At 27.9% G+C, this 72,089-nt stretch overlaps 2 protein-coding genes across 2 annotated transcripts in view; both read left to right on the forward strand.

Moving 5' to 3' along the window:
- The first annotated feature begins 23,187 nt into the window (after nt 1-23,187).
- LOC129969254 (uncharacterized) lies at nt 23,188-35,199 on the forward strand. The gene is made up of 3 exons (XM_056083719.1): nt 23,188-23,284; nt 31,432-32,190; nt 33,736-35,199. Exons 2-3 carry the CDS (start codon nt 31,436-31,438, stop codon nt 33,869-33,871), a joined length of 891 nt encoding a protein of 296 aa, XP_055939694.1. The 5' UTR covers nt 23,188-23,284; nt 31,432-31,435; the 3' UTR covers nt 33,872-35,199.
- A 29,760-nt stretch (nt 35,200-64,959) lies between these two features.
- The window catches only part of LOC129969371 (uncharacterized), a 16,882-nt gene continuing 9,752 nt past the window's right edge, over nt 64,960-72,089 (forward strand). Inside the window, exon 1 of the mRNA XM_056083918.1 lies at nt 64,960-65,210. The gene's annotated coding sequence lies outside the window, so the exon portion shown is untranslated. The remainder of the gene's footprint in view (nt 65,211-72,089) is intronic.

The raw sequence follows: 72,089 nt of genomic DNA on the forward strand, positions 1-72,089 counted from the left end.
TTAATATTGCCTTCTCTATCTATTATTTTCTATTTACTCATAATATTTTCGAGACTTCATTCGAAGCTGGAGGGTAATAAGAAACAGACTATTTATATTGTTGTAAAAGCTGGATAATCGCTTCTTTGGTTTTTAAAAATTATTTAAAATATTTCAATACAAGTTATTGCAAACTTAGAAATGGTCTTTTACTTTAAAAAAAAATCACGATCATAAATAATATCAATTTATATACAAATTAGATTGCATAATGCCATTGAATGTAAAATTTAAAATATATAATATTCAAATATTTTGGATTAAAAATTTATTTGTGAAGTCATGTAACATAGAAGGCTTCATCTGTTGCGATGTATGTACTGGCCAAAGTGTCGTTTCCGTCATCTGATCACAGGCCAAAATAACGAAGCTCGTTCCAAAGTAACCTTTACATAATTTCGAACCGGAACATTAATATTACTAAACTAAACTAAAGCAATCTTTCTTTTGATTTGCCGTTCATCCAGATCACTCTGTACTTAACCTTAACCGAATGAAGGGGGAGGGACGCAGCTCACTTATAGTAATCTATTAAATTGCTTTGGTGAACCGAAATATGCCTATGAAATAAATGAGGATACTCAGACTTGAATTTTTTAATATAATACCGAATATGTTTCTTAATTTTTGAAACATTCATTTTTAATCCACTAATTTATTGAAAAATTTAGTATGTTACAAATAAGAAAAAAAAAAAAATTCAAAGCTTAAAGAGCGATAACATATCTTTATAATTCCATTTATATCTCAGTAAACAGCGACAGGGTTTGGAAATGCGCAAACGACAAAATATCTTTACCAATGCTTGTTAACAGGAATTTTTTAATAGTTTACTCAGCTGCCAATTTGTTTGTCTAGTCGATGCAAATTTTAAATGAACTGCCCAAATGGATTAGAGATTTTAAACATAGCTAAGAACTGAATGATAAGGCAATATGATTTCGCTTACGTATCTGTTCGGTACAAATTCTGTCAGCTTGCAGATCATAAGGAAGTTAGTTTAAAATTCGATTGCAAAATTTCAAACATACAAAACTAAAAAACAGAAAATAATTATTTAAATAATTTTTAATATACTCCAGTTTCAAAATAATTATTTGAATTACAATTACTAATTATAGACTAATAAGTATGAAATAATTTTTCTTAGCTCCATATAGATTATAACAGATTTAATTTCCTAGTTAACATGCAGATTTTCAAATTATTCTAAGAATTGTGAATTTTTTTATTCAAATAATTATTTGAAATTATACAAAGCAATTTAAAAATTTAAACGTATCACAGATCTCATACTTTTAGAGTATCACACATTTGTTTTAACATGTGCACATGTACCTAAAAGAATATACACATTTTCTCTCGATTAATTTCTTCAATAGAGAATTTACAGCACTGATCTAAACGCCACACCCAAATTCCATTTATCTAGTTTGTTTCGCTTTTGAATCATTGTATAGTTAAATAAAAATATAAGATTCCAATAGCATATTTTTTTCAAATTTATTGAGGTTTAAAATTCAGCAAAATGTGGCATTTGATTGTTTTTATGATTACTTTACTCTTTCTTTAAATCTTTTATGAGCAAAAATAAAAAAATAATAATCCTAAACGATTTTAAAAGTGTAATTAAATAAAAATTATATTAATATAAGACTGTATAATGACCAGCAATTGTTTGATTAATTAAAATTTTTAATTAGTCTGGTTTTTTTGTCCTTCAAATACAATTTGAAAAATAGAAAATTAAAAAAAAATTACTCTAAGCGCGCAATTCAAGTTGAAACGCTTTCTTTTTACTGTGCTAAAAGATTTTTGATAGTGACAATTAGTAACTTTGCATTATTATATATCCTAGGTAAATAAATGTTAACAATGGAACGACGGTGCGTTCAGTGGCATACAAAAGGTTAACAAAAAAGGTTCAAAGGATTTTTTTCTGTTGTTTTCTTGACTTTACAACAGGGCCATCCCGTTTTATATTTGACCGGAACCAACTCTTCTGAAAAGCAATCTGTTAAATAGAACAAGCCTACGTTCGAAATAATAACGGTGTCACTGCCATTGAAATATCGAGTTGCAGATCTTTAATTAATGTCGTGGTCCTCGAGAGTATTTATCAGTGAGGCATATCTTTTTTTTTTCTTTCTTTTTTCTTCTTCTGATGTTTCGAATAATGTAGGTGTAGCAAACTTTTTACAACCGTATATCAAGTTATTTTTTTTAAACGACAGTTGATTGTTACTATGTTTAAATTTACTGGACTTCATTTTTACTCACTTTTTAATGCGGAAGAAAAACAAAATGACATCGGTGTTTTTTTTTCAAAGATTTTTTTTTCTTGTGTTACCGTTACGGTTAATATATAAAAGATTTGTAAGGCAATAAATGAAATAAAATTGTTGTTGGTGATTACATCATGATTTGTTCCGGTAAAAAGCGAGAATTACAAGACTAATGTAAAATATTTCATGTAATGTCAATTTTATGTGACATATCACCTATTTGATTGATATGACCTTCTTAAAATGATTAAAAGTTATTGAATAAATCAACGAATCAATCAATGGCATAATTTACGTATTAAATAACAATCAATAGAAGAGTTGATTTCAGATTGATGTATGTGGTGATTACATTTCTCAAAGCATTAAATGGTTATTTCAAATCAATTTAAGAAATGATCTTACGAATTCTTTTTCGATTTAATAAAAATTGGAGGTAAGTCGACTGACACTATCACCTATCATCAACTTTATTATCTAATGTAGATCCATTTAAATTACAGATCAAATGAAATCATTCTTGGCATGTTAATCGTGGAATTGGTGAACAGTGATCCGAGATTTATCCAAGAATACAAGTAATAAAGAGATATTAACTTGATGGATTGATTGCTTGGATTTTTCTAACGCATGAATCATGCTGTTGACTATGCTATGATAAACTATAGGTAAACTTACATCTATATCAAATAATCAAAAATGTAAACAGAAATGAAAAAAAAAAATTCTAAAATGTTAGCAAGACTTAGACAAGTGGATAAAACTTTATGGACTTTAAAAATGACAAAAGTTAAACCGCGCGTCTTATCAAAAAAGAAAGAAAAGGGAATATTGAGCTTTTGAAAAAAGTGCAAACTCTAATTATTGGAATTTGGAAATTCCATAGCACATGTTAGGTTAACTTGACTATAAGCATATATATAGACTATGAGTTTAATCTTAATAAAAATTGTTCAAAAAAACCCAACAAAATTGGTCTCCTCAAAACTTTCTCACATATACTCTAATAAATGTGTTATCCCCCTCCCATCGCTTTCGTACTATTTTTTTAATTCAACAAATTTTGGCGCAATATGGTCAAAAATGGCTCTTGCGCCAATAAAGCTAACCTAAAAGAAAACTTCTCACTGCATGAAATCGTGGATCTTTGATTAAGGCCATGGTTTTTCTTGCATGGCTTTGGCGAATAATAATTATGAAATTTCTATTTTTGACGTAAATCTAGCTTTTTGTTGAATCTGTCGTGTGCCCCTGGCGACTTTTTCTGGCGATTAATTCTTGGTATTTAGCAATAGGTACAAATAGAACTGGCGTTTTAGAAGCGTTGTTTCCAACCGATTGAAACCAAAATCTGACGCAAAACTACAATTGTGATCATAAGATCACATACAAAATTTCATTTAAATTAAGACATCGCGTTTTGAGTTATTATTTTTGTGTTTACAAAATGCAAAAGAATCTATCAACAGACGGTCAATCCTTTAACAGATTTGATTCAAAATTTGAAAAGAATTTACATTTTAAAATACTAAACCTACATACCAAATTTTATTTATCTGGTTCTTTATGTTTATTATGTTCACATGTAGACGAACAGAAGGTCAATTTCTTCTGAATGGATTTCGTTCAAAATTTGATAGAAATAAGTAACTGTGATGTGAAGTCTCTGTACGCAATTTCATACATCTAGGTCTATGCATTTTTGTGTTATACGGACAGATATAATTCCGAATTTTTCGACCTCTTGGAGATCTGAAACATGCAGACATGGCGAAATCTCGTGCTCGAGATTTTTGACGAACACGAGATTTTTGTATATTTTGTAAGGAAGTAATAATCGATTTGTTAAAATTAATACTAATACGTTGAAATTTAGTGACGTCACAGACCGAAGTGAGCAAATGACTGTATGAATAAATTCGTTTGTGATTTAATAGTAATTGGTCAGAGAAAAACACCATTAGATTGTTATTTATTGCTGTTGCCAATCAGAGAAACAAAATCTGAAAATGATAAATAATTAAAAAAAAAAACAAACTAAATGAGTGTTAGGCAAGGTAAGACTACGACTTTGATCTGATTATATGCTGCTAGAAATATAAACTGACAAACGTGATAAATCTGATTATCTTGGACTGGAGTAATTAAGCGCACTATCAGTATATTAACTAAATAATTAAACGCCAATGACTACACGAAATATTAAATTAATAATAAAAATACTGAGGCCGAAAAAAAGAGTTGTTTATTTCCTGATTAAAACCACTGACTTCTTTCCAATTTTTATTACTGAATTTGGAAAATGGAATTCACCAACTCCGATCATGTACATGAGGTATATTAACAATTACATAATAAAAAGTATTTACTATTTTATTATATATTTGCATTTAATGCAAAAATATAGTAATATTACTAATATTTTAATTTACATAATTAAGCACATGCAAACACACATTCTTGCTTTATATTTCATTTAACGTTTTTGAAACTAACTCTTTAATTGATAAAAAATTTGAATTTAATTTACAATACAAGAAAATTTACTATTCATGTAAATTTTTTATGCATTTAAATAATATAAAAATGTAAATTATTATAAGAATAATTTTTGTTCTTGTTTATTTAGTCTATATAAATGTTCTGTCTGAATAACTTGCAATTTCTTTCTTGTTCTTTATGGCAAATTCAGTAATTTTTTAAAAATAATAAAGCACTAAATTAGATTGCTCACATAACGATCTTAAATAATTCTTTATCCTTTTTAATGGTGAAATCTCTGTCGCTGTTTGGTTTCAAACTTTTATAATAACTTTACTTTTAATATATTTAAAATTGTAATAAAATAAAATTGCCAATTCGAACTTAAAATAAATTAGTACGATAAGTTTTTAGAATTAATGTCATCTCTTGGATCAGAAGCTTCCTTGTGTTACTGTCCAAATAACCTATTGGATAAGATGGTTATAGCTATTATTTAATGAAATGAATACTAATGACAAAGATAAAAGTAGCGAAAATTAACCTTTATGCAATGTCGTGAATATGCAAACAAAATAACACATTGGAAAACAAAACTTCCTTTTTTTTCTGATTCAAAATTCCATTTTTTTTTTTATCTAATTTTGACATTTCTCTGCAAACGCGTAGCAATACTATCAAACAAGCAGCAATATAATGCATTTTTTTAATGACTTAATTTTTTTACTACAATTGTGCTGATTTTTCAAATATTTCAGACATAAAATATTGGCCTAACCTGAACGGAAGATTGAATCTCATCATGAGATCAGTTCTGAGCAGTAATTATATTTATTAATAGAATATTTAGTTCAGCTAAGGAGACCATAAATTTCTTTATTTTTGTCTGTTTCCATAAATTGAACCAAATGCCATCTAAATGCACGAATTATATCGAAAGTCACTGATAAATAAGGAATTTATATCAATCAAAATGATCTAGATTTGATTAAAAAATAATTAAATAAATTAATATATTTTAACTTTTATGATATTTATACATAGCATATAATGTTATTCATTAACTCGAAAGATAAAATTAAGCCTATTCTACAACAATCAGACACTTCTTATAAGTTTAATATTATAATTACAACGTCGAGTTTTGACTCCTTGAATTAAAATAGAAAAATGGTAGCATGTTTGTCTCGAATTTGAATTCAGTTTTTCAGATAATAAATAGTGTTTGTTTTTGTTATAAATAATTCATAGCAAGCAAATATAAACTATATTAATTTTCAATTAAAACCTGTCTTAAAAATTTCCCCTAATAAATATAAACTATATTAATTTTCAATTAAAATCTGTCTTAAAAATGTCCCCTAATAAATATATACTATATTAATTTTCAATTAAAACCTGTCTTAAAAATTTCCCCTAATAAATATAAACTATATTAATTTTCAATTAAAATCTGTCTTAAAAATGTCCCCTAATAAATATATACTATATTAATTTTCAATAAAAATCCGTCTTAAAAATTTCCCCTAATAAATATAAACTACATTAATTTTCAATTAAAATCTGTCTTAAAAATTTTCCCTATTAAGTATAAACTATATTAATTTTCAATTAAAATCTGTCTTAAAAATGCCCCCTAATAAATATAAACTATATTAATTTTCAATTAAAATCTGTCTTAAAATTGTCCCCTAATAAATATAAACTATATTAATTTTTAATTAAAATCTGTCTTAAAAATGTCCCCTAATAAATATAAACTATATTAATTTTCAATTAAAATCTGTCTTAAAAATTTTCCCTAATAAATATAAACTATATTAATTTTCAATTAAAATCTGTCTTAAAAATTTCCTCTAATAAATATAAACTATATTAATTTTTAATTAAAATCTGTCTTAAAACTTTCTTCTAATAAATATAAACTATTCATTTCGCAAGAGTAAGCTTAATGGAAAAATAGTAAAATTAATTGCATAATATACTTCATTACATCTTATTGCTTTTAAGAAAATATTTCAACATCAAACAAATTTGTTTACAATTTCTTACAATTTTATTTGTTTATTTTTTTAATTTTTTTTTTTCAATACTCTCTTCTGTCAGTTAACATATCCATTACGACACCGGGTTTTTGACCGCTCCGGTTTCAAGTTCTGAAAACCTGGTCACTTTAGTTCTGCCCAGTTTGGTACTGAAACTCTAAACCCTACTTAATATTATCAAAATAGAAAAAAGAAAATCCCCATTTATTCCACTACCCATTCTTTTTCAGACACCTTGTCCGCTTAAAAACACTTGAGGATCCACCCCCATTCTCCCGATTCAAGGCCATATCCTGTTTTACTATTTATTGCCGATCCGACAAGAAAGAAAAGTCGGCAGAAATTGAAAGAAACCCTCTCACACAAAAGCAATCGGGGTCGACGCATTTAATTAGTTTTCTTGCTCGGACGTTACGAGTTGCCGCAATTAGAAGTGTGCCAACTGTGCGATGAGCTAGATCCTCGGAAATCTGGGGGTGTTGCACAGCGGAACGGTCTAAATATGCGAAGGGTTACTTACTACAAGTTCCGTCCGTGACCATCGACAAATTTTCGCCAAATTGCTTTTTTTGGAATGGATATTCCAGTAACCTACATCTTTCTGGACGAGGGACGTTGGCGTGGACTTCATCTAGGTTAACTAGATGTCTAGAAATGGAACGCGCTTTCGAACAAAGAAAAGTAGGGTGTTTTGACTATGTATGAGGTTGAAATGTAGTGATTGTAGTAATGGTCTTTCGGAGCAATATTTTCACTCGTTTTTGGGGAGAACAATGGAATGGAATTATAAAAAGCGCGTTTTCCCTTTCTGGAGTAGGAACGCAGATTCTTATTATAGATATTATATGGATAAAATAGAATTTAGCCATTTCGAAGCCGATGGGATCACAGTAAAAATTTCATGTATCAAACAATTCAAAATGAAAAAAAAAGTGGATCTAAAATTGAGAAAACGACAAATTTTGAACTAGAAATGGAGAAAATATTTCTTTTAATATGTAACTGTTTTAATTAATAATACGAAAACAGGATAATATTAAAACAGGATTTCATAATGTGATTTAATCAAAATAAAACTAATTATAATTAAAATTTTTAAAACTGTTTTAGAAATAATGTTTTTAATGATAAAGTCATTTGATAATAAGATAAATAGACAATAGATAATAGACATTAATTTGAATGAAGTGATTGAATAATTGACGGAAGAAAAAGTTTCTAAACAAACCAAAAATCCTATGAAATTTAAAAAAAATGTTTTCTTTTTACAAATGTCATATTTTTATTTATTTGTTTTTTAGTGAACACACCGAAATACTCTAAAATCCTAGAGTGAGTTCAGGGCCTTAAAAAATTATTAATTACTAATAGCAGAAGATTATTGAATTATCGAAAGCAAATCAAAAGGAAGAAAAAAATTAATTTTGGCACTAAATCAATCAAAATATATTCAAATTATTGAAGATATTTTTACTTTATATTTAAAGAAATTCATGGGATCGCAGAAAAATTTGAATCATCGAAGATTTCGAATTAAAACGTTCGAAATAGCTTAGCCCAAAATATATTATTATTAAAAATTTATATCAGAATAAATTATTTTCCTTAATTTATCAAAACACCAAGCCAATTAAATTAGACATTTTTATTTTTAATTAAAAAGTAATTTTTAATTAAAGAATAAAAAATAAATAAAGTATTTTAATTTTAATTTTTTGAATTAATATTTTTATTCAAATATGACCTGTATGTGAGTATAAATATCTGGTTCACAAATCTAAAATTTATTTTAATAATAATAGTGAATACAAAAAACAGAAAATAAAAATCTTGCTTTTTATTTCAGTCAATACTTCTCTGCAAAATAACATTGAAGTGATATATAAGAAGACGAAATAAATTAAAATCACCTCATTGTTTCTTCGAAATTTAATACTGATAATTATTTATAAAATATCTTCTTTTTTATATATAGACAAAAGCTTATATATTTATTTTGATTAGAAAGTAAGTAGGCAGAATTGTTACTATAATTTAAAACAATTAAATCGCATATATAGTGAATAATTTAATTTAAAATGATAAAAACTTTAATTTTGACTTGATTGCAGCGAATTTTATTTAAAGTAAAAATTTAACTCAGATGATCACTTCGGGAATTACAATTCAAGGATAGCTATTTATGCAATTCACTATAAATAAATAAATCATTTTTCATTCTGTTCTTATAATTTCCAAAACACTTTTTCTTTTAAATGTTTTACATAGCCACAGTATTATGGGCAGAAATGGACATATTTAATACTTTCATTTGCGTAATGCGAAACTTGGTATAGCAATATTGAAGTCCCTCCGTTCTAAAAGGATATTTCGCCACGTTCTTCGAAATTTTGAGCCATCAACAAATGATGAGAACGTCATCTGCAGTAGCATCTCCTATTCACATTTTCACATTCTTCCTCCATAAAAACATTTGAGCTTCAACATTAGGTATTGGTTTGTCTCTTCTTGGTATCCAGTCTCGAATCTGGGGCCTCCCGATCTCGAATCGGAACTTAACCGTCAATCTCTTGACCAAAAAGAAACTGGAATGAAAGCGCAAATGTAAATAAATGCGTTGACTTAAAACTATGTAAGATTTTTTTTGTTTTGATTTCCGGCAAACTATCTGTTGACAGATTTTGTTTAAACATGGATGGAGATCTTCTATTTTAACGTCATTTATCCATTTTCATTATGTAGCTCGTTGCCATTTTAAATTCTCTTATTCACATTTACAAGAACAGATAAGATGACATAGTTTTGTAAATGATTCTTTAAAAATCAGGAATGGTTTTGAACGTCGAAATTTGTTAAAATCTCGAGCTCAAATTTTTAATACAACACTCATTTTGTATTTCTATTTCGTATACAACAACGAAAACAACAGCAACAATAATAATAACACCGCCGCTACAACAACCTCCCCCACCACCAACGACAACAAAAACAATAGTAATTTTATAAATTAACAATGTCATTTTATAAAGAGTAACTTAAAAGACGATCAAAGATGTTCTAAATGAGGATGTTTAGTTACCAATTTTTTGCATAACTTACCCTTCAACAAAAGATCGCTTTTTGTTTAAAACACATTTATTCGTTAAAAACTTATTGAATTTTTTAAATGATATTTCTTATGAATGCAGTCAACTTACTGCTCTTTCCGTCTGATTAAATCTTCCTGTTTTTTCATTACCTACCAAATCACTACTTTAGTTTACAAATAATAATTAAGTTGGTTAAAACTTTGTTTTGAAGTTGAACGAGGGCAATTTGTATTTTTTTTTAGTGTATGAGTCATGTCCAAATGACGATAATCAATTAATTTGGCATTTGCATTTTCCACCGAACCTCTACTTTAGGTTTGAAATAATAGGCAACACGATCAAAGTTCCGTTTAGAAATGAAATGAGGGTAATTATGTTTTATATTTATTAATTCTAAATCCTGTTCAAATGACAATTGTCAATCTTCTTTGCAAATGACTGCTTTTAAGTGAAAGATGGTAATTAGGTTGGATCAATGTTCCATTTTGTAATCATGCGAGGACGCAATCATCAATTGAAACTAAAGAACAATAAAGAACCATATTATGTATATTTTCACACCAACTCATATGAGAGGATGTCTTATTTCCTTCTTTAGGCAAATAAGTATCTTAGACCATAATAATCATTTGTTTTAATCCTATGCCATCTTAACTTTTAATTTTAATATTTAAATACTGAAAACATATTCATGTATGATATATTATTTATATTTTTAATATCGTCCTAAAACATGCTTAAATATTACAAATATTGAATATTGTAAATATCGCATTTTGTTGATGCCATTGGGGAATCAAAAAATAAAAATAAAAATATTAGAACAATTTTAAACAAACTTTTATAATTTCGTAAATAAATTTGCTTACCATGAATGTGAGAAGCAGAAGAACAGTGGAAAAAAAGCTTGTCGTTTTATTCCATGCTATCTGAGGAAATGGAATTTTTTTTCGATGTTTTGTAATGAATGATCGAAGCAGAAACTGTCAATCCTCATCCTTTGGTGATCTATGAAATGAATTAAAAGGACGAGAATCCAAAGCTAATTGATTTTAAGAACGAGTGTTAAAATACAGCAAAGAAATCTGACAAATTAACCATATTTAAAGGAAGTTCTTGAATCAAAGCTACGTACAAGGATTTCTCACCTGGAAGGGGTATGAGAAACTTACAATGTGTTGGTTGGTTACCCCCTATCAAGGACAGGACATGCTATCTACTGGAGGGGTTGGACAGTGGCCCTTGATGGCTTATAAGACTCAAACATTGGTGCCGCCTATGCTGCCATGTCCTTCCGATCATTCAATTTTTCCAAATGCCTTAAGGTAGAGTGCCTAAATATCGTGGTATTGAAGCACTCTACCTTAAGGTGGGGCAGAGTAGTCACTTTTGGTTACTTTTGAATACGTACAAGAAATCGGGTTTCTGGGTTACTGACGGACGTATCCTCTTTCGATTAAGTATTTCTTTTTTTAAGAGTGAATTATCGTCATCTTTTTTTAAAGTTTCAATTAAGTATCATTAAGAATCTTCCTTTTAAATGTTAATTAAAACAATATATTACTTTTAAGTGTTAATTAAGAATTATTATATTCTCTTTAAGCATCCATTCAATACCGTTGAATATCATTTTTTAATTGTCAATTCATTTTTATTAAATATCTTATTTTTAACCCTCTTCGGGCCTCTGATGCCCATTGGCATCATTGGGGTAATATGCTTTTCTATAATGGAGGATTTAATTGTCTAAGTAGACAAAAAATATAAATGAATAATTTTAATGAGTCAATTACAAAAATAGTCAATCAGGGATAAATTAATAATTTTGATCATATTTCTAAGTATCTTTCTTTGTATTTCTATCAATTTTATGAAATGTTTTGATTCAAACAGAGAATCTATAGAATGCTTGAGGATTGGATTTCCTATAACTTTTTGTGTGTAATTATAAAGCATTTGCATGATTTAACTTCAGTGGTAAGTTTAATATTGCGGCAATAGTGTATAAGTGACAATGCAATCACTGATATATATACTATCAATAACTGTTAAACTATCAATAATTTTAGGATATCTTATTGACCAGGAAATCCATTCAGGAAGAGTTTCATTCATTTCCGTGGGCTCACTAGTTGCTAGAAAAGTCTTTACACCTGAAAAGGTTCTTCTTATTTTATAGCCATATTCTTTTACTGTCGAAATCACTTAACGTGCTTTTATGAAATATCATCACTTATGAATACCAAAAATCTTTCTCGAGCATTGATTCATCCAGGATACTTTGACTTCAAAGTACCATTAGGCTAATAAAAAATTTAATCCAGAATTTCCCCCGGGAGCTCAAAAGTTTATTCTCATAAACATCTACTATCTAGATAGAACTTTAAATCTCTTTAATAATGTTACTTTATCTTATGAAGAAAGAAATTAATTCCATGATTATAAAATTAAAATTCACAGTCAAACACAAAAAAAGTTTTGTTTTTGTTTTATTCCACTTATTCTGTTAATAAAACTTAAGATTTATATAAATGCAAGTTTTATTAATCTATACTACTATTACTATTTACTACTACCTATTACTATTATAAATGTGAAAGTTTGGATGGATGGATGTTTGTTAGTCAATCACGCCAGAACGGCTGAACAGAATTGGATGAAATTTAGCACAGAGATAGATCATAGTCTGGAATAGGACATAGGCTAATATTTATTCTGTTTAATTGTTTATTAGTTAAAAACTAACTTTCCCGCCAAAAATCGCCAAATGAGTAAAGCTTCAGGATTTTTTTCCCCCACGCCAATTAGATTAGGCTTAGCATGATTTTGACTATTATTTCAAACGATTCTGTTTATTTTGTTAGAGTTCGATGCATTTAAAATGAAACATTGTTAATGAATCGATCTTTCGGATTCATTCTGAAGTACTTATGAATCAAAATAAAACAGAATAAAGGAAATTAAAAATTTATAATCTATATTGTGTTATCCTAACTGGCGTAGAAAATTCATACATTTGTGTTGCACCAATTGGCGTTTAAAAAATTCACGCATGCGCAGGAGAAACAGAAGATAAAGCCATTGATGCTATAAATTCTAATCTATTTCCACAAGTACGAAGTCGCGGGTAAAATCTAGTAGCCTATAATGTTATGCACAGTTTGAGTTTAGAATAAACTCAAAAATACACATTTTGAGATATATTCAGTTATCAAAATCAATCTTCACTTTTAATCAAGGCAAAATTTTTCTATTTTATTTCACTCATTCTGATTACGGCACTTAACATTTACTTAAATGCAAATTTTATCAATGGATTACAGTTTTACACAGACAAGTAATTGACAAAAAATGCATGCTTTGAAATATAACTATTTTCGTAAAATTTTTTTGAGAATTCTATTTTTCGCCTATCAACATAGACGAAAAATAATTGTAATCGCTGGGAATAGGATTGTACATTGTTTTTTTTTTTTTCAGAAACTGCCCATACATAGGTACAGTTTTTAAAAGTGAATCCTTAAAACACAAAATGGTATTTATATCGAAATTCTTATTTAGTAAGTTAGAATTAAAAGACTTGCATTCTTTCAGTTTATCAGTTTATATCTGGTTTCTTCAGTTTCAGCACGAAATTCGGAAAGACTCTCTTTCATATATAAAATAAAGAGATTCAATATAAAATTAAAAGGCAGCTTTACAAAATTGGACTGAAAAAATACCCACAATTCTCACTTGTAAAGTCAGAATTGATACAATTGTTCTTCAAATGCATACTAGATTTTTTTTTTTGCAGTGGAAATGTCAAGTACAATATTCTTTCATGCATGGAATAAAAAAGTTCAATACAAAATTAAGTGGCAACTAATCAGAAATGAACAAAAAAATTCTGCTTCAGGCGATCTGAGCATTCATGTCGAACGGTCATACAGACTATTATCTCAAGAAGTTTTACGAACTTTTCCAACTTCATCGTGGTTACTTAAGGATAATTTAATTCATTTGAAACCTGACAGTAATCCAAGACAGCTGGCTAAAACTGAATTATAACGTTTAAATCTGACTACCTGCTTCCTGAAAGACTTATTAAATTACCAATGTTTTAAAAAATAATAACTTGAACTATTAGTTCAAAAACATTTTGCCATCTTTAGAATCCTGATTAGGAAATGAATTATTACCATTCTTTTCTTAACTTCCCATTATGATATTTATCAGTTCAACAGCCTTGAGTGCACCGTTTGAGCATATACAAAGCAAATATGTTTAAAATTTGCGATTTTCAAACTAAGGCTAATAAATATTTGTTAGCTTTTATCATTGGTGTCTGTTTGTTTATTTTGCGTTGGATACACATTTGATTAAACAGTAACTGTATAGAAATAAATTATAAATCCTTTATCTCTACTGGTAATGAAAGAGAATGTGTGCATGTGTTAGCGCTCTACAGGTCAGACCATTTAACCTAGACCTAACAAATTTGACGCTTGTATGCCTTTTTTTGATAGTAATATAGACTATTGTTATAGAATCTCCACCCATTCCAAGAGAAAAAACGGGATGACAAAATCCTCTTCGTTGATGTATGGAGAAAAGCCTTAAATAACCCAATAAAGAATAATGATGCTTTATTCTGAACAATAATATGAAATATAGGTAACAAAATACTGCGAGTCACATTCAAAACACATTTGAAAAAATAAATAACTCATAAGAAACAAACCATTATTCAACTGCTGCAAAAGTATAAAGTGCTTCGCTCGAATACTCGCTTCAGCTCAATTCAATTCTCTTTCGATCTCGCCTACTCTCACTACTCTGCCTTTCGTGCTTTCATAAGTCCCGTGATAAGGGCATCGAATGTTCTCAAACGAACAGCAGAACTTGAATTCTAATTTAAATATTGCTACGACTCTCGAATATTCGTGCTTCTTCATTTTTATGGTCAAAACCGCCAGGCCTCGAAGGTCAAGGTCATAGTCCCAGCTTTCATTCAGCATTCGTTAGGGTTAGCCATAAAATTCTTTTAATTTCCAGGAGACTAACTTGCACAGGAAAGAAATATTACAAATTTCTAACTTCTCCAAAATTTTTATGAAATTTTTCCGACTTTAGCGGGGTTATTTAAGGATAGGTTTCTTAAGATTACTTAAAAACGTGTACTTCATCTTGATTTCTTTTGTTATTTTAGTTAATTAAAATTTAACGATGTTTTGTAATTTTCGGCAGTAAATCTTTAATAATTACTGCGTTTTTTTAAGATATTTAAAATTCAAAAGATTGTCTTTTTAATGACGCAGATTCAATTGTCAAGCAGTTTTTCCGGATTTGACATTACATTTTTTTTGTGTGTAATTTTCTATAATAGGTGTTATTTTTGCAATGAAATTCAAATTCTTTTTATTATTTGAATAAATATTTAATTTGAATTTCAAGGTTGAAAGTAAAGATGAAACATTCTGTTTATTATATGCACAGTTATTGTATAAGGATTAAGAAAGTGAAGTAAGATATTGCATATGACAACGTGTAAATAAAAAACGATTACCTGTAAATTTATTCTCTTTATGAAATCAAAGGACATAACTTCATTAGGGAAATTCATGTACACAATAAAAAAAGCAAGTGTAAAACTATTAAAATAATACGCTTTTCCCGTTACAATTTAATGTTAACAAATGTTTCATCAAGGGTGACATGAGCAAGTTATATATAAGAGATTTAACTGAAACTAAATGTTTCCAATATTCACTGCGAACCACCTACTCACCAGTTGGTAGTTGATTAGTTAGTATTTATAAATGTATTTCACGTAATGCATAATTAACAGCCGGCGTCCTGGCATAGGGATAGCGCGTTTTCCGCGTGATCTGGGCGTCCCGGTTCGGGCATGGTTGTTTGTCTTTTCCTGTGTTCAATCTGTGAGATGTGTGAATGTGCCCCGCCTGTAAAAAGGGGTTGTGCAAGCGAATGTGATGCATGAAGTAGCTAAGTTGTACTCTTGGCTCTAGTTGGCGCTACTGAGAAAACAAGAGACGCTTACTCGGCTTAAGTCACTGACAAATCTGTCAGAGGGCTTGTAAAGTGTCATAAGTAGCAACAACAACCGTAATTAACAAATAAATTAATGATAATTCGATCATCTAAGAAATATCCATGAATATAAATAATTTTTGCACTTCTCACAAAAAAGAAATTAAATGTTACTGATTTGTTGTAGAAAGTAGCTTTTTCGAATACGAATTTTAAAAAAAATCGATCTTGATATTCTGATAGATTATCAAATTTTACACCTTTTCCTGAATATGAAATAATTATTTTTGGTGCTGTATCTCTCTGTCTGTGAACACGATAAGAAAGAAAAAAAAAAATGTAATAGCGAAACATATGAAATTTTATAAGATATTTCTTCACCAACACTGTGGATTTCTATCAAGTTTCGGACTAAATTCGACTACAGGAAATTTGTTCGCCCTTCTGTATGTGTATGGATATGATAATTATAAAACTCGACGAATTAGATATAAGAATTCGGTTTTATCACCAGAATTGTATGAAAATTTTGGGCTACATCCATCAACTAGATAAAACAATAAAACGCGTAAAAAGTTTATTTGTTTGGTCCCTATTTCTAACATTTTTACATCAGGAAAGCGTTAGAAGCAAAATTGAGCAATTAGTTATCAGTAAATACTTTTATTTTCTGCCTGCATTAACGTCATCGGATCGATGTTTGTTGTTCAAAAGATGATCTTTCCTCTTATTGTTGCGACTTGTTAAGCCGTATGTTTGGAAAATCGCAATCAAAGAAAGCACATTTCATACACATTATTGCATTCAACGTGTCTTTTAGTACTTAATCAAAGAGACTATAATTTTATAACTGATTCCCTCCCTTTCTGTATTTTGAAACATTTTCTAGATAGGGTCGCTCGCTCTTGTTTCGCCGCCAGATGGCATTATAACCAATCTCATTGGTAATTAAGTTTATTATTTATTATATTGGGTATTAAAATTTTGCGAGCAATTCCAACACATAGAAAGTCAAAAGACAAGGCAAAATCATATAGGAATATATAACTGGAAAAGAATATATATATAAGCATATTCGAAAATATTCGAATCTTTGTGACATTTGCAATAGCAATGAAGATTATTCTTTCAAGACAGCCGGTATATTTCCATATCAGTATTCTTAAAATGCTATATATTCAATAAAAACTGTTGGAAATTTGAAGGATTCAAAATCTAAGTGAAAACACTGGCGTACATTACCCTCTAATTCATTCGATAATATTTTCCAAGATGCTCTTGATTTTTTATGTGTGTGTGTTCCCTACGTTTTCCCAACAATATGCAAGCTGAATTTTTGAGCCATGAAATATCATGTGTTAATTTTTAGTATTATTAAAAATTTTCAGTAATAAAAATTAATATTATTAACCAAATTAGAACTTTATTTTAAATTATAAAAATTCCTTTTAGTCACATAATATAAATAAAGATTAACAATAGAAAAAATGAAATAGATAAAAAAAAAAGACATCGTATAGAATAGGCAATTGCCATTCTGATGAACTTCGGAATGTATAATGTAATTCACTTTGTTTTGAGTAATTAGTTTAGTCGGTCAGTTTCAAGTTTTAAGACAAATTGCAGTGACTCCAATTAAATTTTTCTCTTTTATCTAGTTTTTTTGAGGTAGTGATCCGAACACATCTAGCTAATTTAATGCAAGAATAAACGGAATGGCTTTCTTTCACTAATTTTAAATTAATTGCTTCCAGATGAGTTCAATTTTTTTTGTTTGTATGTGAGGAGAGATGGTATGTTTTTACTCTAATAGTATCGTTTATTGCAAACTTTCTCCTTTTTTTTGTTATTATTTTTAACATTATTATCAAAAATTTAGATGTATCGTATCGTCTGTAGTTTAGCATGAGACATCATTATCTTTGTAATTCTTTGTTTTTTTATATGTAGTTTTATTTTAAACTATGTCGGGTTTACACTCGGCCAGTTTTAAGACGGCAAGTAGGCAGCGCATAATAGTAATAAATAAATAGATTAAATTGAACACTCGATTTTTTTGTTATCAGTATATTCAAATTTATAGTATTTAAAAACTATTTGTATTTATTTATCTACTTGTATTTGCAGTTTTTGATATACTCGTAGCATACTGAATAATTTCAAACCAGAAGACGGAACATAATATATGAATTTTTATAATAATGATGCAAGTATATATCTAATAGTCAATTAATATTGCTTCAAAAACTATATTAAATATTTGGAAGCATTTTAATATTGTTGCAATCGTATAACTCAAGCAAAATATTAAAAAAAGTCATAGTATTGGATTGATGAATATAAATTTATTGTTTTAAAGGATGGAGTGCAATTGAGAAAAATATATTCTGTCTTAAAAAGAATTAAAATATAAATATATTCTAATATAAAAGGGTGCAAAAGAATTTTCTGCTTTACTATCAGTGTTATTTTTCTTTACACAAGATGGAATACGAAAACTTTCTTTATTCGGAAATTCTAGCATAAAAATAATACTATTGTAAAATTTATATAAGAAAAATATTATAAAGTAAAGACCTAGATGTTTTACATTGCGAACTTTTCACTGTATCTGTGCTATCACAGTAAAATTTTTTGAAAGGAGAACTCGACGCTAAATTGTTTCCCTCTAGCAAGCTGTTTTGATCAGGAAAAAAAGATTGTGACACATTTTTATTTCAAAGCCGTGACATTTGAACCTAGGAAAAAATGTAAACAGTTAATTAAAAGGTAAAAGAAATTACAGACACATAAAAGGGAAACTGAATTCAGAAAAAAATTTATTCTAGAAAGCTTGATTAATTTTTTCCGGATCAATGCCGACATTTGATATAACCTGAATAATTTGTTTCTATACGCATTTCTTCATTTAATTCAAGTTGGAATGAGTTTGATGAAGTTTAAATGATAATATCGTTTGGTTACAAATGAATAACGATAGAATAATTTTAATTACTTTATCTGTATGCAGTCAATTGATTAATAACTCTAAAAAGTGAGTAATTTTAATCATACAGTATTTATAATTTGACTTTTTTCGAGCTTCTTATATTTAATTAAAAAACAATAATTTTAATGAACAAATTAAAAGATTTAAAATAAGGGCTTACTCATTAATACCCGCTTAATAGCATTATTGAATTTGGCAGAAAAATTTCTTTTGAAATGTTTGCGAACTACGAATGGACACATTTATAAAGAAGGTAAATAATTTTACATTTTCAGATAAAGCTGCTTTCGGAAAAATATGATCGAAAACATTCTAATTTGGCATCCGTTTTCATGCATATTATTGCAAATTAGCTTGTATACCTGTTGTTGTTTGGGATGTAATTTTCCATTTTTTTATTAATGAAAGATTAATTGCTAGGATTAAGCGCCATAAAAATTCTTTAAAATCTTGTTTATTCTTCTCTATTTGAGAGCAGGATTTGAAGTATCTATAACATAGTAAATATTTATGGCAACGGCGTTGACTAATGAAACCAGTTGTTGAAAGTTATAATACTTAGAATTTATTATCTAATATTTAATACATTCTTACATATACAAGAATGCAAGAATGTATTAAACAGTAGAGCTCGTTCAAATCCCTACTAGTCATAAATAATCTACTAGTCATAAATAATCTTGCTAGTAGATAAATAATTTTGCTTGTAGATAAATAATCTACTAGTCATAAATAAATTGCTTTAGTTTTGCAAAAAATTGTTTGAAATAAAATATTATGTCTCGCAAATTTCTTTTTTATAATCTTCAGTTTTATTTTTTAATTAAACTTAGAAAGTATGGTGTACAAAACATTTTTAATATCTTGTAGATTCTTCAAAAAATGACAGATTGTTTCAAGCAATTTTTAAAAGACAAATAAAACTTGTCCTCCCCTCCCCCGAAAATTATCAATTTTTAGATGATGATATACACATTGTGAATCACAACTTGGATATGTACTTACAACCAAGGAAAATGAAAACGTTCATTTACAATAGTGAATTTCTATTTTCATCGATCATTAAAAGCAAAAACAAACCGTTTTGAAATTTTTTTTAAATAATAAAGAAATTCTAAATAAATTTCAATTTAAAGAAGTGTTTTTAAGTATCTATTTGGTAAGTCAACCAACTGACTCTCCGACCCGCCACGAAGGCACACGGATTTAAACCATAACGCTGAATGACCGGACCGCCGCAACAGCAACACTGGCGGGAACTGTGGTTGAGTCTTAAGGGCCATCACGGTACAACCCTCCCCGAAATACGTCCCATCATCGATAGGAGTCAGATCCCCCACTTATATGTGTACCCTCCAGGGTAGCGAGATTCAACAACCATACCGGAAGCATCTCATCCTCATTTCGTGGTGCCCCCTCCCCGAGGGTCATATCTGTTTGGTAAAATGCATTTTATTATTTTATTTAAATATCTCTCTTTCGCATTTTTTGACAATTTTAAATTCCGTTTACTACACAAATCTTGGGCGCAACTAAGTTGATGGTGTCATTCTGTACATTTGTCAAAAAATAAATAAATAAAGCTTCAATTTACATAAAAAACAATTAGTTAATTAACTGCCTTAAAAAGTTCACAAGAACCTTTCTTATGCTTCGCGGCATTTGTAAAGATAATTCCGAAGAATATTGATAGAGTAGTTTGGATTTTTATAGGGAATGTAAAAAAAAAAAAAAAAAAAAAAAATTGCTATTCAGTTTTGTTTACATAGACTAGAACATATGTCTGTCTATGTAAATAGACAGACATATATCTGACATATCAGACATAGACAGACAAATCTGAGATAATAATATCTCAAATTTGATTATCACAAAGTTAGATAGAGAGAGTTATAGTAGAAAAGCTCATACACATTGGCGGAATGCTTAAGAATTAAAAAAAAAAAAAATTGTTACACTTTAGATGTAAATATATAGTAACATCAAATATAAACAATAAAAGGTGGGAATTCTATGCACTAAAGAACTTCACGAGCACTCAAATAAAAAATAATCATTGAAATTGCATCGAAACATATAGAGATCTACTAATAGAAAAAAAGTACACTGCCGCATACAAAATAAAAATAAAAAAATGCTGAAAATAAGTAATAGAATAAGCCTCCAATTGTTTCGTGAAATGACAATATAATGAATTAGAAATAAATAATAAAAATTGCAGAAGTTTACTATCTCACTATTTTTATTCATGCGGAGCATTATTTGCCCATCGATAAATCAATCAATCTAAACACGAAAAGAAATCCTGTCTGTTGTTCATTTTTATTGTAGGTGTGAAAAAAAATTGTTTTTTTATTTATCTTGTAATGACGATCTCAATAGTCATAAATCAGCATGTATTTTATTTTGAGATTGTATCTATATGATTAAGTTAAAAATTTGTTTGTTTTGTCATCATGAGCAAGACAACCATAAGATAGCCATTATTCAAAAAATATATATCTAAAAAACAAAAAACTAACTGCAATTTAAAAATTTTTTTATTGAAGAGTAATTCATTACAAAACTTTAAATTCTCCGAAATCGTTCAAAATAAAGAACTAAATACTAAGTTATAAAAAAATCATATATAATAATTTTAAAAAAAATATTTTTCTTTAAGAACATTGACGTTAAGGGTGTCTTGTTTTGTTATTTTCAGAAATTGGTCATTGCTTATGAAAATTTTCATTCGTCATTCAAAACGACTTTAGAAAATTTAATATTAAATAAATAATATTTAATATTAATTTAAACTTTATAATGTGGTAAATCATATTTATGATTTTTATATTAGGCTGTTAGATTATTTTTATAATTCTTGAAAGGTTTTACATTTATTTCATATATTTTTAAACCATGTAATTTAACAATATAAACAAGGTGTCTTTGCATTCATGGGCCATATTTTAAGGGTAGATAAAATCGTATAAAGATGTATTTTTTTGGAGCAGTATGGCGTGGGAAATGAAAAATATTACTAGAGAGAATAAAAATGCCGAGGGAATGAAAAGAAAGCTTTTTTACTTGCATAATATTATATTAAGTGTACAAATGTGCCACCCTCAACATCAACACAAGCCTGGTAGCATCTAACAAACGATTGGCGTACTGTTTCGAAAATGCCAAGCGTTTCACGAACAATTGCAACAGCGACTGTATATGTTTGCCAAGTATACAAATAAATAAATGAATGAAATGTGATAAGTATAAATTTTAGGAATTTAATTGTAAGACAACTTCTTTATTGAGAAGACTTTTATTATTTTTATTCACACCAAACTGTAACTGTTTTTGTATATCTCTTTGAATATCAGGAATAAGAAGGAGGAAATGTATTTGGTATGGTAATTTAAAGATACGTTGTGAAATCTCTTTTAAAAAAATCTTTATCACTCATTTTATTAAAACACGAAGTATCTTAATTGATTATTTTTAAAATAGTAGACTTCATTATCAGCAATTATCCATGCATTTTCAAAAGAAAGCTATGAACTGAATCTTATTAATACTAAATAATTTTATGATACCAATCAGATTTTACAGCAATTTTTGTATTAAATGTTACCAATATAGTCATGAAAAAAAATATAATTTTAGAAAATAGTTTAATTTATTTTAAAGGCAAAATAAATGGAAAGAAACGCTGACAATTTTGCTTTTCCAAGATAAAAATTAAACATACAGTCAAAAGAATTAAAGCACGTGAAGATTCTAGAATTTTCTGATCACATTTTGTATAATGTTGCCAATAAATGTTTCTTTTTATTTATTTTACTAATTTTCTTTAAACTATTAAATTTTCGTTCATAGGCATTTAATCACTTACGAAATAAGAAAGTAAAAGTTGAAGATTTATTATTTATTTCCTTTTTTAAATGTAACAGCACAAAGGATAACTATAAAAAACCGTTACCAATCAACAATATAATAAAGCTAAATTTCTCTCTCAGAATGTTTCACGAAGCATTCTCAGTAACTAGGTTATGTTCCAAATCACTTGGAATCACCGCGCAAACATTCTTACTCCTGGCGAGCCGGAATTCTCGCTAAGTAGCCAAATGTAGCCCGTTTCTCAGCCAAATGGTCCTTACCATCTCCGTTTGGGAAGCGTGGGTGAGAGATGAGTCGTAGGTAGGCAGGCGTGACTGCGACTATAAAGAAGACTGACCTTGGCCTCCAAAGACTATTTGTTGCACGAATTTGGAGGAGAACGCTTCTTTTGGAATTCCCGCGCTTTTTCGAATCCCCTTCTATATTCAGCAACTGGATTGTGTGTTGCAGGTAAGCTTTATAGAATTATCAAGATAGATTTTTTTCAGCTGTGATTCTGGAAAATATCTTTTACCTGCCTTATTCGATTTTTTTTGTTTTATTTAAAGATTTTGAAATATTTTGTTATTAATATACATATTCTGTTTAAAACAGATAATTTTTTTTCTAATTTTAGTTTTAAATGATATGTTATACCTTCTATGAAAATCGGAAATCATAATTCTTTTATTTCCACTTTTTTTTTTATAAGATGTCCATGTTTAACATATCCAGTGCTTAATTTTTCAATGGAATATCCTTTTTGTATATGTACTGCCTTAACCTTCCATTTTTTTCTCTACCGAGAGGGTTTTCATTTATAATTGATTTAATTTTTCTAACTGTTTGATATTGCATCTTCTTGTTGTTGTATAGTGTGCAGTTGCTAGTAGAGAAAAAATCAATTTGATTATAAAAAAGTTTGAATATTTTTGAAAATGAATCAATTTCTTACTTTCAAAATAAGAAAATTACTTGGGGGGAAAAAAGAAAACTAACTGACAAGAGCTATTCATTTGTTTTTGATATTCGAAATTAGAATTTTAGTAAATTTATGCATGAATAAAAGTCTGCCCTTCTGAAAGAATGATAATTCTCCATTAATGTTATATATTTTCATGCTCCGCTATTTAGTTTGAATTTTGGTGCTGTCATCTCTGTGTAGTATCTGAAACTAATAAATGAAGCAAAATGTTCAATATTAAAAGAGCTTACTAGTTTTAATTTAAAAACATACTTGTAAATTTTAAATTGGTAATGTAGATGAAATTAATCTAAATAATTAAGGATTAATCTATTGTAAACAATTAAGATATAAAATTATTTGTTTTAAATGATAATATTAATACAAATTATTAAAGCAGCTATACTAATAAAGAAATAAAAACAAAAAAGCTTTTCTACAATAGAAAAATGTCTGAAACCATACTTTTGATGAGTCATTAGAAATATCTGAGCGCGAACAAAGTGAAATAAAATAAAATAACATATTTCAATGAAAAGTGTTGCATTTTGATATTTACTGGCCATTTTTAAAAATACACCATATATTTCCATATTGCAATTATATTCCCGAGTAAATCATAAATTAAATATAAAAATTATTATTTAGGAAATCCCCATTTTCCTCATTTCACCAAGAAAGTTAAAATAAACAGTGACATGATAAAATTATAAAATAAAGAGGTACCATTGGTCAATCAAAAACATTTAAATGTGATGTTCAGGTCTTATTGTGCCTGCGCTTAACAAAAATTTTAAATAAATAAATAATAAAATAACTAAACTCATGTTCTTCTTTTATGGTTTTGGAAAACGTGAAAATCAGATGTAGCTTTTCATTTTGATAATCGAAGAGAATATAGTAGACATGGGAGTTAATCTTTCTCACAGTCTTTTTTCTCTAAATTAACTTATTAGGTCAATTGTTGAACATTTTCTTTCTAGCTTGGATAATCCGGAGGCGATTCACTAAAAAACGAACTTAGTATAACTTTGCCTTATTTTTGTATTACATGTCATGTCAAATTTTTGAAAAAAAGAACCAGGAAAATAAATATTATGCATGGTATGACAGACCGCAACTAACTGAAGAAATGAACATGATCAAGTAATAAATCATACGGATCAACCCATTGTATTTAAAATCTTTACCTACAAACAGATTCCATTCATATTTTAAACCGTGAAATTAATCTTAAATATTTTGAATAAATTTTAACTGCTAGTGCTTATTTCAGTGTTCTAGTTGGTAGATGCAGGAAATAACTTACTGTCAAGTCACCATTTAGCCCCAGGCGCCACAGAGTCACTGTGTCACTCGGCGTTTGTCTGCAGTAATTTCCATTCCTAACTGCTATGTTTACTGAAGCACTAAAAGATGATGATCCCCCATGTCACTCGAATTCTTCGCTGAAGATGTTCTTATCAATAACTTTAATCCAGCTTTATTGCTGGAGGCACAGCAGATAATTACACTTCTCGGGCAACGAAGCATACTCATGACATTGTAGCCTATTTGGTGGAAACATTGCGATATGCCCAAATCATGAGAAATCTGAAGGTCAGGCTTCGCTAAATATCCATTCTTTATTTTATTACATTGCCTTATTTTTGCTCTGAATGTCTTTATGGGGTAAGAGAAACAATCAAGTTCACGACTGAGCCGTGTGGTTCCTGTAGTTAGTTATTCGCTTCAGCAACTTCGTGCCGTTTTTGGATCTCTTAAAATTTCTGTATCCATTAAAAAAATGTCATGGGAAAAAGAAACACCAGGTTAATTGCTACATCTTTAAACATTACATGAAATAAGTGATGTGATTTAAAGTTTGGAACACACGCATTAAGAAAATCTCACGATTTCGACAAGCTTTACCTATAAATATTTTTGTTCATCATTTCTTTCTTATCAACTGCGGGAATAATCAACATCAAAATCACAGTTACAAAACAGTTAAAAACATCAAATCACAGTTCAATCAGCAGTTACACACTTCAAATGCTTGATTGACAATTTATAGTTTTGCAATTAAAACACTACTACAGTGAGTGCATTTTGAAGTACAATAACGTTTTAAAAAAAGTAGCAGGCAACATTAAAATGATGAATTATTTCAAAGTTAATTAATGGATTATAAATATTTAGTTTTACAATAAATGAAATTAATGCATAATACATTTTAGATATATTTTAAAATAATAAACTGGGAAGACCACTTGGTACCTGATTGTATAACACCATCCATATAACATTTTATATGCTATATGGAGTGAAAACTGATTTTTAATCGTTCTAATCAATATAAGCTTTCGAAGCTCTATTATAATTTATTATAATTTTATGGATGAAGACCTCCAATTTTTATAACTTATAAATAATAGAATAGATATAACTATGTTCCAATCTGACAACTGTGTACTGTGTCTAATGATATATGATATGACACGTTGATACATGATATTATTAATAAATATCTTTATAGATACTTTGAATAAGTATCAACCACATCCAAATTAATTTATTTTTACCACCTCATGGCTTTAGAACATCGTTTGGTAGTTGAGACTCGAATAAAATTTTTCCAATTTAGTTTTAAAGTGATGGAACATGGTGATAATAGTATTTGTTTACAATGAGGGTGTTATACTTAAACATCCTATTTTGTATTGTTAGAACTCTGATTGATGAATTAAATGTTCGATGTAATAATGTACATTTTTCATTTAAAGCGTCCATTTACTTTCTTAGACTATCATGAAAGAAATAATCTGTTTAATAAAAAGACAGAATATATAGAAATTCTAAACATACGATAATTGATCAAAAGTAATTGTCGTTATGCTACCATTCGAAAAATTCAATATTTTGATGAAATTTTCCTGTTTTCTATTTAAAGAAAAGGAAATTTACTATAATTTCTTTGTTGATGCTTTCTTCTAATGATAGGAGAGTCAATTCTCAAGGCATAACTGTCACAAGATAGCAGTGAAAAATTACAAGGGAATTATTGCTCATTGAACTCTAGAATACATAGCACATACACTTGTATCAGTATACATAGCATTTTGTCGATGTATTAACATGGTTTTGAAGATGCACAACATACAAATTTTTAAAAAAAGGAAAGATTTATTATTCTTCTGCCTTCAGTTTGTATAACGTAAAAGTGCAAAATGACTGCCGTGTGAAAGTAGATTTTTCAAAATTTACTTAACCATTTTAAGTTTTTGCAGGCGTGAACTTAAAAAAATTACGAAGGGAATTTTTAAGCATAGTGCTTTACTTTGTACTTTCTCTGGCGCAAAAATTTTTGCATCATAGTTTTGCCCATATGTATTGGCTAACATAGAAAATAAAAAAAAAAAATAATTTAACATAATTTAAGGCTAATTGAATTTATTCTAAATTCATAGCATGACAATGCAATTTAGATTGAGATAGTAAAATATTGGACAAAATTCTAATAATTCTGTCGAACTTCAGTGATTCTGATATAAAAAGAATAATAATCTTAAATAAAATTTGTAGATCATAAGTATTGATAAAAACTCGTTATAAAAATAAAAATAAAAACAAAATAACCCGGAATATTTTAGCTTAGAAACTGGAATTATACTGCTGAAGGAAATATAAATAAATAAATAATAACCATTTCAAAGGTTAACAGAGATATTCGTGATATGAATAAAAAAATGGAAATGTTCAATGAATTTCAAATTTAAATTGTCAAAGAGCACTTTAAACACATGACCATGGATTGAATTCAATACTGATTCTTACACCTCCATTTGCTCCTTTTCTACAATATTATTAAAAACCTTGCTCTTCTAAAGTTTAACTATATTTTTTAGTGACGTGCCTCTAAATCTAAAAAACAACCACAACAACAACAGTGAGATGTAAATGTGAAATTTTTCATCATTAAATATTCTAATATTCATATAATTCAGCCAGTTTGTAAATAATAAAATGAACAAATATAATAACTAAAAATCGGCATTCATTAGCATTCAATAAAATATTTGTATTGTTTAAAACTTAAATTTGATGGGTATTCTTTATTATTTGGATTTTTATAATTCACACGCACGCACGCACACACACATACACACAATATTTATCATGTATGTATTTATTACTTTTACAATTGGTGGCATTATTTTTGAGATTATTATTATTATCAAAGTATTTTATTTTTCAGTATTTAAAACTTCATTAGCATTTGTTTTGAAAATCGAATTCTTATTTTATTATAAATAAAAATAGTTTAAAGATATTTTATACTTTATAAGCGACATAAAAATAAGGACTTTAGAACAATTATTAAATAACAAAATAAATAATTTATATATCTCTGTGATTATCGCAGTTTTAAATTACTTTTATTTTATTTTTTTTATTTTATTGTCAACTACTTTATTTTCGAAAGATTAAAATTAAACGATTCGCATACAAAAGAAAAAAATACAATAAATCTATTCAAAACTCGATTAGCTAAATGGACTCAGAGCTATTGGATTAAGCCCTCATTCTTTTCCCTAATATCCAAAATTAGATTTTTTTATTGATTTTATTTAATATACGTAAAAACACTTTTCCAAATAACAAATAAGACAAACTAAAAGACAAAACGTTTACTTGGGGGTCATCTTCAAAAAGACTGGTTTCAGTATTTCGTGTGTAAAAATAAAATCACTTTTCAACAAAACGGCGGAAAAATTTTAACAATTTTTTTAACACAATCTAAATATCCTAATACAGCGTTTCCTAGAAAAATTTTTATTTGTGAAAAAAAATCCTAAAAATGTTGTCTTGAAATTTAAGCGACAGTTGATGATTATAACGTGAACAACTCCGAATGCACAATTACAGTAATCTGGGTCTGGAAAACTGGCAATTAAATTATTCTGAAAATAATGAACAAAAAATAATCTTGTGGCCATTAAAGTTGAGTGGCCCCTAGAAGTTACCTACTTCCCCTATTTGATAATCCGGCATTAGAAGCAATTGTTCGTTCTTGACACTGATTCCATGGATTGCAAAACTACGAGAGTCAAAAATAAATGAAATAAATAGTTGACTTTTGTTTTTTAAGCTTTCTGTTCACCTGCCGTTACATAATCATTGGTGGTTCTAAGAGAACAATGACCTGAAGATTACCAATGACCCTAATTGAAAGTCAACAGAAGGGCTGAACCACTCATTGATTACGCATTACCTGTTAACCTTTGCTCACCTGCGTCATTGGGTGACATTCGTGCCTTTGAACTTCAACATCTTCCGCATAGTTAATTAAGAGCTAGAAAAGGCATGTCTAAGAAAGACTGTTGTTTTAACCTTTAAGTTGCTATAAGAATTTCTGCTAATTATTACTGAGATTACAATTCAGCTGAATAATGATGGATTCATTAATTCTTGTGATGATGCAGCTCTAATTAAGTGAAAGAAAAGATTATTTTATTTTTTTCTACATACATTATGCCAGAAACAGTAATCGAATCACTTTTTAAACATAATTATTATGAAAAATTCGTTTTTAAAAGCCATGATAGATTTTGATTATCATTGTATCTTTTTATAATTAATTTATATGCAACTTTGTAAGCAATAATTAATTTATTAAATATTATTCCATTGCAAATGATGTTTTGAAAAGAGAATCGTTGAAGAAAATCGAAGTGGGAAAAGAATTTAGTTAAAGTCAGAATGAATGATTTGTCGATATATTAATTATTTTAAAGATTTTTTTAAGATGTAAATTTCCCCTTTTTCAGTCAAATGTAACATTAATTCTTTAATTTATTAATTTCTAAGATAAAAACATTTATAATTTTGCCTGGAAATAAGCAAACGGTTTTACAAACGATTTTTTTTTATATAATTTCAAACACAAAGATTAGTTTTTATTTTTGTGGCATTTTATTATTGTTAAGTGAAAACTTATTCTTTTTAATGCTTGATTTTTAAAATAATCTTGGAATATACAAAGAGAACTTCATTTATTTGAATACTTTTTAGAATCAACCTATTCTTTTATTAAAGCAAGTGTTTTTTTCCTTTGATTTATGAAAAAGTAACTGTTATTTAACATATACGAAATCTTATCTTTCAATAAAAATGATTAAAAACACAAAAGGGACTGGTTCATGTAAAAGTTGAATTACTGCATATAGGTTAGATATAATGTATTATTTAATTTTAAACATGTTTTTAATATTAACATGAATATAATATTGAAATTATGAATAAGTAATTAAATCATTATCTGTATTTAGTATTAATTATTATCAAAAATATTGCTAATAGAAATAAAATAAGCAAAAGTAAATAATAAATATAATGCAGTTTAGATTTGAAGCTTTCCTCACGATCAACTTTTTCTAAATTCCATTTAATCTTTACTCAGCATAAATTTCGAATAAATATATGCAATGTCGCGATGAAACACTGGGCATACAGATCTTTGTGACACAGTGATTGTCATTACTTGCTTTTTCACAGGTGGTTACGGGTCACGAATATTCGAATTTGTGTATCTCCAGGAAACCAGAGTTCATCTCTTACTCAGCGTGAAAGATTCTTAATGATGTAATTATGGAAATAGGACTCATTAAAATTCATTCAAAATCTAAATTAGTGCCTACTTGCTGGGAAACTAATTCGAAAACTAATTAAGACGTTAAATCACCATCGTAATTTATCCTATTTTAAGAAAAAAAATAGGCTAAATGAAATAAGAATTGTTTATTGAGACAGGACGAAGCATAGAGCATTTTGCCTCTCAAAAAATGCGGATGCAAAAGTTAGTTATCCTAAAAAGAGTAATAAACCTTGAATATTTAAGAAAAAATTCTGCAGAAAATTTAATTAAAGAATTTTAGAATAAAAGTTTATATTAATAAAAAAAAAGCATGTATAACTTTTGTATCCTTTTATTTCGTGCGTTAAAAATAAGCTAAATTGAAAATGGCACCGAAATTTTTCTTTGAAATAAAGAATTCCCTTTTTAAATAATTTTTTAAAAATTAAAATTTAGATTCTTTATAGCATTCATTTGGAGGTTATATTTAAGTTGTTTCTGTAAATTTTAATGAAAGGAATTGTTAAAAAATGAACAGAATCGTGTTAGTTTGTAACAGCTTTTAAAATATTTCATTGATATTTTGAATCTCGTTTATGTGAACAAGTTGCTTGGCTTTTTTAAAAAATTAACAATTTTCTTATAAAGAAGATTTTTAAATATTTAAAAGCAAAAAATAAATAAATAAATAAAATTCAAAAAATTTATGTTGATAGTGGAAAAGTGAAACATTTTTTTTATTACTGGGTAATTAAAATTTGTCAATCGAAAAATTGCCAAAAAATTTGTGTCTATAGATTTATTTAAAGCATATCACTTGCAATTTTGAAAAAATAAAAAAATAAAGCAGTTGTGTTCTCTTCCTTTTTTTATTCAGCCACCAATAGTTTTTTTTATTTGCAAATAAATGATTTTTATTCTGGTAATGATGCATTCACTAGTATAGTGACTTTATTGAAAGGATTGTTTCATTTCGTTTCTTTAAATATGAAATATGTTGTGAATGCCTAAAATTAATATTTGTATTTTTTCTTTCAGAAAAATGGGACAGGTTCAATTCTTCGCTTTTGTCCTTCTCACCACATTTTTACTTGCTCATGCCACTGAAAAATCTCCCTCAACCAACGAAACTTCCACTAAGGAAGTAGCCATCAACAGGAAAGAACGTCTGAATCCTTTGTCTAGTCTGAGCGGTGGACTTCTGAATCTCTTAGGTGGTGGAGGTGGTGGCGGACAAGGATCTGGATCTTCATCTGGAGGCACAAGTCCTGGGCTGAGTATCCAAAATGGCCTCAAGGGTATACAAAGCATCCAGAAGTTCGTATCGAAATTTCAAAACATCATGGGACATCCCTTCTCTTTCCGTGGTGTCTCTGACACCATGGCCACCATGACTGGTCTTCTCGCTGCTGTTGGAGGAGGATATTTGACCTATGTGAGTATGGTGGCACTTTTTGGAAGCCTCATGGATCCCCAAAACACAGCCTACCAGCATGCTTATCCCTCACCACCATACCAATATGCTCCACCACAACATATCAACGTCAATGGACTTCAGGCTTCGGCATCTGCTTCCCAAGGTTACAACAGGAGGCAATCTACAGATAGCAGTGGACTGTATTTTGGTTCTCACGACATTGGCAAAATGTTCCGTTCAGTGACCAACTTTAACTATCCTGAGGCTTCTTTCAAGCTGTTGAGGATCAAGGACGAGGCCTGCAAACAAAGGGCTGTCTGTGAATTTGAAAAATTTCTTGCCAAGAAAGGCGTGGCGTCTGTCATTCTGAAGGGCGTAAGGTGAGTTACGTTGTAAAAATCCCTATAAATATCACGTCATTAACTTTTACAGCAATAAATGATCGAATGCAATTGAGTAAATTAAGTTTACTATAAATAATTAAATTAAGATTTCAAAAACACGTATTTAATACTGTAATAACATATTAGAATAATTTTTTAATCAAAAATATGAATATCAGAAGAAAATTTATGTATAATGTTATATAAATATATAATTGTAATCATTTTTTTTATCACCATACTCAAGATGTGCCTAAATTGTTCGTTTTTCATAGTATAGACAATTGTCCGCATTTTTTAAATTTTGTATTAAAGAATAAGTTTTTTTTATCTAAATTCATTGGAAGTGATTATAAAACTGACTAATTAATAATAATAAAGTTTTAAAAACGAATATTTGGATACTAATGAGTAGAAAATGTTTTTTTTCTGACCACAGCGAATTTAACTTGCACCAGTTTTGTATATTCGGTGAATCTTCGATGCAATTAGTTCTTGAACTGGCAACCCACTGGTTGATAAGCACAGCCTGTCATCAGCCCAATGAGAGCTTGATGCCAACGAATGTGAAATCCACTAAAATAATAATTATTGAAATAAAAAATAAAAAAAACAATGCATTTGTTTGTTACAGAGGTAAAAATGTCCTCTTTAGACTGAGATTGATATTTATGAAATATACGAATAATATTTTAATGCTAATTTAATATATCAAGTTCATCGAAGGAAAAAATTTAACATCATTTTAATTCATAATAATGTATATTAATTTAAATACTAAATAATAAACAGAATTATTTAAACACCGTTTTAATTGTGCGCCAGGTGGTAGAAAGCAATTTTAACACTTGGGCTGCTACGACTCATGTTTGACATTCAGATCATATATCTACTTAGTTGGCGCCTTTTTTTGCTATCTCTAAACTGGAGTACAAAAGGGATTATTTGATAATATAGTAGGTATGAACTACAAGTAAGTTCTGAGATAGTCAATGTGATGAGTCTCAATATTGAGTTCAAAACAAAAATCTTAAAAATGAACGGAGCTGAGAGAAATACTTTAACAAATTTCGATTGAATCGCAATCATTATATGATTTAATTTTTTTATGAATGTTTAAATATTTCATTTCGTACGATATTAATTGGGACTTCTCTAATCCTCAATGAATTATCAAAATTCTTATAGAATATTATTATCTTTAGCACTTCAAGCCTTTAGGATTTTTATTTTAGCTTCAAGGTTTTTAATAAAAAATATTTTCTTCTTGTTATCGCATTAATAAAAACGTGTTTTTAAAATGCTTTTATTTTTTTATGAATTTTTAATTTTTGATCTTTAATATGGTTCATGATTTATTATCAAAAGTCTTATAGAATCTTAAAATCAATTTTCTTTTCATCAATTGTACTAACAAAGATTCTTTAACTTTTGGCATCGCATCGAAATGAAATGTTTCATTTCGTTGTTCTTAACAGACAAATATATATTTTATGTGCTAATATTTTTTATAATTTTTTTTCTTTCTTTTTTTGTTTTCAGCAAGAAGATAACGGGTATGGAAAAATACCTAGATGCTGCATATCGAGGCCTAGCAAATGAAGACTGCAGCTACGCTTTCTCAGCTTGCCCTTACAGCTTCGGTCAAATGGTGCTAAAATCCGTCGGCCTCAGTTAGGAAAGATGGATTGTCTCACGTTTTTTTTATAATTAAGGAATCAAGAACTGTGATTACTATCTTAGAATAAGCCCATATGGCTACACATAATTCTACTATCATTATGAACTCATGGCTGAAATAGGTTATTGGTTCAAGTTCAAACATTTTTATACATCATTGAAAATCCAGTTTTATTTAGAATTAAATAGAATCATGGATTTTCAGTTGTTTTAATGCTGAATGCTTTTATAAGAATGACTTACTAAGGGACTACTCATTTAATACATAGCGAATTCTTTTTAATGAATCTCTTCTCCAATTCTCTTTTTAGTACTTTACGAATTCTCTCTTCTTTCATAACTTTCCTATTAAAATCTAAATCAATTGTGAGTAACACAAACTAAAAAAAGCTTTATTTCCAGCTTTCATGAACAAATCATTATCTTTTTTTCTAGATTTCTCTCATTTGATATTTTTTCATGCTTTTATTTAATTTGCGCACATATTGGATCATGATGAATATACTAAGATTTTTTTTTCTGCGTCTTGATTTTTTTCTGTGTGTATTTGTATTTAATTCAATTTTTTAATCCTATAAAGGATAAGGGCTAGCTGGTTTAGTCATGTTTTTATTGTATTTTTATTGAAATATTGTTATTTTTTTGAAGATTTATATCAATTTTATTTTAATATATGCGTATTTTCTATATAGAATGTTTATTTATTCTAAAAAAATGAATTTGAATGAAGGGTTCAAAGACTGTTTAATAAAGATATTTTTATACATGTTATTATTTTTAAACAGTACCAGGTTGTTGTGAATTTGTGATTCTCTATGCTATTTAAAGACTATTCCTTACTTTATAAAGGAATAGCTGGAAAATATGGAAAACACTAATAATTTTTAAAAGTTGGATAATAACAAGAATTTTATTTAACAACAACAACAATTAATGTATTTCCTGAAATTGACTTTCTCTTTTTTTGATGTAGTGTACTAAAACACAACTTTTAGCATATGCACTTTTGTATATTCTAAAGTAATGAAGAGATCTTTGACTCATACAATTATTGTGAGCAATTTTAGTATACTGCATCAAAGAGTTTGAAATGTAATCTCTATGAGATTTCCACCGATTGTTACAAGTTTAATCATTTAGAAAATATTTATTTATTTTAAGATAGAAATCTGTGTGTATATCAGAACTTTATAAATATATATAAGTAAGAACATTACTTCTAATTTTTTTGAAACTAAAGATGTATTTTTTTCTTTATAATGTTATATGTTGGGTATTTTTCCGTTGCTCAGAAACTGCCAATAGCAGCTATATTTATTTATTAAAAACTAGCGATTATGTTTTGTCTTGTATGTTTTGAAGTATATAATAAAGTTTTTTTTTAAAAAAATGATCATGTTTTATTTTTATATATTCATATATCACTAAAACCTTAACTAAGTTTTTTTACTGCTTGTTTGAATTACTGAATACGAGGGCTGCACTTTTGTTTCATTTTTATGATTTTATTTTTTCATAAAAACATAACATACGGCAAGATACAAAAATGACATATTCATAAGTCTAACCATCAAAAATGGGTAAATTGGACTTTATTTTGGAAAAATGTTGTTACAAATATGAAAAAAAAATCTTCTATGCTTTGTGAACATAAAAAGACTTAAAGAAAAATACAGCCTATTTTCTGAATATTCTTTTAAATCTAACATATTCAGAATATATTTACTACCATTACTATCCTACTTCTTGAACGAAATCTCAAAATGAAGATTTTCAATATTAATCAGTTGGAAAAAGAAGGCACGTTTCCCCAGCTAAGTATGAAACAAAGAGTCAATAGATGATATTGAACTAACACAGGTACTCATAATAGGGAAATCTGCTGTACCTTGAATCACTTTTTCTATTATACGATTACAAGTTAACCATTTAAATTTTTATTTTTATCATACGTTTCCATTCAACATAGATTGTACTGAAGTTTTTAGTGTCGATACGATAATAATAAGAAAAATCAATTAAAAAAAGATTATAATTGCTTGCAAAATGACCCATGGTATAAAATGGTCTTGTATCTTGAAATTTATGGATGTCTATACTTGTGTTGATTCTATTCTTCATAACTGCAGATATTATAGTTAGAATAAAGGACTTAGATCAGTTGTGCGTTTTCAGGGTTTTTGAAGAAAGTTTTAGCACTAGTATAACTGAAAACTATTATCCTTATCGAACTTATCTTTCTTGGTTTTCTGGGCCGCGGTGGCCTGGTGGTAAGGTCTCGGCTTCGGAATCGGAGGGTTTCAGGTTCGAGACCCGATTCTATCGAAGAACCGTCGTGTAAGGGAGTCTGTTGCACGTCAAATCCGTCCTGATCAAACGTCCTCCCGCTGGTGTGGTGTGGAGAGAGAGGTGCCAGCTCAGGTGTCGTCTGACCGCGGTTCAAAATGACGAGATCCGTCCCAAAATAGACCTTGTGTTGCTTGAAACGGGACGTTAATATGACTAAACTAAACTTCTTGATTTTCTATCGGATAACTTTGCAACGTGATTTGTCATAAATAATTTCAACTATTTATCCACAGCTGTTTTTTTTCTTCCTCCCAATTGATAGATCAAATTTTATTATTGATCAGTGCAAATATAAAGCCCAATATCCGAACTTCTTTTATATTCAGTCATAGATTATTTCTATTTTTTTGTTCATATACTCTTCTGAACAGAATTCTTTAAAGAAAATATTCTTCTAGTGTTGTACCGGATATCATATTCGAGTTTTCGTTTCTCAGATTTATTAAAAGTCGCCAAATGGCGAATTTATGTGATAAATTTCAATTTAAACCCTTTTCACATCTTCCTGGAAGAAATTTCTGTCATATGATGATACTATAACCTGACAAAGACCACCTGTGATTATCTAGACAGGTTATATTCGAATTTACAAACAACTTGTAGATTTACTTATGAAATTATACTGCAGTTATTGAAAGTTAGGAAAAATCCTCAAACATTTCTTGAAAATTATAAATAAAAAAGTATAATTCCTCAACAATTTAACTTCAATTAAAAAACAATTGAAGGCAATTTCAAAGTTGTACTCATGAAAAATACCTGGTACACGATAACAGATTTCTAAGCGCTTGAGATATTCAATAGTTTTTTGTAAGGCGGCAGACATATACCATGATCTAGAATAGTGATCCAAGGTAGATTTTCTCCAAGATATAACAGATTAACTTGAAATTGCTTATAGAAATAATTATATCATATACAACATTGATAATAAATGTTACAATTGAGAGTGAATAAAAACTTTTTTCCATCGACAATTCCTCTTGTACGAGCTACAGCTTAAGTTATTGTCTTTCATGAAACATTTCAAATTTTGATAACTTTTTCCTTGCTTTTTTGCGTATTAAGAGGAATTGTTTCAGACAATAAAGAAAAAGAAAAAAACAATCATAACATTCGCATTTGACTACTGTAATTCCAAAATATTCATACCTGAAATTATATCTGCCTCTTTGTGAATACAATCCCCCCCCCCCTGAATGGATTATACTAATGAAATATAGTATATAGTGTTTTTACTAAAATATCACTTTTTTTTTCAAATTCTGCTTGAAATCTTTCAAAGTAAAGATTTGATAGTTTGCGCATTCATGCGCATGTGAATTCAATAACCCACGAATGCGACTTAATTAGGAACAGAATTTAATACATAATTTGTCATCAGAATATATCTTGTACTAAATTTTTAAAGCTCTTTTCTCTCTGTACATTCATACTTATGTGAATGCGAAATTCAAGAATGCAACAAGTTAGATTAAAAAAACAAAAAAACATTCGATGTATGGTCACGTCATACAAACAATAGATCAATACCTAATTTTAAATCTAATGAAGAATCCCAGAATTAATCTCGTATTTCTTCATTACAAAAAAAATCAAGGGTAATTCTGGGCTTTAATTAAAAGACGGGGGCAAACACAAACTATGCTATGCTAAGAACGAGAAAATATTTAGAAGAATATTTCCATGAATGGAGTTTATGTTGGTGCACTATAAAAGATATGAGTTCCCCATATTTCAGCTTATTTCCTAATAGTCGTCTTTGGCGATCAGCTGGTTCACCGGGGATATTGATTATATTTAATTGCAATTAAATCATTTATGTATATTTTGATGTCCATGATACCGTCAAATTATCAGACATTAAAGTCGTGTAATTTTTTTTTACTTATATATGTTCTGTTCATTGTGTGCATAAATATTATTAATATTGACTACTTTCATGGCATCACAGAGCTATTGGATACGTAAATTTGCAGTTCAACTATCTTCTAAATTTCGCTATATCATAACTTTACATTTTTATTCGTTGTTGTTGTTTCTTATGGCACTTACCATGGATAAGCCCGCTGTTACGAAGACAGCGATTTAAGCCTGTGGGGGAGGGTCTCTTGTTTTTATAGTAGTGCCAACAAGAACCAAGAGTACGACTTTGCTACTCACGCATCACTCATTCGCTTGCACAACCCCTTTTTACAGGAGGGCACATTCACACATCTCACAGATAGAACAACCATACCCTATCCGGGACTCGAACCCAGGACGCCGGCACATTTTATTCTTATTATAAATTGCACAGATATTAAACAGAATCTTTCTTTTTTTAGCTTTCAACAACGGGAAAAATCACATGATTTGATGAAACAATGGAAGGGTTTTGAATTTCAGTACAAAAACGTAATATATTGTTGGATATTAGACAAAAAAAATTATTCTTTAAAAATTGCAGAAATCCAGGAAAAATGAGCAGGATTACTAAGTAAATAACATATTTTTAAAAAAAATTAAATGGTATAAAATTTATTTTGGTGTAATAATATTTTTGGAATTTATTACGAAAAGAAGCTGAAATTCAATTCAATTTTAATTAATTAAAATCCTAATTAGAATTTCAAAAAATAATTGCACATTTTCACCCTGAAAAGCACATAAATACCATATTTGATAGTCCTAGGTCAAAAGGTCTGGCTTGTAGAGTGCAAGCACACACAAAACACACGAGCACCTATTTCTATCACTTGAAAATTTGGAAAGTCTACCAGGAAATATAGCTTTCTGTTTTTCTTATAGTATTTTTGGGACAAATACTAGGAGATTCGTTCCCAAAAATGGTTTAATATAATTTAAACTCCTTTATGCTTGTCAATTGATACGAAAGTGAGTATTTGATGATCTTCAAAAAAAGATTAGGGAAAAAAATGGATCGCAGAATAGGCTATATAAATTATCAGCTTTGTAATAAACACATACGAAAGTTAAGGGATCGAAGACAAAATAGTAAATGTGAGGAAAGAGCTGATAAAAATCAGATCCTGCGTGTCTTCCAGAAGTAAGACCCTTTTCCTATAGACTGACGGGGACTTTCTAGTGATTGCCGTAATTATGATGACAGATTATAGATAGCATTTGTTAAAGAAAGCAACTATGATAGTGAAAAATGAGCTATAATAATGAGTAAATTAATGATGATAATGACCGATTACTTTCACCAAAAGGAATGGATATAATTATTTTGTAGTATTAAAAAAATCTAATAAACAACTCAGTAACACTTTTCCCGGCTATGAATCAGATATTCAACTAATGATAAAAATCTAATTTTCAAAATATATACAAAAAAAAAACCCCTCTAAAATCGATAATACATTATTTAAAAGTTTCATTCAAAAACAACTAACTACTGTTGATTGAGTGAAAAATGTAATTGAGTTTCTATAAACCAAAGGCAATAATTCTGCAATGTCTGAAGCAATTATAGATATACCATTAAATAGATATGTACTACTAAAAGTTTCTATTAAGATACTTTTGAAGACCAAATGTAATGATTCAACCATTGAAGAACTATAAGGAAGGGGGGGGGTGCTTCAAGAAACTCGAAATAGCAAGGAAATTTTAAGAAAGGATCCCTCTAAAGAATGATGCTGTAATATGCTTTGAATATTCAAAATTTTTCATAATATGCGAGCAATGCATAAATGCAAGTTTCGTTGCATTATATATGACTGAAATAAATGCGATATGTAATTTGAAAATGAATGAAGAGATGATTGTATCCAAATGTATAAATTGAAAGGAAATAGTCTTCTGCTGGAGATTTTTGAATTACCTAAAAAATGAAATCTCGTAATACTTTTCAAGAAGAGTCTCAATTATACTATAAGTAGAAAGGTATCAACATAACCGTATAGATAACATAGTCAAAAATTAATGAATAACAAAATTGCATTTGAAAAATGTAGCTGATTTTTTAAAAAAAATGCTATGTTACCTAGAAAAAATTACGAAATTTAATAGATTAAATTTTAAACCTGAGTGCAATAAATAAAAATATAAAATGACTAAATAAAAATTTTGCTAATGCTTGAACCTTTAACATATTAACTTTTCATTCAATTAAAAATAATTCATATGCATAGATGGATATTCCATGTGAAAGCTTTATCTTTTTTCGGACATTTTTTGAAAATAGATCGCAGCAGTATCACTTCGTGCAGAAATATATCAACAGTAGATAAATTTGTCAATTTATTTCAATCCAAAAAAAAAAGCTTATAATAAGCTGCTGCCATCTATCGACTATTGATAAAACTTTCGAACAAATTCAAAGAGGAAGAGATGGATTTTACTATTTCTTTTTAAAATTATTTCTTAAGAATTCAAAAAGGTATTTTTTATTTTTAAGAAGAAAAAAAAATATTCTGAATGTTTCTAAAAAGTAGTTTCAATTTGCAATCAAGGACTAAAATATTTCTGAGTCGGAGGAATTCGAAGATCATTCTCCTTACGCTTGAAAAATAATTGTATATGAATGAAAAAAATATTAATTCAAGGAAAAGTTTAAATAAAGATTGTGTTTCTAAGATCTAAGGCAAAATTTTGTAGTCATCCTTATTACTCTGTTCTTTCCGTTGTTTGACTTCTATATTTATCTTTGTTAAAAAATTTATATATAGATCCCAAAATAGAGGAATAAGTCCTTATTTTTCTAAATATCACTCTTAGATGAATATTTCAAATAGATGAATGCTCACAAAATTTTATTATATATAGTGGTCAATTGGAGAAAAAACACTTTGACTGCTTCGGAGATTGATAATGAAAGCTTTTAAAAAATAACTTTTTATACTGTTTCCACAATGTAAAAGTGGAAAATATTTCCCTTACATTTATCTAAGTCTAAAAATAAAGTTCCAAGCTTATATTTAATTATTATTAAGCTTATTATTAAAATGTGCACATATATTGTTTTTAACTTAATAAAAGTAAATTGAAACATTTATTTTAGAAATGCAAATTTATTTAATATAAATTTTTAAAAAAAAATTGTATATTGTATTGTATAATTGCAATGTAAAAATATTTGTCTAATAGTACATTATCCAATCATCATGAATTATAAGAAATACGCTATTAAGACATAATGTTGTTCACGTCAATAAGTCAGGGCCGCGGTGGCCTGGTGGTAAGGTCTCGGCTTCGGAACCGGAGGGTTTCAGGTTCGTGTCCCCAATTCCATCGAAGAACCGTCGTGTAAGGGGGCTGTTGCACGTTAAATTCGTCATGACCAAACGTCCTCCCACTGGTGTGGCGTGGCGAGGGGGATGCCAGCTCAGGTGTCGTCCTCGTCATCTGACCGAGGTTCTAAATTACGAGGTCCGTCCCAAAATAGCCCTAGTGTTGCTTTAAACGGGACGTTAATATAACTAAAACTAAATTAAAACGTCGATAAGTCAACAGTTGTATGTTATAGTTATTAAAGAAGAAAGAGAAATTCTCGAAATTGAATATTTAATATAATGCGATTAAAGTAATGCGTTTCCAACGAAAAATAAAATAAAATTCTTTACTCACAATTGTTTTCCTTAAAAAAATGACTTTTTTAGTCACGAAGAACATTTTGAAATATTGTGTATACTGCATGTAATCATAATGCAGTTGTATAGATATGCAAAAAGTCTTAGAAGAATGCAAAATAATATAGATGTCGAAAATATTGTATTATTTCACCATTTTATTTTTAAATCCAAAAAGTCTTAATAAATGTATTATTATTTTCTGATTTCGCTTTCTTAACAAACTATTGTTATATGCATATTGTCCCTCAAATTTGTAACGAAAGACTCTTTCGATCGCTTTCTGTGATATAAAAAAGTTGTTAATAAATTTTTATTTTAATACAGAAAATTTTTATTTATTGAAGCGTCTGGCATAGATGAATGTAAGAGAAATATTTTATAACATTTCACTTTTTAACACTATAGGAGCCGTATAAAAATGCTCTACATTTTAAAATTATTATTAATTTCTACAGAAGCTAAAATGTTTTTATACAATTGCCCATCTTATTTAATGAAACTTTGTATTTGGAAGTATACGTCAAAAAACAAAATTTAAGGAAATAAGCGTTTGTTTCACTTTTTTCTGAGACACCTTATATTGTATATTATCGACTTATGCATGATAGTTCCTCTTACAGATATGGATTTAAAAAAAATAAAATGTAAACATTTTGTTCCTTTTCTTTTGATCTGGTCACTTTTATTTGTATATCGATGATATGCGTTTAAATAAACTAAGTAATGTAATAATAATTTTATAAAAAGATAGGATCATAAGATCGAATCTTAATATAATGAAGCAAAATATGTTGTTGAAACCATATCAAAAATTTCATTAAAGAAATTTCCTTTTAGAACCAATAAAGTGCAAAATTATTCAGTAATTTTTTTAAAGCTAATCAAATTTTAATCCTGGAATTCTGAAGTTCTGAAATTGCTGATTCTGTATACATGAAACTTCTCTGATATTGAAGAACATTAAGAATACTACATAAAGCAGTTTTTCAATCTATACTTATAATAAAGCTCAATGTGTGTGTGTGTGTGTGTGTGTTGGCGCTCTACAGGCCAGACCGTTTGACATACAGCTACCAAATTTGGTACATGTATACCTTGGAGGTTGGGAATGTGCACCTGGGGTTTCTTTTTTCGAATTTTTAATTAGAATTTTAATTATTAATTAAAAACTAACTTTCCTGCCAAAAAAATCTTCCATTATATCCAGCGCCAAACGAGAAAGGCTTCACTTTTTTTTTTCTCCCAACAGTAATGAGTGCGGTTAAAATTTTTCGGCGGATTATTTCAATCGGTTCTGTTTATTTTCTTAATGTTTGATGCATTTAAAATTAAACATTGTTAATGAATCAATCTTTCAGATTCATTCTGAAGTACTTTTGAATTAAAATAAAACAGAATAAAGGAAATTAAAAATTTCTAATCCGCATAGCGTTACCCCAACTGGCGTAGAAAAAAATCACGTATTTGCGTTACGTAACCGGCGAAGAAAATTCACGCATGCGCATTCTGTTCTGATTGTTGCCATGACAACGTTATCAATGGATGATTTAAATTATTTTTGGGTTAGTTGCATGCTTTTATAAGTAAATTGTATTTATGTTAGTTATATATTTTTTGTATATGCTTATAGTTTTAAGTACATCGTTTTTTAAGTAGTTTTTTTTAAAACCTGTTTCCAACCGTTTATTTTAAACGATTCGTTTTATTTTCTTAGTGTTTGATGCATTTAAATTTAAACATTGTTAATTAATCGATCTGCTCATAATGAATCTAAGAAAATTTTGTTGACCAACTCTTGAGATATTACATAAATTAAAAAAGATATTCTTTAGTGCCCATAAAGTTTAAACGCTGAGTGACTCTAAAAAATATTATTATATTAATTGAAGATAAATTCTTTCCACTTTAATTTAAAGCATAAATTCTACGGGTGCTAACAGAAAATGAGAGAGATACATATTATGTTATGACTGAAGGCCTTTATAATATTATGAATGAATTATATGATAATCAAAATTTGAAGTTTTAAAATATTTTGATGAAGTAGCTATTAAAGTAGAAATTGCATAAAATATTTAATTATTAAAATTTTAACGAACATTAAGATTGGCGAACCGGCTGGTCACCAAAGGCGGCTAGTACTACATAAAGCAGTTTTTCAATACTACATAAAGCAGTTTTTGTTGCTTGAGAATACGCATGAACTCCAAACATAGAAAGCTTCTTTCTCATTCATTAATATCTTGAATATCTTGAAAATTCTCTTGGTAAATAAATATGTAAAACCTACAACCTCAAATTTGCTATTAACATCTCATTTTCTCATTTATGTTTGCATTGCATTATGAACTTGTTGTTCTATTCTACGTGGCGAATTGTTTGTCCATCAAAAAGTTGTCATAATCATCTTTACATAGTTTTCATTATCTATAGATTTTGGATGATTTATTTTATGAAAACGGTTGCAACAATGGATTTCCAAAAAGTTTTTTTAAACTATTTTGAAATATTGAATTTTTAGAAAATTTGAAAATAAAAGTTTCAAATACATTCAGAGAGAAACAGTCTACCGAGTTATATTTTTTGAGGATTAATTATCCAGCAAAACAACTCAAATTGTAACTACCTTACAGAGCAATAACCAGAAAAAAATGAGGCTAGATGTAAGATTTGTATACTGCATCTTACTACCATCTATTGGCATCATTAGAAAATAAATAGATAAATGTTATCTCAAAGAAATTCTGGATGCGGCAGCGAACTTGCTTGGCTGCTAGAGGAGAACAGGAGCTGAAATAGAAAATGAAATTGGAAGTGATAAATATGAAATTTTAATCACCTGTGATTTTGATCACAGGGGATCAAAATTACATGTAGTTTTTTATTGGAGATCCTCCCATTTGATGAATGTGATGAGGTTACACAGCTGATTTCTGTTCTCCGGATAATTTTCTCGAGTTTTTTTCAAGAACAGCAATGTTATCAAGATCTTAAAAAGTATGAAGTGTATAAAAAATCATCTTCTCCAGAAAAATTCAAGAGATAGTTTTATTTTTATTATAAGAAGTTATAATAAGAACTCATATTATTTATACTTTTTCTTATGATATTTCTTAAAGAGAATGAGTTAAATTCTTTTTTAAAAAATACGATATTTGAGGTTTGTTTATGAAAATATTCAATACAAAACATTGTCTTTAAACGGATTATTGAGATTTTCGCTCTAATTTAATTAAATGAAAAAATTGGAAGTAAATAATGAATCTAAAGAGCAAACTTACTAAAAATTTTATATATATATATATATATATATAAGAATTTTTTAAAAAGAATTTATCCTATATGCAATTTCTATCAAGTAAGTCTATGGGTGTATGTTGATATATTTTAAGAATAATTTAACACATACAGGTGTGATTTGATTATTGGAAAAAAATCAACTCAATTCCCAATACTAATGCCATTCATTAAACAATTTGTAATATGCAAAATATCTTAAAACATCTCAAATTATTTTTCAAAAATACAAATTCAGGAAGAATCTCGAATTTGTAGCGGTACTACAAAGTGAAACTAAAACTGACATTTGCCCCGAGGTTCAAATTGATAATGCTGTAGCGGTACTACAAAGTGCAACTACAAACTGACATTTGCCACGAGGTTCAAATCAAATTGACAGTGCCGCTTGGTGGTTATTTCTGATCTCGGCAAGTATGCAAATTAACGACTCCTTCAGTCTCATGCGCACTCTCTACACGCTTAAGCTCGCGAAGCAAGAAGAGAAAAAAGAAAAACAAAAAAACGCTGCCGCGACCGGAACGATTCTGACTGAATCTTTAAGCGTGTTTTCACTAATCTCGCAATTGTACAGTCTTGTAAATATATTGTAATTAAATTTTCTCTAACTTAAACCTTGTTTTCTTAGCTCTAGCATATTTTAAATCAGGCAGGCAAATTTGTAGGTTAGGTAATTGAAACCATCTAGCCCACAAATTTAACAAATGAGTATAATACAGTTAAAAGCTCACCTTGTTTCAACTGTAATATTAGGATAAAACATGCATCAAGAAAAAGATTCTAAATTTATAAAAAGTATTTAAGAAAGGGCATTTAATTCTGCAAAGTTATTTTGGAAAAAAACTTCAGAAAACGTAGATATTTCGTTAAAAAAGAATAATTTCCAATTAAAAGTAAACAAAGAATCACTTCATACTGATTAAAATGAATCATGAGTGTAATTGAAATTACTGTAAAGAGTTATATTTTCTAAATTAGAAAAAAATATTATTTATAATAATCATAAAATGATATTCTGATATTACATATTAATATAAAACACAAACAAAGCGATTTTTTTTTATGAAAATAAAAAAAAAATAGATTTAGTAACTCGTATTGCCTTTTTTTCTCCAACAAGAGTTCTGATTAAAAAGCATTTTAGGAACTTATTTAAAGTTTTTGAGAATATTGTATAAATGATTGCTTTCAACATCTCGATATTGCTCTTTATTCTATACTTTTCCTTTTATGGCACTAGCATCTTCTGTGAAATATTTCAGGAACTTAGTAGATAAACTTCTTTTTATTAAAGTGTAAAATGATTTTCATATTAGACATTTGGATTTTATTTAAACCACTAACTCTATAATTTTAAACTGACAAATTGCAGTTGCAGTTTATTCTCTTTTTATTTCGATATTATCTTTTATTCACGACTATAAATGTTCTGGATTTCTCCATTCTGTTCATAAATATTCGAAATGCATTGAGTTTAATGTGTTTCATTAATAAGAAAACTTGTAAAGTCAAAAGAAGATGGATAGCTTAAACCGTAATAGCATAATTGCTTCCCCCCCCCCCCAGTAGTTATACCGCTTTCCCCTAAATTTTGAATAATCAGAAATTTAAAAATGAATCCTGCAAAAAATAAACAAGCAGAAAAAAATAACTATAATACTGATTTATCTGCTTCTTCTGAATTAAGTGTTTATTCAATATGTAAATTTTCCGCAATAAATAACAACAAAATTTTAAAAAAATATCGCATTAAAAAAAAATGTATATTATTTAGAGAAGCCAAATGTTTCTGAAACAAAAGTTTGGATTTTATTGTGGCCTATAAAAATATGAATATGCTAAAATAACTGAGCAAAAAATCAGAAATTTTGTTTAAGAATTAAATGCAATTCTATAAATAAATTTTATATATAAGCAAATTTTTCCTAACTGATTTAATATCTTAAAGTTATTATTCAAGATATATGTAAAACCAGAGCAAATTATGATTAAATTATGAATTAAATTTTATTTCTATTAACTATTTTATGTTGAATATTAAAAAAATAACTTACAAAATGATTTATTTTAATGAAACGGATCCCAATTGCTCAACAGGACAAAATGCTCCTACATACACCAAGCTTAGTTGGGGAGGAAATGAAGATATATACATATTAAATACGAGTAAGATATATATAATAATCATAGTTAAGTTTGTGAAAATGTCTATACTTTGAAGAAATAAAATGAGATTTTTAAAATTGTCACTCTCAATGCCTTTCAGTCGTTTGAATGCTTTTTATCGTGCTGCCATCTAGAGGGAAATTCTAAAAGGAACTTTGGATATATATATCTTTGTGTATGATAATTGTTTTTGAAATAATTAAAATAATCTCTGAAAATTTTAAAGCAAAATTTGTTTTCAGTACAGATTATCGAAAATAATTTCTAATAAATAAGCAGAATTTAAGCAGAGTGGGATATGAATAGATTTCACCAAATTTTCAATATCCATCCCTGAAAAATGCATAACTGTTTTTTCAGCGATGGATATTGGAATTGTTCCAATTTTAAAAATTATATATATATATATATATATATATATATATATATATATATATATATATATATATATATATATATATATATATATATATATATATATATATATATATATATATATATATATATATATATATATATATATATATATATATATATATATATATATATATATTGTTACAACAAAACAACAAAGTGAAACTAATTATTGTATTATTGTTTAACTTTCTTTTTATAATTTATTTCTAATGTCTCCTCTCATCGAAACTATTTTAAATATATATTAATAATAAAAAGACTAAATCAGAAGTTAATGATTCTCTTTTCGGATAACATCAAATTGGGAACTCAGATATTAATGCAAGTACTTCTTTTATTTGTGCTTATCACATAATATCTTCTAAATAATTTAGAATGTTTCTTTCTTTGAATAGGCAGATAGGAGGCTAATTAATCTTTGTCAGTTTGTTAAAAATGAACACAGTACTTAATCTCCAGGCATTAGTTGATTGGAGCTTGGCAAGATATGACGTAGTAAGATAGTTGTGTTAATGAATTCAAATGCTCTTTGTAAATATTAAATCTTATTGGTAAAGTAGAAAAAAAAGTAAAAGGATGAGGACAGTGAATTTTATATAAAAAAAATTTAAAAAATTACACATTGCTTGGCCTTAGTTGAAGTCTCTTAGATATTTCTACTTATATGTTAATTTTATTTTCTGAGAAATCCGTTCTGAAAAAAATATTGAATTTCATCTAAAAGTGAATTTAATTATTAAAAAAGGGATCAGTGAGAATTATAATTTTTTCCAGTAAGACCATTAATTTCCCAAATTTATTTGTCACCAATGCAAAGAAATGAGGAATGTTCACCTGTTTCTTTTAAAGCTTTAACGTGACGACAAGGGAAATAAAAATCAAGAACCTTTGTTTATGTTCTCGAACAAAATTGAATTTGGGATTTTAAGAATAATAACTAATATTTACCTTTATGTATTTTCGTAAGTGATAATCTTAATATTTACAATTTTAGTATTTTATTCGTTTTTTTAGTGATAATATAGCTTTATTCCGAAGGGAAAAAATAATATAAAATTAGGATCTAGCATTCCATATTTCCATTTGTGATCTATAAATAATATAAATTTCTGAAATAAAGATATTGAAATTTATTGTACATATGAAAAAAAATTAATTATTCTCTTTTTGTATGGTTTGTCTACATTTCCAATAAAACGGGTACAGTATTATCTGGATAAAATAATTTCAATGATTATTCAATTATTTTTCTTTGATTAAAAAATTGTATCTAATTTGCGATTTAAGTATTTGGAAATTTCACAAAATTTTCTATATTTTAGGAAATTTTTATGAAATTATCAAGTTTTTAAAATTATCATTTCTTTCCGATTAATATGACAAAATAATATAAAAATATTTACATTAGTGTTTTCTTCAATGAAGACAAAAACTCAAAATATTTTTTAATTAATTTTTTTGGTAACTTGTAGTGCAATAAGTTGAACAAAAATGAAAGAAAAAAAATTTGAGTTAAACTTTTTTATCATAAAATTTGATATTTTGAGATGCTTTTATTCAAAACAGCATTCAAATCCGCATTCGCCTTTTATTCACAAATCAATACCAAGCATATTTCGCGTTTTAAAAAATGATGTATTTTTAAAGAATTGAAGAAGGCCGTATTTTTTAAATGAAGATTGAATATTTATTGAAAGGAATGTAGAAGCTTTAGTCGCTATTAGGAGAATTACAATACCGTTACAAAAATTATTTGTATATTCTTAATCGTTATAATTCCAAACTATATTGTTAAATTCTTATCAAGTAACTTCAGTACTTAAGCAACAGTTCAATTGAAATATTATTATTATAAATATATGATTAAGGTTTTTGATTTTATATATACTACAATTATTTTGGGAATTTAATTTGTTATCCCCTAATTTATCTCTCTATGCATATATGTGTATAATTTTAATAATATCTTACTAATACTGGGTTTTAAAAAGGATACTTAGTTAAAAAAAATATTATTTTTGTGAGTTAGCCAAATTCCTTTGTAGTTCTTTATACATGCATGTGTACACTTTTTAAAATATCTTACCAATGCAGGATTAAAATACGGATGCTAAACTTAAAAAACTGTTTTTGTGCGTTATTCAAACTACTTCGCATTTGTTTATGCATAAATGTGCAGTTCTTAAAATATCTTACCAATGAAGGATTTTAATATGAGTGCTAAACTATTTTTTTTCTGCGTTAGTCAAATTCCTTTGCATCTTTTTATTTATATATGTGTCACTCAGAATGCGTATGATCATGAATGCTTATTCCAACATCATTTTCGAATCGTTCTCGTAATTTTGATGAAAGTAATGCATTTGTTCTTCATTGAAACTCACTTAAAATATTATAACATTAAGTCAATATTAACCTAAGTCTTTCTGAATAGGGTGGATAAGTCATTATAAAACATTTAAGGAATGAAGCAAAAAATTTTTTTGTTATGTTCAATCACTCAAAGTAAAATTATGGTGAGGTTAAATCTTCTTTAATGAGTCCCTAATATACTCTCCCGAATATTATCTTATATAACTATCCCTCTTGTAACTACCCTTAAGACATATAGAGATTTTGATCAAACCTAGTTAGTATATTTCTAAATGTTCAAATAAAAATACTGCAATAATAAACAAAATCCTAACTGTACCTCTTATGAGTTGAATGAAAATGAGACTTTAAGAGACATTAACAAATAGATCTATTAGCATGAGAAAAGATTCTAATGCTTCAAATAATCAACCAAATTTATGCTGAGGTTAAATGTTTTACAAAGAACATCTTAAAATGATAAGCATTCTTAAGACACAAGGATGTTTGTCCAAAATTCTTGGAAAAATTTTGATAAGATTTACTACAATTCTTGATTATTCAATTAAAAATATTACAAAGGAAAATAAACCCTAACACATTAGGGTGAGCAAAAACGATTTATTAAAGAATTTTAAGACCTGAGCTTACTAGCTTGAAATTTTTATATTCAGGGCTCTGAAATGAAAACAAAAATCAGTTTAATAGTCTAAGGAAGATATGAATTGCAACGCAATACAAAATCAAATCAAATCAAATTAATTTTTTTAATGCAATCGTTAAAAATTACTATTATTTTATTAAAATTTGAGCAATATTCCTTTAATAAATAATATGTATTAACAAAATATTTCTTCTCTAATACTTTTCCATTTTCTGTTTTTCACTTTAAGCAGAATAACACTGATTTTTATAACAAAGATAGTGGACGCATTGATAGTATATTAAATTTACCCATATAAATGCTTTGTATTAGACTTTGTGTTATCTTTTTAGTATTGAAATATTCCATTTAATAAACTAAGATTTTTTTTCATCAGGATTCATAAAAATAAAACTGCATAAAATTGAATTCAACTAGTTTTTTAAAAAAAGATACCTTAAAGATTATTTTAAAAAGCAATGAGTATTATTTAATAACTGTAAGAAATGATTATAACCATCTTGAAAACGAAAACAATTATTTCACGGTAAAAAACACACTGAAGTACTTAAAATCATAAACTAGTTCATCGGAGAATTACGAAATTAACATGCATTTTTTCCGTTATTTTGTTTATTTAGAATTACGAGAACCTCATTTTGATGGATCTCATCTAAGATGAGAATCCAGTTCAAGTTGACAAGTATACCGCCGCCGGTTGTAAAATAAAGAAGGAATTAAGTAATATCCATTATTGAAACAAAAAACGCTTTCAATCTTTGCTTAATTTAAATTACAGTAATTTGTCGTTCCTGCCGCAAGCAGTAAGTTTCAAAAGTTACAAACCATGAAAAACTCTTCTTTTTCCCTCGAGTGGATATTCGAGAAGAAGTGAATGTAGAACACAATGAAAATCGTTTTCTTTTTTTTAATTTGATCATTTGATTCTGTTCCATCAGAAGTCGTCTGCTGCTGAAGCGTAGAATATTATTAACAAAATCGCGCTAAGATACTTTGCATATCCGTTTTGCTGATAATATTACAATGTAATGCATAAATAATTAAAGCTTCCTGAGCCGAATAAACTCGGAAATATAAATGACATTGAGTTTTTTTTTTCTTTTTCTGTTTTTAATGTTTACTGAACCGAATTTTGTCGAATAATAATGTTGTTTGTGTCAAACAAATCTCCGACGAAGAATATTTTATAAAAAGAATTTTTGAAAAACACATTTTTATTACTGTACTTAATAAAATTCTTTTCCTAAATTCTTTTATGTTTTTATATATTTAATTTACATTTATTTCTTTATAATATTTTGGCATTTCGCTGTAAAGTTTTCTCAAATATTTTAGATGTTGTCATTCATATGGTTTCAAATTGATGCTATTTGAGAGTGAATTCATTCATTTAATTAGATGAATAGATTATCTTGCTCTAAAATATTAAAATAGTATATTGCCATCGAGATCACGCACATTTTGGAGACTCTATTATATCAAGGATTAAAGAGAAATTGATAGCAAAATTCCAATTTTGTAAACATGAAAAAAAAATCACTTTTAATAAATAAAATTAAAAGTTTATAAAAGTAGAGGTATTCAATTTGTTATTCGAAACTTTCTTTCTTTTCAACTTAGAATATTTTACAGTAATTTTAGAATATTTTATAGAAAAGTAACTTTTACGTTAAAAGAATACACATGAAAGGGGTTTTATTTTCAGTCAGTGCCTGAATAATATCATCTTATTAATGAGCCAAAAGAAATAGATCCCATAATATTTATGATTCGATTGAAATTTAATGATAAAGAAAACCGATAAAAATTAAAGAAAATCATAATTAAATATCTATGCTTTCTTTTATATTTAAATTTTTATTGGAATGAATAAACTGCTATCATACTTTATTTTCTAAATATAGTCGTAAGCTGAATAAAAAACGCAGCAAAGCAGTATCTTCATTAGATCTTAAATAGGTGTTTCCGTTTATTTATTCATCGATACTATAGATAATTTCTTCTACTGAATTATGAAAAAAGTGCTATTTCATTTCATTATACAAATGCAATAAATCCTCTTTATCTTTTAATTGTTAAATTTATATTGAAAAATTGAGTATTAATATTACTAAATTGTTATCAAAATTTAAACAATCCAAGTCGATAATCGAATCTCTACTTTAACTATTTTATTTCATTTAAGCCGAAATATTCCTAATCGGCAAATAAAGTGTTTTAAATAGCATTAGTTTTCTTTAAATATGAATTATAAAAAGCAAGTACTATAAAGGCAATGTTCTAAAATAATTTTACTATCCCAGAAAAAAAATTTTCAGCTGTATACAACAAAAAATATTTCAGAAAACGCTATGTTACGCGTTGATGCAGGAAGAGTACAAAATTAAACGTCAGTATATTTTCAGAATTACTTGATACATTCTTCTACTAAACAATAGAAACATTTTCACAAGCTAACATGAAGTTAATTCATTTGTACTCAAAATTGCGTGTTAAATATCACCGCGTTGTCATCTGGGGATAATGTTTGAACTGTTTGATACATTCTTTTACTAAACAATAGAAACATTTTTACAAGTTAAAGTGAAATAAATTCATTTGTACTCACAATTGCATGTTAAACATCACTACATATATCATGTAATTCTTTGCAGTTTTAACTGTCCATTGACTTCCTATCCTCCTTTTATTGTCTTACACTGCCTTTTGATTTGCTATATAGTTTCCTTATGCATGAAGTACATTAAATTATGAAACAGCCTAGATCAACACAACATAGACACAAACATGATTCGAGTCAATTATTTCACGTCTTTAAACACAATTGTCACGCCCTAAATCGTTGCAGATGACATTCTTCAGTTCAACAAAGTGACATTCGAAAGATTTAAAGATGATTTAATTGATATGCTAGATTAACATTCCATTATGAAAAATCATACTCTCTGTTTGGGGATGTATTTCGTAATTTTGATCCACAATCAGGCGATGATGATAATGGCAGATATAATTCATTGAGCCGATGATCAATAACATTCACAGTTGCTTCAGATTTTGGCACTGGAATGAGTAAATACTTAATAGATGAAATAGATTTCTTTATCGCCAAATCTTACCCATATAAACCATGCCGAGAATGGTTTTGGCAGATTTGAAGAAGGAAAGAATCTTCCTTTCCTATCTCAGCCGAGCTTGACAATGGCATTGAAAAATGATGGAGATTCTGTAAAAATGGATATCTGAATATATCCGATATGAATAAGTTGTTCTGAAGAGGTGTAGAGATGGCATGACTGCAAAAAATGAATTTTTGTGATCATTTTGTTTAATTTGGGCATTGTATTTTTCTTGAAGTAGAGTCGATACTCTTCATAATGATAAAAGAACTTCGATACAATTCGATTTTATTTTACAAGATAATTTGTAATGAGTCATAAAAAATGTCATTTTTCTTCAGAATTTGCTAAAAGAGGCTTTATATGAATATTGGATGCTTAATATGCATAAAATTACATTTCTTTAAACCTATGAAAATCAGTGGAAGTGTTTCCCCTTCCAATTTCTTCTAAACGTATACAATATGGTCTATTTAGTATTTAGAGTGTGGTATTATAAAAACAATATAATATGCTTTTGAATATCTTTCTATTGATCAACTTGATTAAAAAATGGATACAGGGCTTCTAATTTACATTCAAGATTATTACTAAATTTCATTTTTCGTGATTTTTACATTTTCGATTATCGTGTGCAGATACATAAACCAAACTGACAAGGAGTCTGCTATTTGATAGATATAATTTAAAGGTAGATACATATCTGCAATTTTAAACATTTTCTGCATTTTTAAATTGATCCGCAATGGTAATGTCAAAAGATAAAATTCATCATCTTGATTATCGTGTTTCTGAGTTTTTGCCTTCTCCATATACTGTTTGGATATATTTGTAATTTTGATAATATTAGTATTTTAATATTATTTTCTTTTATTATATTTTATGTATTGTCCCAGTGAATTTTGTTATTTACTATATAACAATATGGTATACTGGTATTTACTATATAACAATATGGTATACTGGTATTTACTATATAAAAATATGGTATACAGGTATTTACTATATAAAAACATGGTATTATTTCTGATTTCATTGAGTTTATCTTATTGTGAATAGTGGCATTGTTGCTTCTGTTTGAATTCTGCGGCCATGTGCTACAGGCATATTTTTCTGTCTCTTTATTTAAGTGCCATCCTTGTGCTAAATGTGAAAAACCGTTGTGTGTACAGGAACTCCTGTCTTTTAGTCCAAAGCTACTACATACATACGAATAGGCAGTCGGCGAGTGATCAAACCCTTGACAGATTTGTCGCAAAATTTTACACAGGATAAAATTGTAGTTATAAAACAATAAATAAAATGTCAACCATCGATCTAGTTAAGCTTGAGAGTTATCGCTTTGGCATGCACTTGGTAAGGCAGACAGGCAGACAATTGTGAGTGAATTTTGCCCCAAGATTTAGAATTTTAACATTTTGATATGAAGATTAAATTGCAATTCTCAATATAAGTAATTCAATTTTTTGAGTTGTAGTGTTCGAAAACTAACGCTGAAACCATAATTTTCAATTATTCAAAAATACTAATGAAAAGTCAAATAAACAGAACACCATTCCATATTCAAATACTCACACTAGTCATTCTGCAAATTAGTATACACAGATATCATTAAAAACATGACTTTTCGAACTTGGATATTTAAATATTTAGATATTTTTTCTTCTGAATGAAACATTATGTAATCTTTTAGAAGATGAATGTGAACATAAAGTTATTCTGCCGATAATGTTCAATTATTTGCTTATAGTTTCGAAGCGCCAGCATGATTGCACCCGATTCCATAAACGGTTTAGAAGTTTTATATCTTTTTTTTAAAAAAATAACAAAGAGTATCACGAGAAAGCTTAAAGAAAATGGATTAAAAACATTTATCATCGCATTAAAAATAATTTCGTATCAAAACTCTCGAGGTCAAAGCTAGGATGTGAAATAGAAAAAGCTATAAATCCATATAAAATCCCAGAAGAAAAATTTGAAGCATTCATTACATAAAATTCAAATACATTTAAGAATAATTAAGATTAAAATTTAGATAAAACCTTTCCAAGTGCATCCAACTACTTTTTCGATTTTTTTAAACCGACAGAAATTTTGATAAAAAATAATTTTCTTTTTACTTTTTCTTAAACGAAATATAGAGAAAGCATTGTAATCGTCAAAAAATTCGAACACAAGATTTTATTGAATATCCATATTATTGACTTTCATGAGTTCGAAAAACACATTTTTGATAAATGTCTGTCTGTCAAAACAACTCAAAAATACTTTGCTCTAGCCAATGAGATTTTGTATGTGGTTTTTAAGCCAAATTTGTCGATTCTATCAAATATGCTGCAAAATTTATCAGAGGAAATCTGTTTATCTGTCTCGCTATTCGAATATAAGTTAATACAATAATTATAAAAAGAAAAGAGCTAGGTAAATAAATTTCGGGACACAGATTTAACATTGATATTATAGATATATATCAAATTTTGAACTTAATCCAACAAGAGGATAAACGTCTATCGGTCTCTTTTTTATGAAGCATTCAAAAGCGAGAAATCAAAAATGCAATGTCTTAAATAGAGGGTTAGCAAGAAATAAGTTACCCACTTCAGAGGGCTCTAAAATGCGTTCTATTGATCCAAATGAGATAAAATTTGAACTACAGATTATTGAGATGATGCGCTTGACATTTATTAAATAAAAAAATTAGTACAAAAATTCACCGTTAGGTGGCGTTGTAATATATCTAAAAACATTTAATATGGTTTATAATTGTTAAATAAAGTAAAATTAAAATTGCTCAGTATGTCCTCCTTCATTTTCAACAATATACTCTAATCGGAGAACCATATTTTCCATAGATGTCCGGAGTGAGTGCCGGAATATTAAGAATATGGCGCAGAATGTTGTCTTTCAGACCTGGATGAGTTGATGGCCTTTGAGGGTAGATATTGTCCTTCAAATAACCCCCCAAACAAAAGTCTCAAGAGGTGATGTCCGGCGAGCGAGGAGACTATGCTATTGAAGAAATGACGGCTCGTGCTTCTGTGAAATGCTGAATTAACAATCGCTTTACACGACGATCAATATGAGGTGGTGCAACATCCTGCATGAAAATGATATCTTGAAGGCATCCACGCTGTAGAAGAGTTGGGATTACAAATTCCCTCAGCATATCATGGTACCGTTGTCCTGTGATGGAACAAGTTTGAACTCCATTTGAAGTTATCTCGTCAAAGAAATACGGTCCAATGATAAAGGTAGACAACACAACTGTAAAACCACACCATACTGTCACTTCTTCAGGATGCAAGGGTTGTTCCTGGATAACGTGAAAGTTTTTCTATGCCCAAATTCGACAGTTGTGGATGTTAACTTTCCCATTGAGGCAAAAGTGGGCCTCATCATTCCACAGAATGCTCCATGTTCCAAGTTGTGTCAACCACCATTCGAGCAAGGAACTGAAGTGCAACAGTTTTGTGGATCTCTAAGTCTCCGTCCTACAATAGGTGCACAGACTTGATTTTGTATGGATAAAAATGCAAAATCTGCCATATGATTTTTCGTACAGTTGAATACAGCATATCCTAAACACGGTAAACAAATGGCAAACTCACACTATTATGCGGCGACTGACCTGCTGGTTTCAACTAACGCGGTCGCAACATTTTCGACGCTGGAAGACGGGATTTTTTTTTCATCCTCTACCTGGAAGAATGCCAAGTTGCCCAGTTTTTCAAATTTCTGCATCATCTTGCGTAGGGCACCTGGAGACATTGGATCTCTTCGTATTTGCTTCATAAGATGAAATTCCTTTAGAGCTGCAACGGAGTTTTGTTTCTTCTGGTAGAACTATTTCCCCAGTAGTGCTTTTTCTTGCAGCGTAGGCATGACGAACAGAAAAGAAATTAATATTCGTGCAGATTCCGTCTTCTTTTTATCAACAGGTAATAGACGTGCGCTGATAGGTACAACTGGTAATAAACATTTTTAAAATGGTAATAGACATGTAACGCAAATAATGTTTCACATTTTCAATATTTGCAAATAAATATCATCTGTGTTACAGAGCCATCTATTGGTGATTTTGTGTACTAATTTTTTAAATTAATAAATGTATGTAATTAAATGTATTGAATTGTTGAAATGTATTGAATAAATGTATAGCTAATTGTTTTAAATTAATAATGCGCATCATCTAAATAATCTGTAGTTTAAATTTTATCTTATTTGGACCCATAGAACGCAATTTAGAGCCCTCTGAAGTGGTAACTTATTTCTTGTTAACCCTGTATATTAAATTTAGTATGTGATTTTGTTTCTGTAATTGCAGTTCTGTGTCAAATTTTTTTTTCGAGAAAAAACGTGTCTAAAACGCAAATTCATCTTTATTAGAGAGTATGAGAGAAAAGTTTTGTGGTGAATAAACACTCCACTGGTTTAAATGCTGTTAAAAAGCACTTTTGAGCAATAATAACAGCTTATAAAGAAGTTGTTATTCCTTTTTAAGCTTCGAAAATGTGAAATTAAATCCTTTTCGCTTATCCAATTATATTAAAAACATTTTAAACTTCATTTAAAACATTTTATACTTCATTTAAAACATTTTATACTTCAAACATTTTAAACTTAACATTCATTCATTTAAATAATTTCAGAATGATGGAGGATAATTAATTTCACGAAATTTGTATATATTCTTTCAACATGTTCTTCCAAGGAAATCGCGCTTTGCATCACGTTATTAGTATTACTTTTCCAACTAATTTTAGTTCTTTTTTTTTAATCTAATGGATGGCATTGCCAGTGCTTTTATCTTAATATGCACGACGACACAGTCTCTTAAAACCTTCAATTTCTCATCAGTAGGTTATTTCTTGATATAACTTTTCAACGGTTCTTGAAAAAAAAATTCTTTTAAATAATTGATTACTTCGTGTGTTTGTTTAACTTTCTTAATTAGAAACCGAAAATAATTGTCTATAAGGAAATTTAGAGGAAAAATTTATGACGAGTCCAGAAAAAACGTACCAATAAAGGAATTTCCACATAAAAAAAACTTTCTGTCAGAGAGGAATATAAAGAAAATATGGTTTAAATATTCAAAAATCGCTAAACGTTTTTAAAAATCCAAATGATAATTTTCATTTCTTTCGTTTCACTTCGGTGTAACAACTAATTACATCGTTCTAGAATATTTTGTAATTAGTTGTTAAGCTTTAAACAAAATAGATAAATGGAAAGGTACACGTCAATTCCTGCGTATGTTTTGATATGTAAATGGTCGTTAAATTAAATCAGTCACGATGCTTGATTTGAAGCCGAGTTAAGTTTTTTTTTTTTTTTTACAAAAAAAAATGATTAAGAATGATATCGAAAATGAATGGGGGGGGGGGACTCAAAGACCAGAATTTGCTGATATAGTTATTGACAGTTAATAAATATTTAGATACCAAAAAAAGGAAATCTATGAATTTTATTTAATTTTCTTTTTAATGCTACCTTGAACCACGATAGCTAACATTGGAATAGTAATTTTTCATATAGAGATTATTAAAAGCTTAATACGTATTTCTATTTAATTGCTTTAGGTTATCTAATGATTAAAGACTATAAAAAAACGCATAATTTATTAAATAACATGCTTTTTAAGCATCATTATTTAAAATAAAATACTAAATGTGTTTTATTTAAAAAAATAATGAAAATATTTAATAGAGTAATAATAAATAATAAAAAAATTAATTATAAACGCAATTAAATTTATTAATAAACGATAATAAATTTAATTTAATAAAATGAAAATATTTAAAGGGGATAAGAATCATTGTTTCAAAACATCATAGCAAAATATTGTTATAGGTTTGATTTGTCCTCTTTTATTTAATTTTTTTAAAGTTTCTATGATTATATATTAACAACTAATTATATCTTTTCTATATAAATTTTCTATAATTATATCTTTCTAGAATGTTTTGTAATTAGTTGTTAACATTTTGACAAAATGAATAAACGGAGAGATACATGTTATTTCCCGCTTATGTTTTGATGTGTAAACGATCGTCAAATTAAATTAGTCATGATGCTTGATTTAAAGCTGAGTTAAAAATAAAATTTCTTTTGCAATGAAATCAAGAAGAATGGGTATCGAAAATGAAGTAGGAATCAGAAACTAAAATTTGTTCATATAATTATCGACAATTAATAAATATTTAGAGAGAAATTTATGAACTTTATTAATTTTCTTTTTTAAAGTTGTCTTAAACACGATAGCTACTTTCGGCAGGCATTCTACATATAGAGATTATTGAAAACTTAATACGCTTTTCTATTTTATTACTTTAGGTTATATGAACCTTGAAGGCTATAAAAGAATACAAAATTTATTAAATAACAAATTTATTAAGCACTATTGTTATTTTAAATATAAAAAAGACTATATTAAAAAGATTATATAAATTTAAATTAATCAAATAATGAAAATATTTAATGGACTAATAATAAATTTAATTATAAGAATAATTAAATTTATTTTTCAGTAATAATACATTTAATTTCATAAAATATAGATAGTTAAGGGATATTAGTACCATTGTTCTAAAACATCATAGCAAAATAATGCTACAGGTTTGATTTGCCCTCCTTTATTTAATTTATAAATTTTCTATAATTATGTATTGGTGATAAAATATAGGCAAAAAAAATGCATTTGTTATCGTCTCAATGGGGCTAAGTGAAATTCAGTAATGTAAAAACTGAAAATTTTTTATATTGTAAATATACTTTAAAATACCATGCAAATTTAATTAAAATTAGAGAAAAATATTATGCTTCAAATAAAATTGGTAAACTGGAAACTCATTGTATAGTCACAAAAGTTCAAGAAAATGCGCGTTAAATTCGGATAGTTGAAGAACAGGTGTCATTTTCCTTTAATTTAGGCCAGTGAGATTTTTATATAAATTTCTGAAGTACGTACATATACATTATAGCTAAAAATAGCCAAAATATCATTTCTAGAAAAACTAATATTATGAAGAATATAAGATAATAAAACAAAGTTATTAAGTTTAAATAATAAAAATAATACTTAACGAGTTCAAAATGTAAACTTCTCATTCTCAAAAAGAAAAACCTATTCAAAACTATTTACTCCTAAGACTTAATGACATTCGGATGGATTATCCAGTTACGATTGAGAATATGTGTTGACATTTATGCTAAACACATCCGTGTTTTAAAACTTATAAAAAACGCCGCAGTAATTATATTCGCAGAGTTGAAGGTAACAATGTCTGTCTAACACTTCAGACGATTTCAATTCCAAGATGAAATGGAGTGTGAAATTTCACGCTTGTCGGAATTATTCATTTCTTCTTCTTTTTTTTTTTTTTTTTTGAAAATCTGCAGCTAAATGTTGGATATTTTAAGGAATAAATGTTTTGACGACATTAGTATTTATTTTCATTCCCTTGGAAGTAGGTCACTGTTAAAAAAGTTCATTTTTTACACGTATGTAAAATAAATAAAATGTTATTCTTTAGTGATGTGAATTTTATGACAGCAAACTTTGATGTTAAAGGATATAGAAATTATATTTGATTTTTTTATGATGATAAAAGGAAGGGTATTTTTATGAATGTGACATAAAATCTCAAACTATATTATTATTTTAATTTTTAAAAATTTGTATTCTTTATATCTCAAGAAAGTTTAAATGAGTTTTGCAAAAAAATCAGATATTTTTATATATTGAGGCAGTGTTGTTTTAAATAAAGGCAACAAAAAGGTATTTATTTAAAGCAATGAGAGTGTTTACCTCTCATATTTCTCATCTACTTGTGCATTCTAGCATCTTTTTAGCTGTTCTTTTATACATTAGCAATATAGTATAGCTATTCTTTTATATAATAGCAATATAGCAATAGCAATATTTTATATAATATCAATTAGCTATTCTTTTATATGATAGCAATATAGTATATTGTACAATATTGTATAATATTAAACAATATTGTCAATATTTTACAATATTGTTAAATATTGAATATAAGATGGTACAATATTGTATAATATTAAACAATATTGTCAATATTTTACAATATTGTTAAATATTGAATATAAGATGGTACAATATTGTATAATATTAAACAATATTGTCAATATTTTACAATATTGTTAAATATTGAATATAAGATGGTACAATATTGTATAATATTAAACAATATTGTCAATATTTTACAATATTGTTAAATATTGAATATAAGATAGTACAATATTGTATAATATTAAACAATATTGTCAATATTTTACAATATTGTTAAATATTGAATATAAATAACATGGTACAATATTGTATAATATTGCGCTGCCTGGGTAATCCTCTGTACTCCCTAAATTTGTAGAAGAGCTAAGGAAGTGTAGGAAGGGAGGCGACCCTGGAAGCGATGACGTTTTTGCAAATGTGAATGACCCCCCCCCCTTCCTTCACCCCTTGAATTTCTTGTACAGGGAAGGAATATGGCCCATTTCTTGTTTCGTAACATAGTGACGAAAGCAGAACTTTTCATTTGACTCGTTTTATTTACATTTATAGAATCAAAAATTTGAAAACAGTAAACATTTTTTTTACAAGAATGCATACCAAATGTTGTTTATTTACATATTTGCGTTTTTGGATGATCCTTTCGCATTCACTTCGATATACAGAACTGCAAATACGCTATCCAGGGACATACTTAGATCAAATTTTATTTCTCATTTAGAATTTTGATGATCAATCTGTGAAACAATGTGTATTCATGTTTCTCCATTAATTTTCCAGTTCTTATATTTCCCATTCATAAGGATAGATATATTTCATCATGATGGATAATCTGCAGATTTAATGGTAAACTATAGTACAGTTTAAACGTTTAACAAAGAGAGACAGAACACAAATCTTATGATTTAAAATATTGTAATAAAGCATTTTTATGAAGTTTCCAATGCATTTTTTACGTAGAAATCTTGAGTTTTTCATTTTTCATTACATTTTCATATCTAAAATCAATTCAATAAAAAGGATTAAAAAATAATTATTATTCTTTTAATAATGTTGTTCATGTGTTCCTTAAGAATTAAGAACCAAAATGATACAATAATATACATTTTCATACAAAAATGGCTCTGTCAATCGATTTTCAACAACTAATATTGATGAATGTCTGTATGTCTGTGCTGACAGGCTCTACAGGCCAGATCGCGTGACCAAGAGTTACCGAACTTTACATGCATATACTTTGAACGATGAGTACCTCGAGATTTTTTTTTTGAAATTTTAATAAAAACTTTAATTAATGAAAAAGTAAACGAAATTTTGTCGTTTTACTATAATAAATTTCGAAAATAATACAAAAAGATAATAATTTTGTCGTTTAACCATAATAAATTTCGAAAATAATGTAAATACAAAAAGAGAATAATTTTGTCGCTTTACCATAATAAATTTCGAAAATAATGTTAATACAAAAAGAGAATAATTTTGTCGCTTTACCATAATAAATTTCGAAAATAATGTTAATAAAAAAAGAGAATAATTTTGTCGTTTTACCATAATAAATTTCGAAAATAATATTAATTCAAAAAGAGAATAATTTTGTCGCTTTACCATAGTAAATTTCGAAAATAATGTTAATACAAAAAGAGAATAATTTTGTCTTAATAAAATTCAAAAAAATTATTCAATGATATTAATTTTGGATTAAGCAAAATGAATTTTTTTGCAGTACAATAATTTTTTCCTTTTTTAATCAATTTAAAAAAAAATATTTAGCATATTATACAACAATACATTTTATTGTTGAACTGAAATTCAAATTGTTTTCACTGTTGCTATTAATATTTCATTAGGTTTTCTTTTTACTTGTTAATGATGAAGATAGGAAGTTACGGCTGATTTTTATAATGAATAGTTTTCCTTTTAAAGTTTGCTTTTAATTAAATACGAAATTGTGTATTTACAATTGAAGCTTTAATTCATAAACAATGGTGAATTTTATTTAAAGTACGTCCATTTCTAAATACTGATATTTTTTTATGTGATATAACTGTGTGTAAAAAGATATTATCTTTTTTATTCTTGACGACTGCTTTCTTATTTTAGTGCACTGAATTTTTTGATGAATCGGATGATTTTTTTATTGAATAAACACTCGAGACAAAAATATTCTGTAATACGTTTAAACATCAATGCCGAAATATTATACTGTTTGTCATTATATTTTACACAAAAATGTTTAGTTTCATCAAGAAAATTTCTTGATGAAACTAAACATTTCTTTATTATTTGAAATTTAAATATTTCCTTTTTTTTCAAATAAAACCTCACATTTTATGCGAAATGACAGAAAATTAGAGAGAAAGTTCACAATGAACGGAATGTAATAATGCTATTAAAATAGAAAGTCTTGCATTCCTATTAAATTTTAAATTTTAAAAGGCTGGAGAAACCACCAAGAGCAAGCTATCTAAAATACTTATCTGAAACTTTAAGTAATGATTAATTCCGGCGTATCATCTATTTGCCAAAAACGGCTAGTATGTTACGAGAAAGGCTTAAGAGAAATAGATTGAAACGATGAACAAGGGAAAAAAAAGTAATAAACCTTATTGACATTCAATAAATAGAGAAAACTCCAAATAAAACGCCCAAATAATATAATGGTTCAATACACATTAAAGTGGATTAATAAATGCTTCTAAACAAATAGCCGTTTTCTGCACGTTCTAAATAAGAAACTTTAGGCAATTAGAACTTCTTTAAATTACATAATTCCCTTTTTACTGTTTGAAATCATATTCAGGCTCTAATCCATCACTCCCTTCAAATAAAGCTACAATTATTTCTCACTACGATGAAGTAAAGAAATCCATTTTTAACGATGCATCCTAATCTCGAGAACAAATCTCGAGTTCATGCTCGAATCAATGAGCCGAACTACGAAACAATTCCCCTCATCAATCGCATAAAACAAAGAAACGCATCCCTCATCCTCCCCATTCGACATTGGATACACTTTCATTGGCGCACGGCATCGAATTATCCAAGTGCGGCTGCCGCCAACAACAAGAAAGCGTTTTGGATAATCCCGCCAAAAAAGAAACAAAAAAAACCTGCTCCGCTGTCGGAAAAGAAAACAGTTGACAGATCCGAGGAATCGAAGCTACCCGAATCGCAGCAAGGCAGGTCAGAAAAAGCAACCGGTATCTGGCCCGAGGCCTGAGAATGTCCTACAGATATTTGGGCTGCTGTGCCATGGATCTTGCCATTTGTGCCTGAGCTCGCGACTTGGATGTGTTGCCTATCGCAGAAGGTCAAGGCCAAGCAGTGTGCTAACTACAGTCCCAAGCGGAAATGTGTTAACGGTAAGTAGAATATATCATGGGCTTCTCGAATGAAATGTTTTCATTCTGCCTTTTGTATGTCTCAATAAATGTCGGATTGCCTTTGAAGGAAAGGAACTATCGCGGAAAATATCAATTGATAGAGAAATTGAATTTTAAAGATACGTTTAAGAGGATTTTTACTGTAATAATTCAGAAGGAATTCTAAATGAAGTATTCACAATGAAAGTAAGTCTAATGCAGATATTTTAATATTTTTTTGTTTAAAAATTTGAAATTCTTAGTTAAAATTCAATCGATATAAAATTTGTTCAATTGTTTTGTTAAAAAAAAGATCTGGTAATGAAATTTTTGAAATGCGTTTTTCACTTATTTCGGTAACAAATACTTTTTTTTAAATATTGCATCACGTAATTATCAGTTATAATATTTAACCAAATTTTATACATTGGTTCATTAGCAATTTATTGTGAATTGCACATCCAGAAATTTAAACACTTTAAAACGAGATTCTTTCAAATTTAAACCTAGTCTTTAAATTTGTGTATTTATACGTGCTTTTTTTATAAGAATTTCAGACATGTAATTTTTGCACCTTTAAAAAATAATTTCTCAACAATTTTTCTAGGTTTGGTTTATCTTTAAAAATTAAATGTGTTTATGCATACTAAATATGTATGTAGTTCGTAATAAATTTGAATTGAAGATACTATTCCAAAATATTTTTGATTATTTCAAGATTTATTATACCAATAATATAATTTTAATATGCAGATTCCAATAATATATATAATCTTCGAAAGTCATTTAGTTAAAAATTGTTTTTAAAACTTAATTCTTAAATATATATATTTTTTTTACATAAATAAAGATTTACAAACGTTTTCAAGAGAATTCACCAAATGAAGTTGAAATTGTTGAATCATATTTTTTAATTAAACTATATAATAAACACGAAATATCGTTTCTAAAAAATAATAAGTGGCGAATTTTGCAAATTGCATCGAGTAAAATATTTAATGATTTAAATCTTAGAAATTATGATTCACTTCTGAATATAAATAGTAAAATTTAATAAAGTTGGGTGAAAAATTAATTAAAATGATAAAAGTTATAAGCAAATGATTTTTTTTTTCATTTTTTTATCTTTTTACATGAAAAGAAATTTGATTCATTATTAAATAAAAAAATAACCTTCATAACATGCACTAATATACATTCAGTCTTTCTGTTTTCTCTTAAATACAAATATATTTTCGTATTCATCTTTAATTGAATAAGATTGATATATTTGAGTTCAGATAAATTTTAATACTTGCATCCTAGTCTTAAATATAAAATAAATCTATACATAATAATTAAAAAAAAAAAGAATTTTCGTTTAACTTCTAGATAATTGACATGAGTATTTTGAAGTATTTTTAATATATCCTTACGCGAAAATATTAAAAATAGACATTAAATGTTGGCAATTTAAAAGAATTTTTAAAAATAAGAATACTGCTTTCAAAGGAAATTCTTCTCTCTAGGGAAGGGCTTCTTTTAAAATAAATGAATCGTTTAAGTGCTGAAAAATGAAAAAAAAAATCTATTGTAAAGTTAAAAATCTCTCTAAAATTTTTATTTTTTAAAAGAATCTATTCTAGAGTTTAAAAAATCTATTCTAGAATTTTTTAATATAATTTCCATTTTATGACACAAACTCTGACCTCAGTGATGACTCATTTAAATTGTGATTAATATTAAAATTACAATCACGTTTCGGAAATCTTATTTATCTTTGGATCATTGTAGCCTACTGGCTACGTCTATTTCAAATTGAAATTAATTGTTTGTATACCGGCAAGGCAAAGAACTACTGCTCAGTTTTTATTTTATTTAATCTATCTAATAAAACAAACTCTGACCATAGTAATGATTCATTTACAATTGCGTTTATTTTTTGTTCGATTAATATTACAGTTGCAATCATGATTCAGAGATTTTATCTCCCTAAAACTAGATCTCAGTTTACCTTTGAGAGATATCACAACCTGTTCACGAGTTCATTCTGTCATCATCTTTCTCTTAGTGTTTCCTGATTGTTTGTGCTAATTATCATTAGTTAACTCATGTTGATTTGCAGCATGATCTCTTTTTAAACTTTTAACTGATTGTCCTCGAAAGAGTCACGCTAGCTGCCATGTGAGAAATCTCACTTAGCAGTTTTTTACAATGTGAAACTGCGAGAGTTTCCTTGTTTATTGATAACGAATCAGAATGCATTTTTAAATTTTGACATTGGTAACTTGAATTGTCATCAAAGATCTTGGATCTCATTCATCTTAAGCAGAAACATTAGAACACGACAATTTAGCTGGAATTATCATCTTTCTTTTTGAAAAAAAAATCTTTTGACATAGGCAACTTGAATTGTCATCAGAGATTTTGGATTTCATCATCAGAAGCAGAAACATTAGATCACGACAATTTAGCGGGAATTATCATTTTTCTTTTTGAAAAAAATCCATAAATTTAAGATAAAAATCCATAAATCCATAAATTTAAAGAATAAAATTTTATTTGCGTACTTTTGATACAAATTTGCATTTTTGTCCTATCTTAATGAAATCCGATTCACATCTGTTTTTCGTTATAAAAGGGTAAGTACGTCAATTTTCTAAATCACAAAAATTAATTAACAGACAAATTATGCAAAAATTAGGCAGAGTTTAGGTGTGTTTTCATTTGTTGCATCTCCTGAAAATATTTTTCCACAAATTAAGTTTACAGTGTCTTAAAACAATTTCACTTTCTGGTGATTTTTTAATAATTTTAATGAATTAAAATTTAATTTGATCATAATTTGTAATAATATTTTTATTGCTGTACTGACATTTCAATACTATTCGATCGAAACCATTCAATTGCGGGCTTTTACCAATATTAAAATTAAGATAAAAATATACTTTCTTTGATTATTGATTCAGATATAGGTTTTACACTTTTTAACTTGCACACTTAGTAATTTGTAGTAGAAGTATTCCATTCACATTTTTAAATCTTATCAAATCTCAAAGTAAAATTTTAAATAAATACATTCATTAAGAAAATATAGTAGGCAGAAAATTCAATATTCAGAGTGAACAAATTGATCGCTAAAGGCGGCTAGTTAGTGATAATTCAAGGAAAACATATAAGTAATCTAAATTATTGAGATATACAAGATTTTTGAATTGAATTCATTTATTATTTGAGCTAATAAAACACTTTTAAATAAAATAATTAAATTTTTTTTTTTAAAGAATAGTTTAATATAATTTCCTTCTGAAAATTCTTTTATTTTTATGTAAATCGTTTCCCTTGAATATTTTTCCGTTTTTGTTACTCAGCACCTAAGTTTTTTTAAAAATATTACTTAAAATATAAACTTTTTACTTGTTTTACATTTACAAAATATCGTCTATGCTTTTTACTTCATTTATTATGTTGATAACTTTTGGAAGCCAGTAACAATCTATTTTATTCTTAATATAGAATCCTTAACATTCATAATATAAAGGATTTAAGAATTTTGGATTATAAAATGGATATTGCGTTTTACTTTAATTAGAAATTCGGTCTGTAATCTAGCTTTTCATATGCTTTTAAACCTCCCACGAAATAAATTTTAAACCTTATATATTTTTAAATAAATTATTCATATTAAAATTGAATGATAACATTATTAAAATCAACTTTAATTTTATGGATCATTAATTTTAAATTATATGACTTGTAAACAAATTTCTAATTAAATTTGGCTGTATAGGCGATCATTTCCTTCCTCATTCAGAAACAAGAAGGCAGTATTAATGTATAACATTTATATAATTTTATTGAACCTTACAATTAACCCTCCATCCTTTTTCTACAGCATCCCACGTTTTTCGCAGTTTAGAGTGTTTATTTTTACGATTACAGATTTTTTTTTATTATATCATATTATTATCATGTAACACTTAGTATCAATTCATTTTGTTTGAAAAATATTTGAACCTATTTGCAAATATCGCATCTAAATAGTTATTTAAAAAATTACGCAGTCAGAGGGTTAATTAATTAACTTAAAATTTTTTAATAGTTAGTAAACATATTTTATATTGATATAACATAATTTTCATTGAACAATGATTTATAATTAATTATTTTGTGTTTAATTAATTAATATGAACCTTTTAAATGCTTATTACATTTATTTTAAAATGATATAATATAGTTAAAAGTAGAAAATTAGGTACAATTTGCTTTTAACGGCGATCAAATAGCGCCAAGAAAAAATTTCACCAAATTATAAAAATATACTCGTTTGTTTGTTTCTTATGGCACTTGCCACTGACAAGCCCACTGTTACGAAGACAGCGATTTAAGCCTGAGGGGGACGTCTCTTATTTTTTATAGCAGCACCAACTAGGGCCAAGAGTACGACTTTGCCACTCACGCATCACTCATTCGCTGGCACAACCACTTTTTACAGGAGGGCACATTCACACATCTCACAGATAGAACAACAGAAGAACAACCATGCCCAAACCGGTACTCGAACCAGGGACGCCCAGATCACGGGGAAGACGCGCTACCCCTATGCCAGGACGCCGGCAAAATATATTCAAGTGCACAAATCATATGCTAAATAGTTCGACGATTAAAATCGCCAAATTGGCGAAATTTTTTTCTTTGCGCTTTCTCGTTACAACCGATAAGTACCGAAAATTATGATAAGTAATATTTGCTTCTTTTAAAATAATAATATTCCAGTTTAAAATTCATTTATCGAAAGTATACAATTGTGGGTTATGCACCTTTTAGGAATCTGTATTTGTTACAGGTGAGAATATTTGACTTTTTAAAACTTATCACTATCATAAGGATACAGCTTGACATTTTAAACCAACAACCCACATTAAATTTCTTTTTTACCTGGTGAAACCCACTGTGTGCTCTACCGTTTAATGATGCATAATGTCAACCGGGCGGAAATACTGAAAGTCGCTTCAAAACCGTCGTTGTATTAAGCAAATCAGCCTGGTGACCTTTTGGAACTGGGTGAGCAAAGTGTCGTCATCTCCATGCAAAGAATCATAGGTGTGGAGACCGAAAAAAGCAATAGAAGATTCGACTGACTTAATTTGTTTATTAGTTAATGCAAGAAACGGATCTTGAAGAGATAGGAATGCCTTGTTAGAAATGTTTCCGTTTTATGAATGCTGCGTTTGATACATCCATTTATATTTATATGATTCCCAATTTTTTTACATTTGAGGATGCTGCTTTTGATACGTTCGTAAACATGTGTGTTGGTTTTCGAAGTTTTAAAAACAATTGAATGTTTAAAAAGTATAACTGCCATTATTGGGAAGTAAAAACGTTTCAATAAAATCCGAGCTTCTTTTACAAATATTCATTTAATTCATATTTATTTGTGTGAAGGTTTTCCTTTAAAACGTAATCTGGTTTGAATATTAAATAATTGATGTTTCTGTGATTTCTTTAAAGAAGCGATAAAATAAGATTTTTATTTGCTTTCTCTTAGTAAAATATTCGTAAATAATAGACTTTTTGAGAGTCTTTCTATGCACTATAAGAACACAGAGGATAATGAAGGAAATATAATTTTGAATAAATTAATAATAATAATATTTTATGATAAAAATATTATCCATGGGGAGGTTAATTAAAAAAATTTAGATAGATGTTTTTTAAAAAATGTGAACATTTCTTGAGTGTGAATCTGCTTAATGTGTTAAAAAGTAGACGAAAATAATTTTTTTTTAAAAATTCGACGTTTAAAATCAATATTACTTCACATCCCTTAAATTTATGTAAAATAGAATTTGAAATACAATGTGGGACTAAAATACATATGAAAAAAATTCATTACTTGTACAGTATATTAAGTCAAAAGGAAAATTGCATTTGAATAGAATATTTTTCACCTGTATTGCTGTACCTGTGATTACATTGCCATGACTAAAAAAAATTCATATTATTTTTTCATTGTGAAACAGAAATTTCCCCATATATTAAAAGAATAAAAACCAAAGAGAATTGGAGTTAACCCAGGAATACAAAGAATAACGAATATTTTATAACCTGCAATGAGCCCAAGTTATTTTGAAGCTCATGAAACTGAAAGGGGAAATTTGAATCAAGAAGATTTTATCATTGTTAAGGGGCCGTGGTGGCCTGGTGGTAAAGTCTCGGCTTCGGGACCGGAGGCTTCCATGTTCGAGACCCGATTTCACGGAACAACCACCGTATAAGAATGGGTATTGTACACGTCTAATCCGTCGGAGCTAAACGTCCACCCGTTGATGTAATATGGAAGCTTGGTGAAGAGGTGTCATCGCCGTCATCTGACCGCTGTTCAAAAATTACGAAGTCCGTCCCAAAATATCACAAATGTTGCCTTAAAACGGAACATTCGTAAAACTAAACAAGCTATTCCTTTATGAACTTATGCTTACATCATATCTTAAATTAGCTCGAAAGTTATTTTGAAACAAACCTCGTAATTTTGAGCTATTTTCTTATAACGTCGCGTTACAAAAAAATCCACAAGATTTAAAAATTCATCTAGAGAAACTATTAATTTTTAAAAGGAAATTGCCAATAATTTATTTTATATATGTTAAGTTACTATTGATTTTAATATATCATGCGTACTTTATATATAAACAGTAATAATTATATTCGAATTTTTATAATAATTTTAAGAAGGATTTCAGTTAATAAGTAATTATAAAAACAATATAATCACATTTCAAATACTGGAAACATATGAACTCTAAGTAAACAATACAATTTATATTTGATATGTTGAAAGTTTTTCTTAAACAACAACAAAAAATGTATCTCATTTTTAATTAAATGCTTTTTATA

Source organism: Argiope bruennichi, chromosome 5 (assembly GCF_947563725.1).
Source record: "Argiope bruennichi chromosome 5, qqArgBrue1.1, whole genome shotgun sequence".
Taxonomy (NCBI): domain Eukaryota; kingdom Metazoa; phylum Arthropoda; class Arachnida; order Araneae; family Araneidae; genus Argiope; species Argiope bruennichi.

Bases quoted from the DNA above. Each gene is read 5' to 3' on its own strand.
- LOC129969254 (XM_056083719.1), top strand. From the start codon at position 31,436: ATGGGACAGGTTCAATTCTTCGCTTTTGTCCTTCTCACCACATTTTTA. The intron at 32,191-33,735 runs GTGAGTTACGTT...TTTTGTTTTCAG, and splicing joins GTCATTCTGAAGGGCGTAAG to CAAGAAGATAACGGGTATGG.